Here is a 72,089-nt window from a genome sequence, read left to right as displayed (position 1 = left end):
AGTTTCTTTGTGTCCCTGTGTCTAAGATGAGTCTCTTGTATGCAACATATTGATGGTTCATTTTTTTTTGATCCATTCTGCGAATCTATATCTTTTAATTGGGGAGTTTAATCCATTTACATTCAACGTTAAAACCGTGAAGGCATTTCTTGAATCGGCCATCTTATCCTTTGGTTTATGTTTGCAATATTTTTCCCTCTCTCTATTAATATCCTTTATTGTACCCATACCGAATCTCTTTAGTACTGAACCTTTCTCCAAGTCTCTCTGTCCTGTCTTTGTTTCTCTGTCTGTAGGGCTCCCTTGAGTATCTCCAGTAGGGCAGGTCTCTTGTTAGCAAATTCTCTCAGCATTTGTTTGTCTGTGAAAAATTTAAGCTCTCCCTCAAATTTGAAGGAGAGCTTTGCTGGATAAAGTATTCTTGGCTGGAAATTTTTCTCACTCAGAATTTTAAATATATCGTGCCACTGCCTTCTTGCCTCCATGGTGGCTGCTGAGTAGTCACTACTTAGTCTTATGCTGTTTCCTTTGTATGTGGTGAATTGCTTTTCTCTTGCTGCTTTCAGAACTTGCTCCTTCTCTTCTGTGTTTGACAGTGTGATCAGAATATGTCTCGGCGTGGGTTTATTTGTATTTATTCTATTTGGAGTTTGCTGAGCATTTATGATTTGTGTATTTATGTTGTTTAGAAGATTTGGGAAGTTTTCCCCAACAATTTCTTTGAATACTCTTCCTAGACCTTTACCCTTTTCTTCCCCTTCTGGGACACCAATGAGTCTTATATTTGGACGTTTCATATTATCTATCATATCCCTGAGGTCCATTTCGATTTTTTCAACTTTTTTCCCCATTCTTTCTTTTATGCTTTCATTTTCCATTCTGTCATCTTCCAGGTCACTGATTCGTTGTTCAACTTCCTCTAGTCTTGTACTATGAGTGTCCAGAATCTTTTTAATTTGGTCAACAGTTTCTTTAATTTCCATAAGATCATCCATTTTTTTATTTAGTCTTGCAATGTCTTCTTTATGCTCTTCTAGGGTCTTCTTGATTTCCTTCATATCCCGTACTATGGTCTCATTGTTCATCTTTAGTTCTTTGAGTAGCTGCTCTAGGTGCTGTGTCTCTTCTGGTCTTTTGATTTGGGTGCTTGGGCTTGGGTTATCCATATCGTCTGGTTTTTTCATATGCTTTATAATTTTCTGTTGTTTTTGGCCTCGTGGCATTTGCTGAACTTGATAGGGTTCTTTTATGGTTTGTAGACCTATTGAAGTCTTTATCTCTAATTTATCAGATCTACAGCTTCGTGGAGTACACTTTCTCTAACTAACCAGCAGGTGGCGTCCACGAGCCACCTGTTCTCCACAAGCCAGTTCTCCCATGCTTAGCCTTTTTGGTGAGTGGGGGAGTGAGTCTTGTGGGGCCCAATTGGTGTACCAAGCTTGCGTGTGTAGTTGGTGTTGCCTGCCCTGTATGTGGGGCATGTTTCTGGGCAGTCGGGGAGGGGGGGTGGCCCTAACAATCAAATCTCCCTGATGATCCTAGAGTTTTAAAGCTGCTGCAATAGTCTAATCCTTCAGTTCAGTCCTGCCACAGTTTGTCTCTGCCACTGACCCACAAGTCTTTGGTATTGGCTTATGGCTCCTGAGACTTGCAAGGGGGGCCCTCTTCCAGGCTGTGCACCCCGGGTCCTCTGTTGAGGGATGACTGTGCTATGTCACAGGTGATTGCCGTCCCCCCAGGGCAGTTCTGGGCTGCTGGGCTTTGTAGGGAGGCTCCCAGTCTGCTCAAATGATGGCTGAATGGGGCTTTGTTAATTCACACTGCTCCACCTTCCCAGCTCTGGGACATTCAGCTGAGGTTGCAGGGAAGGCTAATGTCCACGCCCAGTTTTGTGGTGTGTGCCTGTTATTTGAAGCACTTCCGTCACACTGGGTTGTCTGGGGCAGCTCTGGGCTATGGGGCTGGCGATGGGCAGGAGTGTTTCCTGTCCACCAGGATGGTGGCTGTGAGCGGACACCCCCCTTTTCTTGGGAAGTTGTGTTGTTTAGTGAATTTTCTCAGCCACTGGATTATTGCCTTTTGTCTCAGAGCTCTCTTAGTTCTGCTCTTGACTTGACGTGCCCAAATTGCAATTCTTTGAAGCTTTCTGTATTGGGTTTCTTAGAGTAATTGTTTTAGAAAAAAAAAAAAGGATTAAAAAAAAAATGGCCCTCCTGAGAGATCTAATGGGTTATTGAAATGCTAATAGACAAAGCAACCAGGGCCATTAAGGAAAGGTCCACAGGGCAGAGAGATCAGCTTTGCTTCGGGATTTGCATATGCGCCTCAAGGCCTGAGCTCCACCCTTCCCCTTTCTGTGTTCACCAGAACTCCAAAAATCCTCTGCTTTTATTTTGGAGTTTTTCGTGTTGTTTTTTTTCTATGCCTGTCTCCTCTCTGCTGGGCTGGCTGCTCTCAGAGTCTCTGGTGTCTGGTCTCAGTCTATCTATGGTTGGAGTTTGAATCAGTAGAATGAGTTTCCGATAAGAGCAGCCACTGCAGTTCTCCCTTCTTCCCGGAGCTGACAGCCCCTCCTCCCACGGGACTGAGCCTGGCAGGGAGGGGTGCGGGTCCCCTGGCCACAAAAACTTACAGATTTCACTGATCTCAGCAGTTCCACGTTTTCATGAGTGTTGTATGAAGTATGCCCAAAGACAGATTGCTCTGTGGTGTCCAGTCCACGCAGTTCCTGGCTTTTTACCTACTTTCCTGGAGGAGTAACTAAAACTTACAGCTCACCAGTCTGCCATCTTGCCCCGCCTCCATGCATGGTTTTTTGAATTTAGTTTAAACAGTTTTAAAATGTCTATAAAGAATCAAATGCATAGATAATATGTTCACTTGAAGGGCAAAAAAAAAAAAAAAGCAAAATGGTACAACTCCAAAAAAAAAACACACAAAGCCTTTTAAGAGATTGTAGACTTCAAATATAAACACAAAATATGCATTGATGATCCATTTCTACCAATAAATATTGCAACAAAAACAGCATATAATGTCCTTCTTCATCTCTTGAATCACTTTTTGAATTAATGTCTAATTTGTCTGATATTAATATAACTACCTCAGCTCTTTGTTGGTCACCATTGCATGGAAAAATTTCCCCAGCCTTTCACTTTCAATATTTGGGTATTTTTATCTAAGGTGTGTTTCTTGAAAACAACATAAAATTGGATTTTGTGTTTTACCTATTCTGCCAATCTGTGTCTTTTGATTGGGGAGTTTAATACATTAACATTTATTACTGTTTAGGTAGGACTTCTTTCAGCCATTTTATACTTTGTTTAATCTATGTCATATCTTTTTTGCCTCTTTTTTCCTTTTTGCACCCTACTGTCGTATATAGAACTGCCAACCAAGAATTCCATATCCAGCAAAACTGTCCTTAAAAAAGAGGGGGAGATTAAAATATTTTCAGACAAATAGATACTGAGAGAGTTTGTGAAAAAGAGACCAGTGCTACAAGAAATACTAAAGGGAGTGCTACAGGATGATAGGAAAAGACAGGAGAAAGAGGTTTGGAGAAGAGTATATGAATGAAGATTATCAGGAAAGGTAAAAAGAGAGAAAGGAAAAAATAAGACATGACATATAAAATCCAAGAGGCAAATGTAGAAGAAAGCACTGCCCTTATAGTAATAACACTAAATGTTAATGGATTAAACATCCCAACAAAAAGACACAGACTGGCAGAATGGATTAAAAAAGAGGAGCCATCAATATGCTACATGGGACCTGACTCCCAGGGGTGTAAATCTCCCTGGCAAGGCAAGATGTGACTCCCAGGGATGAATTTGGACCCAGCTTTATGAGATGGAGAACATCTTCTTGGCCAAAAAGGGGATGTGAAATGAAACAAATTAAGGTTTCAGTGGCTGAGAGATTTCAAATGGAGTTGAGAGATCACTCTGGTGGACATTTTAATGCACTATATAGATAACACTTTTTAGGTTTTAATGTAATGAAATAGCTAGAAGTAAATACCTGAAGGTAGCAAACTCCAACTCAGTAGCCTGGACTCTTGAAGGTGATTGTATAACAATGTAGCTTACAAGGGGTGACAGTGTTATTGTGAAAACCTTGTGGATCACACTCCCTTTATCCAGTGTATGGATGGATGTGTAGAAAAATGGGGACAAAAAACTAAATAAAAAATAGAGTGGGATGGGGGGATGATTTGGGTGTTCTTTTTACTTTTATTTTTTACTCTTATTCTTATTCTTTTTGGTAGAAGGTAAATGCTCAAAGATAGATTGGGGTGATGAATGCATAACTATATGATGGTACTGTGAACAGTTGATTGTACACCATGGATGATTGTATGGTATGTGAGTAGATTTCAACAAAACTGAATTAAATTTAAAAAAGGGAATTTATAATGTAATTTGAACTAAATGAAAATAAAAACAAAACATATCAAAATTTAGGGAAAAAAAAAACAAAAGGAAGAGATAAATTCAGGTGAATCCATCTCTTAGTTGTACTTGTTTTCCCTTATATGGTCTTTATGCATTTTACCATGTGATGCATATACTAAGTTCCTCTTAAATAACAGTGAATAAAACAATAAACTTTGCTAAAAAATGTACACGTTTCCCATTTGAAATGATGGAAATGTTTTGGTAATGGATAGTGGTGATGGTAGAAAAATATTTTGAGTGTAATCAACAGCACTGCACATATATATGAATATGATTAAAAGGGGAATTGATAGATTATATATATGGTAACAGCATCATAATTTTTTAAAAGCCATGGATCTACACTAAACAGTGAACCATAACTTAAACAATGGATTTTCCTTGCTAGTACAATTATAAAAATGTGCTATCATCAATCATAACAAATGCAATGTGTTGGTGGCCCAGTGGTTTCTGGGAATCCTTTATATTATGCATGGTTGTTTTGTAAACCCACACCTTCACTGATGCAGGCAAAAAATTTTTAAAAGCAACAATATTCACAAAAAATAATAGTGATAAATCAATGGCATGGGACATACACTGTTCAGTAGTATAATTATTATCAATTGGAAAAGTTGTTGAGTGATGGAGCATATGTGTATGCTATTGAACGTAAGTTGGTATCAAATCAAATATAATTTTTTTGGATTTAGCATGATAAATTTTAAATCCAATGTAAACATAAAAAAATGCATGAAAAATATATTCAGAAGGAAATAAGAAGGGATCCAAAATGGTACAATACAAAAAACTCAAATATACATGGAAGTAGGCATTAATAAGAATTGAAGGTTAAAAAAAACCTATAATAATTACAAAGATAGAAGACCAAAATGTCAAAAGAATCTACTGCATAGTCAGTAGTTATTTAAATGTAAAAGGATTAAACTCTCTAGCCAGAAGGCAGAGATTGGCAAAATGGATAAGAAAGCATTGCCCAACTTTATGCTATTTACCATATACTTACCTTAAATGCAAAGCCATCAGTAGATTTAAAGTGAAAGAATTGAACAAATATACCATGTTTATAGTAACCAAAAGAGAGCTGGGGTAACTATAATAATATTAGATAAAATAGACTTTAGGCCAAAAATGTTACAAAGGCAAAATAGTTCATATGCTGAAAAAAGGGGTCCATTCCATAAAAGGGCATAAAAATTATAAATATATATGCACCAAATAGCCAAGCCCCAAAATATATGGAGCAAATATTGACAGATTTGAAGAGAGAAACAGAAATTTCTACATTGATACTAGATTTCAATGCACCACTTTCAAAAATGGACACAACATTCAGTCAGAAGATCAATAAGGAAACAGAAACATGGATGATACTCTAAATTGGCTACACCTAACAAACATATATGGAACATTTCACCCAAGATTGTCAGAATACATATTCTTTTCAAATGTGTTCTAGTTTGCTAATGCTGCCAGAATGCAAAACACCAGAGATGGATTGGCTTTTATTAAAAGGGGTTTATTTGGTTACACATTTACAGTCTTAAGGCCATAAAGTGTCCAAGGTAACATATCAGCAATCGAGTACCTTCACTGGAGGATGGCCCAGAAAACCTCTGTTAGGTGGGAAAGCATGTGGCTGGCGTCTGCTCCAAAGTTCTGGTTTCCAAAGGGCTTTCTCCCAGGACATTCCTCTGTAGGATGCAGTTCCTCAAAAATGTCACTCTTAGTTGCACTTGGGGTATTTGCCCTCTCTCAGCTTCTTAGGAGCAAGAGTCCACTTTCAATGGCCGTCTTCAAACTGTCTCTCATCTGCAGCTCCTGTGCTTTCTTCAAAGTGTCCCTCTTGGATGTAGCAAGCTTGTTCCATCTGTCTGAGCTTATATACTGCTCCAGTAACCAAGGCCCACCCTAAATGGGTGGGGCCACACCTCCATGTAAATTATCTCATCAGAGTCATCACCCACAGTTGGGTGGGGCACATCTCCATGGAAACACTCAAAGAATTACAATCTGATTAACACTGATAAGTCTTCCCACACAAGATTACATGAAAGATAATGGTGTTTGGGAGGACATAATATATTCAAACCAGCACATTCCACCCCCTGGACCCCAAAATGATATTATCTTTCCATATACAAAATACCTTCATCCCACAACAATATCACAGAAACAAATCATTTCAGTAAGAACAGTTAAGTACAAGTTTCCATCAAAATCAGTTACAGGCATTGTCTATCCAAAAGCATAATTCCCCTCTAGCTATGGACCTGTGAAATTTAGAACAAGTTATGTACTTTCAATATACAAAGGAGGAATGGTCATAGGGTAAACATTCCCATTGTCATAAGGAGAAATTGAAAGGAAAACAGGGTTAACAGGACCAAAACAGTTCCTAAAACCTGCAGGGCAAACTCCATTAGATTTCAAAGCCTGAGAGTCATATACAGAATGATGTTGCATCCTTGGGGCTTGAGAGAGTGGGAGTCTAACCCTTCCTAAGGGCCTTTTTGGCAGCCCTTTCCTCTCTAAATGCTGGGGTGAGTTCTCTAACATATCCACACATTGGGGAGACCACCTTCTCGGCCCCAACCTCCTCAAACATCAGGGCAGCACCTGAATTCCCTTCCATCTCCAGGGCACATGGTCAACCCCTTCAGAACAGTGGTGTGGCAGCCAGGGTCTCTCTATTCCCCTGGGAATGTGCTCCACCCTCTTTGGGTCCTGGGGTGACAAAACTCTTCCAGAGGATCAAGGTGGAAGGTCCACCCTTGACCTCTGGGGCAAACTCACCCTTTCCATGCATGTGGGCCACTCTGCTCTCTCAGCCTGAGACCTCTTGACTCCAGACCTCAACCTCCATGGCTCTGTCTTTGAAGACATTTTTCCTTCAATTTGTTCCTTGTCTGCCTCCTCCAGTCCTAACTGGCAGTGGCTCTGTCTGTAAAGAGCTGGCAAAAATTCTGTTGGCTTCACATGAAGCACACAGGGCTCAAAGCCATCAGACAATAAGACTTTCCACAAATCCTTTCTGGATAACTCCATCTCCAATCTTGGCTTGTACTGAAATGGCTGTTGGGTTCCCTGTTTAGTTAAATCCCCATGTTGGGCTATAGCTTCTGGGGATCTACCCCCTGGAAGCCTGGAATTTTCCAAACCAAAAGTTTCTGGTTTCTGGCTGCCACTCCACTTTTCTGAAGGGGTTGAGTGTGTGCCCTGGAGATGGAAGGGAATCTGGGTGCTGCCCTGATATTTGAGGACAGTGGGGCTGAAAAGGTGGTCTCCCCAATGTGTGGATGTGTTGCAGTACTCACCCCAGCATTTGGAGAGGAAAGGGAAGCTGAAAATGCCCTTAGGAAGGGTTAGACTCCCACTCTCTCAAGCCCCAAGGATGCAATATCATTCTGTTAATGACTCTCAGGCTTTAAAATCTAATGGAGTTTGCCCTGCAGGTTTTAGGAACTGTTTTGGTCCTGTTAACCCTGTTTTCCTTTCAGTTTCTCCTTATGGCAATGGGAATGTTTATCCTATGAATGTCCCTCCTTTGTATATTGGAAGCACATAACTTGTTTTAAGTTCACAGATCCACAGCTAAAGGAAAATTATGCCTTAGTACTGACCATGCCTATAATTGATTTTGATGGAATCTTATTGTTACTGAAATGATTTAAGTTTCTGTGATATTGTTGTGGGATGAATGTATTTTGTATTTGGAAAAATGTGTTTTTCTGGGGTCCAGGGGGTGGAATGTGCTGGTTTGAATGTATTATGTCCCCCAGAAAAAGCCATAGTCTTTGATGCAATCTTGTGGGGCAGACATATTAGTGGGGATTAAGTTGGAATGTTTGGATTAGGTTGTTTGCATGGAAATGTGCCCCACCCAACTGTAGGTGATAACTCTGATGAGATATTTCCATGGAGGCATGGCCCCACCCATTCAGGGTGGGCCTTGATCAGTGGAGCCATATAAATGAGCTAATGGGCAGAGGGAACTCAACGCAGCTGTGAGTGATGTTTTGAAGATGAGCTACAGCCAAGAGGGATGCTTTGAAGAAAGCACAGGAACTGCAGATGAGAGAGAGTTTGGTGATGGCCACTGAAAGCAGACTCTTGCTCCAGAGAAGCTGAGAGAGGACAAATACCCCAAGTGCAACTAAGAGTGACATTTTTGAGGAACTGTAGCCTAGAGAGAAACATCCTGGGAGAAAACCATTTTGAAACCAGAACTTTGGAGCAAATGCCAACCATGTGCCTTCCCAGCTAACAGAGGTTTTCCGGACACCGTTGGCCATCCTCCAGTGAAGGTACCCAATTGATGATGTGTTACCTTGGACACTTTATGGCCTTAAGACTGTAACTGTGTAACCAAATGAATCCCCTTTATAAAAGCCAATCCATCTCTGGTTGTTTTGCATTTCAGCCAGCATTAGCAAACTAGAACAATTGGCTTTTGACACCCTCAGCTACTGGCCAGGAAAGGGTTTGCTGAGAATTAAAGGCACTTCACCTCTTTACACCAGTGGGGAGCAGTTGGGCTGACAAGTGCCTCCTGCTGGACAGGATAGGGAAAACACAGAGCCTAGAGGCCTCACAGGAGTGTCTCACCACCTGCTGAGTCTCATCCTCAGGGAAACTTGATATTGATTGCACCCTCCTCCTGAGACCTGGGCCCCTCTGATCTCCAAAAGTCTGACTGGGGTAATCAAGGAAACCAGATGCCTAAATAACAAAAAATTATGAGTAACGCTAGGAGAAATGAAGATGTGGCCAAGTCAAAGGAATAAACTTACACTTTAAATGAGATACAAGAGTTGAAACAACTAATTAAAATGTTCAAATATTCTAAATCAAATCAACAAGCTGAAGTAAAATGTGGCAAAATAGATAAAGGATAGAAAGAAGACATGGGGTGACCATAGGGAAGAAATTGTAAACTTGGAAAAACAAATGGTAGAACTTATGGGAATGAAAGACACAATTAGAAGAGATGAAAAACAGAATGGAGAAATACAACTGTAGATTTGAAGAGGCAGAAGAAAGGATTCATGAACTAGAGGACAGATCATCTGAAATACTTCACACAAAAGAACAGAAAGGGAGAAGAATGGAAAAATTTGAGCATGGTCTCAGGGAATTGAAGGACATCATGAAGCACATGACTGCACGTGTCATGTTATCCCAGAAGGAGAAGAGAAGGGAAAAGGGGCAGAAACAATAATGTAGGAAATAATCACTGAATATTTCCCATCTCTTACGAAAGACATAAAGTTTCAGATCCAAGAACACAGTGTACCCCAAACTGAATAGATGCAAATACTTAATAATCAGAAAATCAAATGTCAAACACAAAGAAAGAATTCTGAAAGCAGCAAAAGAAAACTGATCCATCACATTCAAGTGAAGCTTGATGAGACTATGTGTGAATATCTCTTTATAAACCATGGAGTTGAGAAGGCAGTGGTATGATATATTTAAGATATTGAAAGAGAAAAACTGCCAACCAGGAATTCTTTATCTGGGAAAACTCCCTTCATAAATAGGGGAAGTTTAAAATATTTTCAGACAGACAGATGCTGAGAGAGTTTGTGAACAAGATACTTTCTCTACAAGAAATACTAAAGGGAATACTACAGGTAGCTAGGAAAAGACAGGAAAGAGAGGTTCAGAGAAGAGTGTAGAAATGGATTATCAGTAAGGGTAAAAAAAGAGAGAGAACAAATTAAAATTGAATAAAATATGATATATAAAATCCAAAAGACAAAATCATAGACAGTAGATATTAGGTTGAGTGAAATTAGCCAGAAACAAAAGGACAAATACTGTATGGTCTCATTAATGTGAAATTTAAAGTTGAGAACACAGGTTATCAGGAGATATAAAGAAGGTAGAGATCAGGCATCTAATGCTGAAAGAGTATAGAATGTTCAATGGATTGATTGTATATATATACAGAAATAATGCAATACAGTGTGATGGTAGCACAATATTGTAAACACTCTGAACAAAGATGAGTGTGAATCTAGGTAAAAGAGGTTAGTTAGGGGGCATGCATGATACCAGAACAAAAGATAGAGGATAAAGACTGGGACTGTATAGCTTAGTGAAGCCTAGAGTGATCAATGATGGTGATTAAGTCTGCTAACATGTTTTTACAGGAGGGAGAACAAATGAATGTCAACATTGCAAGTTGTTGAACACTGGATGGTATAGGGGAAAAATACAATCAATGCAAACCAGAGTCAATAGTTAAAAGCAACATTGTAATGTGCTTCTATTAATTATAACAAAGGCAATATACCAAACCAACTGTCTATAAGAGGGAGTGGCATGGGATTTTTGCTATTCTTGTTGTAGTATCTTGATTTCATTTTATTTTATTTTATTTTTATTCTATCCTTTTTATTCATTATTTTATTTTTCTCCTCTTTCATTTGGGAAGAAGAGGGAATGTCCTCATATGGATTGTGGTGCTAAGTGCATAACCATCTGATTATATTGGTAATCATTGATTGTTTCCTTAGGTTGGACTGCATGGTGTGTGAATAAAACTGTTTAAAAAATAAGCAGAGGGAAACAAGTGCTGGAGAAAATGTGGAGAGAAGGATGTGCCTACTTACTGATGGTTGGGAAGTAGAATGGTGAAGCCCATCTGGAGGACAATGTGGTGGTTCCACAAGAAGCTAAATCTGGGTTGCCATATGGTCCTGCCACCTTATTATTGGTGCATACTTGGAGGAACTGAGGGCAGGGATATGACTGAACATTTGCACACTGGTGTTTATGGTGGCAGTATTCATGGTTTGCAATGGATGGAGGTGCCCTAAGGGTACAACATCTGATAAACCAATTATTGAGCTGTGGTGTACATCTACAACTGAATATTGAGCAGTGACAAGAGGTAATGAAGTTGTGAGGTATGCAACTAGGTGAAAGGAACTTGAGGACACTAGTTTGAGTGAAATAAGGCAGAAATGAAAAGACAAACATTATGATGCCTCACTAAGATGGACTAACAATAATGTGAAAACTGAGAATTGAATCTTGGAGCATGGGTTATCTGGGTGTGCCAGTTTGAATGCATTATGTCCCCCAAAATGCCATTATCTTTGATGTAATCTTGCATGGGCAGATGTATTAGTGTTGACTAGACTGTAATTCTTTGAGTGTTTCCATGTAGATGTGACACACCCAACTGTGGATGATGACTCTAATTGGATAGTTTCCATGGAGGTTTGGCCCTGCCCATTCAGCATGGGCCTTGATTAGTTTACTGGAGCACTATATAAGCTCAGACAGAAGGAGCAAGCTTGCTACAGCCAAGAGGGACAATTTGAAGAACACACAGGAGCTGAGAAAAGAGGAGCTGCAGATGAGAGATAGTTTGAAGACTGCTGTTGAAAGCAGACTTTTGCTCTGGATAAGCTAAAAGAGGACAAACACCCCAAGAACAACTAAGAGTGACCTTTTTGAGGAGTTGCAGCCTAGAGAGGAATGTCCTGGGAGAAAGCCATGTGCCTTCCCACCTAACAGAGGTTTTCCAGACACCACTGACCATCCTCCAGTGAAGGTACCCAATTGTTGATGACTTACCTTGGACACTATGGCCTTCAGACTGCAACTGCGTAACCAATTAAAACCCCCTTTATAAAAGCCAATCCATTTCTGGTGTTTTGCATTCCAGCAGCATTAGCAAACTAGAACACAGGGGAAGGATTTTGTAAAGGTTCCTAGACTGTAAGCTCTTACACAAATCACGTCTATTCATGAGTTGTAACAGTTGTTACCAAATTCTGAGATGCTGAGCTGTTTGTGTGTGGCCTGGTTGGTCCCTGGAGCTTCAGGTGCCTTTGTGGCACCAGGGACTTGGAGCCAGAGTTTGGCAGCTGGAAGTGTCAGTGTTGCCCCACACAGCAACTGTTAAAGAGGCTGAAAAGGAGATCAGACTTCGACTGGGGATATGAACAAAATGGACTTGGTTGAGACTGGGGTAGATTAGACTAAAGGGTAGAGGATGATATTAACTGTGTTTTAAAACTTTGGCTTCTGAGTGGGACCAAAGGAAAAGATGTTCATTTGGTGCAAAATCTATATTCTCTGTAACACTCTGTATAATTTAACTTGTATGGTCAGTTAACTCAAACACCATAATTACATGGAATCTTGAATAGGGAGTGAGATCTGGTTGGTTTGTACAGGTTAGTGTGAAGTCCCAATACATCCCAGAGCAATTTGGGCAGAGAAAATAAAGTATTTGCAAAATCTCCTTGAGAGACTGGGGGAAAATGTGGAAATATTAAATTTCCACACCTTGGAAATTCCTGGTATTCACACAAGCAGTCGGGACTACCAGTTTAGTAGGCTGAGCCCTCGATCTTGGGGCTTGCCCATATGAAGCTTGTTACTGCCAAGGAGAGGGTAAGCCTACTAAGAATCATGCCTGAGAGTTATCCCCAAGCAACCTCTTTTGTTGTTCAGTTGTGGCCTGTCTCTCTATGCCAACTTGGCAGATGGACACACTGCCCACCACACTACATGGGACATGACTCCCAAGGGTGTAAACCTCCCTTGCAACATGGGACATGACTCCTGGTGATGAGTGGATTAAAAGTAAATGAATCATGTGAGAGAGGAGGAGTATGGGATGTTTTGGGTTTTCTTTTTTACTTTTATTTTTATTCTTATTTTTAGTTTTAGTTTTTGGAGTAATGAAAATGTTCAAAAATTGATTGTGGTGATGGATGCACAACTATATGTGATACTGTGAACAACTGTACACTTTGGATGATTGTACAGGATGTGAATATATTTTAATAAAATTGCATTAAAAAGAATAAAGAACTCCAATTAGAGACCTACCCTCAAAACTGGAGGATCTAGAAAAGGAAAAATGAATTAAAACAAAGTGGACAGAAGGAAGAAAATAACAATGCTTAGAGTGGAGATAAATGAGACAGGAGTGGAGATAAATGAGACAGGGAATAAAAAACAATAGAGAAAATTAAAAAAATCAAATTTTATTCATTGAAACAATCAATAAAATCAAGTAACCTTTAGTTAGCTTGACAAAGAAAAAAGATAAAAATAACTAATATCAGAAATTAAAAGGGGGATATTACTACACACCTAAGAGAACTAAAAAGAACAATGAACAAAGTCCTAGAAACAGAGAAATGGGCAAATTCATAGAAACACACAAACTACCTGCATTGACTCAAGAATTAGATTATCCCAACAAACCAATAACTACTAAAAAGATAGCATTAATCCAAAGAAACCCCATCTGTGGTTAAAACTTTCAGTTTTGATTATGACTCTTCCTCTTCAACATAATTCATACTGCATGGAAAATCTTAGCATAAATTAGTAGATTAAACTTAAAAACAAAAACAAAAAAACCTTAAAATTTGAGAGGGATCCCTCCCCCCTACGTGAGATCAGACACCCAGGGGAGTGAATCTCCCTGGCAACGTAGAATATGACTCCCGGGGAGGAATGTAGACCCGGCATCGTGGGACGGAGAACATCTTCTTGACCAAAAGGGGAATGTGAAAGGAAATGAAATAAGCTTCAGTGGCAGAGAGATTCCAAAACGAGCCGAGAGGTCACTCTGGAGGGCACTCTTACGCACACTTTAGACAACCCTTTTTAGGTTCTAATGAATTGGGGTAGCTGGTGGTGGATACCTGAAACTATCAAACTACAACCCAGAACCCATGAATCTCGAAGACAGTGGTATAAAAATGTAGCTTATGAGGGGTGACAATGGGATTGGGAAAGCCATAAGGACCACACTCCACTTTGTCTAGTTTATGGATGGATGAGTAGAAAAATAGGGGAAGGAAACAAACAGACAAAGGTACCCAGTGTTCTTTTTTACTTCAATTGCTCTTTTTCACTCTAATTATTATTCTTGTTATTTTTGTGTGTGTGCTAATGAAGGTGTCAGGGATTGATTTAGGTGATGAATGTACAACCATGTAATGGTACTGTAAACAATCGAAAGTACGATTTGTTTTGTATGACTGCGTGGTATGTGAATATATCTCAATAAAATGATGATTAAAAAAATTTGAGAGGGATGATGATTGTACAACTAAGTGAAGATAATGTGAAACATTGATTGCCTTGGACAGAATATATGGTATGTGAAATTAGGAACCCTCTACTTAATAAGTCATGCCCTCAATCTTGAGGCTTGCTCTAGTGAAACATGTTTGTAATGGGGTGGCTAAGCCTACCTGTAATTACACCTAGTGATCACCTCCAGAGGACCTCTTTTGTTCCTCAGATGTGGTCTTTCTCTCTCTAAACCCAACTCTGCAAATAAATTCATTACCCTCCCCCTATGTGGGACTTGACTCCCTGGGGAGTAAATCTCCCTGGTGACATGGGACATGACTCCCAGGAATGGGCCTGGTCCTGTCATTGAAGGATTGAGAATGACTTTTTGACCAAATGGGGGAAATAAAGTTAACAAAATAAGATTTCAGTGTTTAAGAGATAATTTAGAATTGAGTGGCTATACTGGAGGTTACTCTTATGCAAGCTCAAACTGGATATCCCAAATGGCCACACTATGCCATGCCCTTCCCAACATTAGTTCCAAAATACGTAGATCCCTATATGAGATTCTGTAAAAGATTCATTCACTACATATTTTCTCTGAGAAACTTATATCCCCCAGAGTGTCCCTATGCCAGATATGTTTCAAAACCTAGAAGCAATAGCTTCTCCAAGAACATCAACCAGATGCATCTCATTATGTTGAAACCCCTTTTCAATATTAACAAGTTAGTGTGGTCACCGCCCAGATATCTGTGAAGACTGATACAGTGATCAAACGAGAAAGAGGGTTAGCAACTGATGAGATAGGATTTAACAAAGTATTATGAAAACTTAATGCTTATATAAACATTTTTCTTTGTTTCTAGGATACTAGAGTAGCTAGAAGGATATAACTGACATGGTGGAACTGTGACACATCATGCTTCTAACATTTACTCTATAGCTACTTGTTAAATTATACTTTGAAATTTATCACATTTCTGTTTATATGTTATAATTCACAATAAGGAAATAACTGAAATGGTGGAACTGTAACCCATAATATTCTTTGAAATTTGCTCTCTAACTACTTTTTAAATCATTGTTTGAAATTTATCACTTTTCTGTGTATATATTTTATATTTCACAATTTAAAATGTTTAAAAAAACAAACTAAAGCAAATAAAAGAAAGAATTGGAAATTTAAAAACCTCCCAAGAATGAAAAGTCCATCACCAGATGGCTACACAGGTGAATTTTACTAAACATTCCAACAATTAACACCCACCTTGCTCAAAGTTTTTAAAAAATTGAAGAGGATGGAACACTTCTGAACTCATTTTATGAGGCCAGCATCACCCTCATACCAAGGTCAGAAAAATATACCACCAGAGAAGAAAAATACAAACCAATATTCCTTATGAATATAGATGCAAAAATCCTCAACAAAATACTAGCAAACCAAATTCAACAGCACATCAAAAGAATTATACATCATGATCAAGTGGTATTCATCCCAGATATGCAAGGGTGGGTCAACATAAGAAAATCAATTAATGCGGTACATCACTTTAACAGAACAAAGTAATAAAACTATGTGAGCATCTCAATTGATGCGGAAGATGTATTTGACAAAATCCGGCACCCTGTCTTGATAAAAACCCTTAGAAAACTAGGAAAAGAAGGAAACTTCCTCAACATGAAAAAGGACATCCATGAAAAATGAAAAACACACAGCTAACATCATATTTAATACAGAAAGACTTAAAGATTTCACTCTGACATCAGGAAGATGAAAAGAATGTCTATTTTTACTTATATTCAACAATTTAATGGAAGTTCTAGCTGGAGCGTTTAGGCAAGGAAAGGAAGTAAAATCATCCAAATGGGAAAGGAAGCAATGCAACTTTCCCTATTTGCAGATCACAAGATCCTACATACAGAAAATCCTAAAAATCTCACAACAATGGTATTGTAACTAATAACAGAATTCAGCAACTTCGTGGAGTACAAGATCAACACTAAAAATCAGGATTGTTTCTATACACTAGTAATGAAAAGTCTGAAATACAAATCAAGAAAAAATTCCCTTTAAATTAGAAACTAAAAGAAAGAAATATCAAGGAATAAATTTAATCAAGGATATAAAGTACTTGTACACAGAAAACTGCAAAACATTACAAAAGCTATCAATGGAGACTTAAATAATAGAAAAGACATTCTTAATCATGGATTGGAAAACTAAATATAGTTTAGAGGTAAATGCTACCCAAAGTGATCTTCAGTTTCAATGTAATCTCAATCAACATTCCAACTGCTTTCTTTGGTGAAATGGAAAAATCACCCATCAAATTTATATGGAAGGGTAAGAGGCCTGAATACCCAAAGCCTTAATGTAAAAGAATGAAGCTGGAGGATTCACATTTCCCAATCTTAAAACTTATTACAAAACCACATTAATTTAAACAACATGGTACTTGCACAAGGACAGACATAAAGACCAATGAAATAGAATTGAGATTTCTGAAATTAACCCTCACATCTGTAGCTTTTCAGGTTTGCTAAAGCTGCCATTATGCAAAATATCAGAAATCAATTGGCTTTTATAAAGGGAATTTATTAGGTTATAAATTTATACTTCTAAGGCTATAAAAGTGTCCATACTAAGGCATAAAGAAGAGGATACCTTCACTGAAGAAAGGTCAATGGCATCCAGAACATCTCTGTCAGCTGGGAAGGCATGTGGCTGGGATCTACTGGTCCTTTGTTCCAGGGTTGCATTTCAAAATGCTTTCTTCAAAATGTCTCTAGGCTTTTGTCTCTCTTAGCTTCTCCCAGCTCTCTTCTTTGTTCTCCTGGGACATTTCTCTCTAATAATCTGGGAGTCCTCTCTTAGCTTCTCCAGAGCAACTCTAGGCTTCATCTCTTAGCTTAGCATATCCAAATGTCTTTCTGTCTGCATATCCCAACATCTTCAAGTGTCTGGGTCTGTGTGGACTCTCAGCTTTCTTACGGACTCCAGTGATCTATTAAGACCCATGCTGAAGTAGCGGCAGCGGCGACGGCGGCGGCGGCAGCGCTCCAACTCGCTCCTCGCTCCGGGCTCCGCCGTCGAGCCGGGGACAGAGCCTCCGCCAGCAGCCAGGCAGCGGGCCGGACGACGCCAGAGACCGGGGCCCCTCGGCGGCACCGCGCTCATCCAGGGGCGGCACAGTCACCCAGACCCGTTACTCCTCCAGGAAAGTAGGTAAAAAGCCAGGAACTGCGTGGACTGGACACCACAGAGCAATCTGTCTTTGGGCATACTTCATACAACACTCATGAAAACGTGGAACTGCTGAGATCACCGAAATCTGTAAGTTTTTGCGGCCAGGGGACCCGCGCCCCTCCCTGCCAGGCTCAGTCCCGGGGGAGGAGGGGCTGTCAGCTCCAGGAAGGAGAAGGGAGAATTGCAGTGGCTGCTCTCATCGGAAACTCATTCTACTGATTCAAACTCCAACCATAGATAGACTGAGGCCAGACACCAGAGACTCTGAGAGCAGCCAGCCCAGCAGAGAGGAGACGGGCATAGAAGGAAAACAACACGAGAAGCTCCAAAGTAAAAGCAGAGGATTTTTGGAGTTCTGGTGAACACAGAAAGGGGAAGGGCGGAGATCAGGCCTTGAGGCGCATATGCAAATCCCGAAGCAAGGCTGATCTCTCTGCCCAGGGCACCTTTCCTTAATGGCCCTGGTTGCTTTGTCTATTAGCATTTTAATAACCCATTAGATCTCTGAGGAGGGCCGTTTTTGAATTGAAATTTGGGCACGTCAAGTCAAGAGCAGAAATAAGAGAGCTCTGAGACAACAGGCAATAATCCAGTGGCTGAGAAAATTCACTAAACAACACAACTTCCCAAGAAAAGGGGGGTGTCCGCTCACAGCCACCATCCTGGTGGACAGGAAACACTCCTGCCCATCGCCAGCCCCATAGCCCAGAGCTGCCCCAGACAACCCAGTGTGACGGAAGTGCTTCAAATAACAGGCACACACCACAAAACTGGGCGTGGACATTAGCCTTCCCTGCAACCTCAGCTGAATGTCCCAGAGCTGGGAAGGGGGAGCAGTGTGAATTAACAGAGCCCCATTCAGCCATCATTTGAGCAGACTGGGAGCCTCCCAACACAGCCCAGCAGCCCAGAACTGCCCTGGGGGGACGGCACTCACCTGTGACATAGCACAGTCATCCCTCAACAGAGGACCCGGGGTGCACAGCCTGGAAGAGGGGCCCACTTGCAAGTCTCAGGAGCCATACGCCAATACCAAAGACTTGTGGGTCAGTGGCAGAGACAAACTGTGGCAGGACTGAACTGAAGGATTAGACTATTGCAGTAGCTTTAAAACTCTAGGATCATCAGGGAGATTTGATTGTTAGGGCCACCCCCCCTCCCCGACTGCCCAGAAACACGCCCCACATACAGGGCAGGCAACACCAACTACACACGCAAGCTTGGGACACCAATTGGGCCCCACAAGACTCACTCCCCCACTCACCAAAAAGGCTAAGCAGGGGAGATCTGGCTTGTGGAGAACAGGTGGCTCGTGGACGCCACCTGCTGGTTAGTTAGAGAAAGTGTACTCCACGAAGCTGTAGATCTGATAAATTAGAGATAAGGACTTCAACTGGTCTACAAACCCTAAAAGAACCCTATCAAGGACAGCAAATGCCACGAGGCCAAAAACAACAGAAAATTATAAAGCATATGAAAAAACCAGACGATATGGATAACCCAAGCCCAAGCACCCAAATCAAAAGACCAGAAGAGACACACCTAGAGCAGCTACTCAAAGAACTAAAGATGAACAATGAGACCCTAGTACGGGATATGAAGGAAATCAAGAAGACCCTAGAAGAGCATAAAGAAGACATTGCAAGACTAAATAAAAAAATGGATGATCTTATGGAAATTAAAGAAACTGTTGACCAAATTAAAAAGATTCTGGACACTCATAGTACAAGACTAGAGGAAGTTGAACAACGAATCAGTGACCTGGAAGATGACAGAATGGAAAATGAAAGCATAAAAGAAAGAATGGGGAAAAAAAATTGAAAAACTCGAAATGGACCTCAGGGATATGATAGATAATATGAAGCGTCCGAATATAAGACTCATTGGTGTCCCAGAAGGGGAAGAAAAGGGTAAAGGTCTAGGAAGAGTATTCAAAGAAATTGTTGGGGAAAACTTCCCAAATCTTCTAAACAACATAAATACACAAATCATAAATGCTCAGCGAACTCCAAATAGAATAAATCCAAAAAAACCCACTCCGAGACATATACTGATCACACTGTCAAACATAGAAGAGAAGGAGCAAGTTCTGAAAGCAGCAAGAGAAAAGCAATTCACCACATACAAAGGAAACAGCATAAGACTAAGTAGTGACTACTCAGCAGCCACCATGGAGGCGAGAAGGCAATGGCACGATATATTTAAAATTCTGAGAGAGAGGAATTTCCAGCCAAGAATACTTTATCCAGCAAAGCTCTCCTTCAAATTTGAGGGAGAGCTTAAATTTTTCACAGACAAAGAAATGCTGAGAGAATTTGCTAACAAGAGACCTGCCCTACTGGAGATACTAAAGGGAGCCCTACAGACAGAGAAACAAAGACAGGACAGAGAGACTTGGAGAAAGGTTCAGTACTAAAGAGATTCGGTATGGGTACAATAAAGGATATTAATAGAGAGAGGGAAAAATATGGCAAACATAATCCAAAGGATAAGATGGCCGATTCAAGAAATGCCTTCACGGTTTTAACGTTGAATGTAAATGGATTAAACTCCCCAATTAAAAGATATAGATTCGCAGAATGGATCAAAAAAAATGAACCATCAATATGTTGCATACAAGAGACTCATCTTAGACACAGGGACACAAAGAAATTGAAAGTGAAAGGATGGAAAAAAATATTTCATGCAAGCTACAGCCAAAAGAAAGCAGGTGTAGCAATATTAATCTCAGATAAAATAGACTTCAAATGCAGGGATGTTTTGAGAGACAAAGAAGGCCACTACATACTAATAAAAGGGGCAATTCAGCAAGAAGAAATAACAATCGTAAATGTCTATGCACCCAATCAAGGTGCCACAAAATACATGAGAGAAACATTGGCAAAACTAAAGGAAGCAATTGATGTTTCCACAATAATTGTGGGAGACTTCAACACATCACTCTCTCCTATAGATAGATCAACCAGACAGAAGACCAATAAGGAAATTGAAAACCTAAACAATCTGATAAATGAATTAGATTTAACAGACATCTACAGGACATTACATCCCAAATCACCAGGATACACATACTTTTCTAGTGCTCACGGAACTTTCTCCAGAATAGATCATATGCTGGGACATAAAACAAGCCTCAATAAATTTAAAAAGATTGAAATCATTCAAAGCACATTCTCTGACCACAATGGAATACAATTAGAAGTCAATAACCATCAGAGACTTAGAAAATTCACAAATACCTGGAGGTTAAACAACACACTCCTAAACAATCAGTGGGTTAAAGAAGAAATAGCAAGAGAAATTGCTAAATATATAGAGACGAATGAAAATGAGAACACAACATACCAAAACCTATGGGATGCAGCAAAAGCAGTGCTAAGGGGGAAATTTATAGCACTAAACGCATATATTAAAAAGGAAGAAAGAGCCAAAATCAAAGAACTAATGGATCAACTGAAGAAGCTAGAAAATGAACAGCAAACCAATCCTAAACCAAGTAGAAGAAAAGAAATAACAAGGATTAAAGCAGAAATAAATGACATAGAGAACAAAAAAACAATAGAAAGGATAAATATCACCAAAAGTTGGTTCTTTGAGAAGATCAACAAGATTGACAAGCCCCTAGCTAGACTGACAAAATCAAAAAGAGAGAAGACCCATATAAACAAAATAATGAATGAAAAAGGTGACATAACTGCAGATCCTGAAGAAATTAAAAAAATTATAAGAGGATATTATGAACAACTGTATGGCAACAAACTGGATAATGTAGAAGAAATGGACAATTTCCTGGAAACATATGAACAACCTAGACTGACCAGAGAAGAAATAGAAGACCTCAACCAACCCATCACAAGCAAAGAGATCCAATCAGTCATCAAAAATCTTCCCACAAATAAATGCCCAGGGCCAGATGGCTTCACAGGGGAATTCTACCAAACTTTCCAGAAAGAACTGACACCAATCTTACTCAAACTCTTTCAAAACATTGAAAAAAATGGAACACTACCTAACTCATTTTATGAAGCTAACATCAATCTAATACCAAAACCAGGCAAAGATGCTACAAAAAAGGAAAACTACCGGCCAATCTCCCTAATGAATATAGATGCAAAAATCCTCAACAAAATACTTGCAAATCGAATCCAAAGACACATTAAAAAAATCATACACCATGACCAAGTGGGGTTCATTCCAGGCATGCAAGGATGGTTCAACATCAGAAAAACAATCAATGTATTACAACACATTAAAAACTCGAAAGGGAAAAATCAATTGATCATCTCAATAGATGCTGAAAAAGCATTTGACAAAATCCAACATCCCTTTTTGATAAAAACACTTCAAAAGGTAGGAATTGAAGGAAACTTCCTCAACATGATAAAGAGCATATATGAAAAACCCACAGCCAGCATAGTACTCAATGGTGAGAGACTGAAAGCCTTCCCTCTAAGATCAGGAACAAGACAAGGATGCCCGCTGTCACCACTGTTATTCAACATTGTGCTGGAAGTGCTAGCCAGGGCAATCCGGCAAGACAAAGAAATAAAAGGCATCCAAATTGGAAAAGAAGAAGTAAAACTGTCATTGTTTGCAGATGATATGATCTTATATCTAGAAAACCCTGAGAAATCAACGATACACCTACTAGAGCTAATAAACAAATTTAGCAAAGTAGCGGGATACAAGATTAATGCACATAAGTCAGTAATGTTTCTATATGCTAGAAATGAACAAACTGAAGAGACACTCAAGAAAAAGATACCATTTTCAATAGCAACTAAAAAAATCAAGTACCTAGGAATCAACTTAACCAAAGATGTAAAAGACCTATACAAAGAAAACTACATAACTCTACTAAAAGAAATAGAAGGGGACCTTAAAAGATGGAAAAATATTCCATGTTCATGGATAGGAAGGCTAAATGTCATTAAGATGTCAATTCTACCCAAACTCATCTACAGATTCAATGCAATCCCAATCAAAATTCCAACAACCTACTTTGCAGACTTGGAAAAGCTAGTTATCAAATTTATTTGGAAAGGGAAGATGCCTCGAATTGCTAAAGACACTCTAAAAAAGAAAAACGAAGTGGGAGGACTTACACTCCCTGACTTTGAAGCTTATTATAAAGCCACAGTTGCCAAGACAGCATGGTACTGGCACAAAGATAGACATATAGATCAATGGAATCGAATTGAGAATTCAGAGATAGACCCTCAGATCTATGGCCGACTGATCTTTGATAAGGCCCCCAAAGTCACCGAACTGAGCCATAATGGTCTTTTCAACAAATGGGGCTGGGAGAGTTGGATATCCATATCCAAAAGAATGAAAGAGGACCCCTACCTCACCCCCTACACAAAAATTAACTCAAAATGGACCAAAGATCTCAATATAAAAGAAAGTACCATAAAACTCCTAGAAGATAATGTAGGAAAACATCTTCAAGACCTTGTATTAGGAGGCCACTTCCTAGACTTTACACCCAAAGCACAAGCAACAAAAGAGAAAATAGATAAATGGGAACTCCTCAAGCTTAGAAGTTTCTGCACCTCAAAGGAATTTCTCAAAAAGGTAAAGAGGCAGCCAACTCAATGGGAAAAAATTTTTGGAAACCATGTATCTGACAAAAGACTGATATCTTGCATATACAAAGAAATCCTACAACTCAATGACAATAGTACAGACAGCCCAATTATAAAATGGGCAAAAGATATGAAAAGACAGTTCTCTGAAGAGGAAATACAAATGACCAAGAAACACATGAAAAAATGTTCAGCTTCACTAGCTATTAGAGAGATGCAAATTAAGACCACAATGAGATACCATCTAACACCGGTTAGAATGGCTGCCATTAAACAAACAGGAAACTACAAATGCTGGAGGGGATGTGGAGAAATTGGAACTCTTATTCATTGTTGGTGGGACTGTATAATGGTTCAGCCACTCTGGAAGTCAGTCTGGCAGTTCCTTAGAAAACTAGATATAGAGCTACCATTCGATCCAGCGATTGCACTCCTCGGTATATACCCGGAAGATCGGAAAGCAGTGACACGAACAGATATCTGCACGCCAATGTTCATAGCAGCATTATTCACAATTGCCAAGAGATGGAAACAACCCAAATGTCCTTCAACAGATGAGTGGATAAATAAAATGTGGTATATACACACGATGGAATACTACGCGGCAGTAAGAAGGAACGATCTGGTGAAACATATGACAACATGGATGAACCTTGAAGACATAATGCTGAGCGAAATAAGCCAGGCACAAAAAGAGAAATATTATATGCTACCACTAATGTGAACTTTGAAAAATGTAAAACAAATGGTTTATAATGTAGAATGTAGGGGAACTAGCAGTAGAGAGCAATTAAGGAAGGGGGAACAATAATCCAGGAAGAACAGATAAGCTATTTAACGTTCTGGGGATGCCCAGAAATGACTATGGTCTGTTAATTTCTGATGGTTGTAGTAGGAACAAGTTCACTGAAATGTTGCTATATTATGTAACTTTCTTGGGGTAAAGTAGGAACATGTTGGAAGTTAAGCAGTTATCTTAGGTTAGTTGTCTTTTTCTTACTCCCTTGCTATGGTCTCTTTGAAATGCTCTTTTATTGTATGTTTGTTTACTTTTTAACTTTTTTTTTCATACAGGTGATTTGAAAAAAGAAGGGAAAGTTAAAAAAAAAAAAAAAAAAAAAAAAAAAGAAAAAAGACAAACAAGGGGAAAAAAAAAAAAAAAAGATGTAGTGCCCCCTTGAGGAGCCTGTGGAGAATGCAGGGGTATTCGCCTACCCCACCTCCATGGTTGCTAACATGACCACAGACATAGGGGACTGGTGGTTTGATGGGTTGAGCCCTCTACCATAAGTTTTACCCTTGGGAAGACGGTTGCTGCAAAGGAGAGGCTAGGCCTCCCTGTATTTGTGCCTAAGAGTCTCCTCCTGAATGCCTCTTTGTTGCTCAGATGTGGCCCTCTCTCTCTGGCTAAGCCAACTTGAAAGGTGAAATCACTGCCCTCCCCCCTACGTGGGATCAGACACCCAGGGAAGTGAATCTCCCTGGCAACGTGGAATATGACTCCCAGGGAGGAATGTAGACCTGGCACCGTGGGACGGAGAACATCTTCTTGACCAAAAGGGGGATGTGAAAGGAAATGAAATAATCTTCAGTGGCAGAGAGATTCCAAAAGGAGCCGAGAGGTCACTCTGGTGGGCACTCTTATGCACACTTTAGACAACCCTTTTTAGGTTCTAAAGAATTGGGGTAGCTGGTGGTGGATACCTGAAACTATCAAACTACAACCCAGAACCCATGAATCTCGAAGACAGTTGTATAAAAATGTAGCTTATGAGGGGTGACAATGGGATTGGGAAAGCCATAAGGACCAAACACCACTTTGTCTAGTTTATGGATGGATGTGTAGAAAAGTAGGGGAGGGAAACAGACAGACAAAGGTACCCAGTGTTCTTTTTTACTTCAATTGCTCTTTTTCACTCTAATTATTATTCTTGTTATTTTTGTGTGTGTGCTAATGAAGGTGTCAGGGATTGATTTAGGTGATGAATGTACAACTATGTAATGGTACTGTAAACAGTCGAAAGTACAATTTGTTTTGTATGACTGCGTGGTATGTGAATATATCTCAATAAAATGATGATTTAAAAAAAAAAAAAAAAAAAAAAAAAAAAAAAAAAAAGACCCATGCTGAATGGATGGGGTCACACCTCCATGGAAATCTAATCAAAAGGTCTTACCAACAGTTGGGTGGGTCACATCTCCATGGAAACAATATAATCAAAAGATCCCACCATAATAAGTCTGGCCCCACAAGATTGCATTGAAGAACATAGTCTTTCCTGGGGTACATAATTGTTTCAAACTGGCACAATGGCCAACTGATTTTGACAAGAGTGTCTATTCCAGTGAATTGGGAAAGAATAATCTCTTCAACAAATGGTTTTGGGAAAACTGTATGCCCATATGCAAAAGAATAAATGTGGACCACTACCTCTCACCATACACACAAATCAACTCAAAATGAATCAAATACCTAAATATAAGAAAGAGAATTATAAAACTCCTAGAGGAAAATACAGGGAAACATCTTCAGGACTTTTTGTTAGGCCACGGTTTTTAGACTTCAAACCCAAAGCACAAACAACAAAAGAAAAAAAAGATAAAGTGGACCTCTTGAATATTAAAAACTCTTGTGTGTCAAAGGTATTTATCATGAAAGTGAAAAGAAAACCTACTCAGTGTGAGACAATATTTGGAAACAACATATCAGAGAAGGGTTCAATATCCAAAATAAAGAAATCCTACAAACTCAACAATAAAAAAGATAAACAATACAATTGAAAATTGGGCAAATGAGTTGAATAAACATTTCTCCAAAGAAGATATACAAATGTCCAGAAAGCATATGAAAAGCTGCTCAACATAATGAGATATTAGGGAATTGCAAGTGAAAATCACAAGGTGCTACCATTACATACCCACTGTAATGGCTAGTATTTACAAAAAAGAAAATTCCAAGATGATGTGGAGTTACAGAAACACTCATCGATTTGTGATGGGAATGTGAAATGGTGCAGGCACTGTGTAAGACAGTTTGGAGGTTTTTTGTATAGTTAAATATAAAATTACCATTGACCCAGTAATCCCACTTCTAGGTGTATACACAAAAGAATTAAAAGCAGGGACTTAAACAGATATTTGTATACCAATTTTCCTAACAGCATTATGTACAACTAAAAAAGATGGAAGCAATCCAATTGTCTATCAACCAATGAATGGATAAATAAAATGTTGTATTTATATACAATGGAATATTATTCAGCCTTCAAAAATAGTGAATTTCTGGGTTTTCCAGGTAACTTGGAGTAGGGAGCTTCAAGACTCAGTTTGTCTTCCAGGGCAGCTATTACACAGCTAGGAACTCTCTGAAACCACAGTTTGGGGGCTCTGGTGACAAGAGAAACATTGAACAACATCCAGGGAAGACTGAAAGAAAGAGTCTGATAACCTGAGTTGAAGAACTGTGAATAAAATACTACACACTGTGAAGGCTGGAGCCCATCACCCAGTCTCATGGTAGGCCATCCCAGAATCCAGTCCCTGACTGGAAATAAAAGTCCTCTTCTCCAAAATGCGGGAAGAGGGTATAGCCAAGCCTCAACTGCAGCTTTTGATTAGTGAATTCAGAATGCTGGGTCCCAGCCATGAAGGCTGCTACAGTTTCAACCAGTCCAGGACAAAAAGCAGCTGGCAGTCTCTGTTTCATCCTGCCCCCCACAGGGATCAAAGTGGGGGTGATTTAGAGACATGTTGCCTTCTTGTAGCTGTGGGAAACAGTTTACTGAAGGGTTGCTCTTCCCCAAGAATGGGGAGGGGCATCTTCCAAGCACTGATCATGGCTTTTGACTAGCAAATATGGAAACCTGGCTCCTGGCTCTGAGCACAGCTACATCTTCCACCCACCCTGGACAAAATTTCTGGCAGCCTCTGTTTCAACACCACCCCCAACAGTGGTGGAAGGAGGCTGCATGGAACTGTTTGCTGGAGGGGAGCTTTTCCCTAAGAAAAGGAGTAGGGCACATCTTAGAACTGTTCACAGCTTTTAATTAGTGAATTCAGATCATTGGGCAATGGCTCTGTGCTAGGGTTAAAATCCACCCTGGACAAAAGTGGTTAGCAGCCTCTGTTTCAACCCCACACCATATAGGGGCAGAGTTGCTTGAGACTTAAAGGAACATATCACCTTAAGACTGTGTAAAACAGTGTGCAGAAGAGTGACATCTGCTGGGCAGTCCAGTAAAGCACAGATTCAGTGAACCATCAAAGAAAAGTTTGTGGTCCTTCTGGGTCTCCTCCCCAGGACACTTTGGAACCAATCTATACCCCCCTTTGTGGGTCTCTGGCCCTGTTTTGACTGGGAAATACTGAATCTGGAAAGTCCTCTCTGGGGTGCTTCCCCTCCACCCAGAATTTGCTCTCCAGGCAATAGCAGCTACAGACAATGACAGGAGTGTTCAAAAACTAAAGAGGCAAGTAAAAAACAAATAAAACAGATCAACATTCCCAGAGAAGGTAGAGGGGAAAGAAAGCTTTCACCTGGGGGCAAAACAATTGCACAAATAGCACAATCTCAAAAATTTTACCATATATCCAGGGCAAGAAGGAGATGAATAAGAGCTGAAAAAAATTGATCAGTTAGACATGAGCTGTTCTGAAAGTCTACTATAAGCTGATCCAAGTGTCAAAGAAGTTCCTTAGCACAAAGCCAAACAATAAGTAATCTCTAGGAAAGAGAGAAAAACTAGCCTCCAGAGTAAACTCATAAAGATAATCAGATTCCTAGACACCAGCAAAAATTACAAGTCATACTAAGAAGCAGAAACATATGGCCCAGTCAGAGGAACAAATTAAAACTTCAGAGGAGTCACAGAATTTGGAACAACTAATCAAAGATATTCAAACAAGTCTCCTACATCAATTCAAGGAGATGAAGGAAAATATAGTTAAACAGACAAAGGATATAAAGGAGACACCAGGTGAGCATAAAGAAGAATTTGAAATCATGCCAAAAAATAGCAGTACTTATGGAATGAAAGGCACAATAGAAGAGATAGAAAGACAATGGAGACATAAAACAGCAGATTTGAAGACGCTGAAGAAAGGATCAGTGAAGTAGAGGATAGGGCATCTGAACTCTTATGCACAAAATAACAGAAAGGGAAAGAATGGAAAAATTTGAGCAGGGTTTCAGAGAATTGAGTGACAGCATGAAGCACAGCATGGCTGTCCCATAAGAAGAGAGGGGAAAGGGAGCAGAGGGAATATTTGAGGAAATAATGGTTGAAAGTTTCTCAACTCTTATGAAATTCATCAATATACAGGTACAAGAAGTGCAATATTCTCCAAAGAGAACAAATCTGAATAGACCTACTCCAAGACACTTACTAATCAGACTGTCAAACATCAAATTCTGAAAGCAGCAAGAGAAAAATGATTCATCACATACAAGAGAAGCTCAATAAGGCTAAGTGTGGATTTCTCATCAAAAACCATGAAGGTGAGAAGAGAGTGGTATAATATGTTTAAGACACTGAAAGAGAAAAACTGCCAGCCAAGAATTCTATATCCATCCAAATTGTCCTTCAAAAAGGAGTGATAGTTTTAAGTATTCACAAACAGAGACTGACAGAGTTCATTCACTATTATCAGTAACCAATTAAAAATGGGTAAAAGAGTGGAATAGACATCTCGCCAAAGAATATATACAGATGGAATAAAAGCATATGTGTAGATGCTCAACATCATATATCAATGGGGAATTGCAAATTAAAACCACAATGAGATACCACCACATACCTATCAGAATGGCTAAAATCCAAAACAATGGCAACACCAAATGCTAACAAGGATGTGGAGCAACAGGAACTTTCATTCATTTTTGGTAAGAATGCAAAATGGTACAGCATTTTTGGAAGACAGTGGTAATTTCTTACAACGTTGAACATATTCTTACCATATGGTCCAGAAATTGTGCTCCTATATATTTATCCAAATGAGTTGACATTTTATGTTCTCACAATAACCTGCACATGGATGTTAATAACAGCTTTATTCATAATTGCCAAAAGTTAGAAGCAACTGATATGTCCCTCAAGAGGTGAATTAATAAACAAAATGATACATCCATACAATGGAGCATTGTTCAGTAATAAAAAGAGTTATCAAGCTGGAAAAAGACATGTGGGAAGTTTAAAAACATTATGCAAAATGTAAGAAGCCAGTCTGAAAACTACACACTTTATTTTCCAACTACATGCCATTCTGGAAGAGACAAAACTATTGATACAAGGAAATGATCAGTGGTTGCCAAGAGTTCAAAGAGAGGGAGGGAGGGATAAATAGGTGTAGCATGGGGGATTTCTAGAGCAGTGAAACTATTTTGTCTGATATTGTAATGATGGATGCATGGAATTACACTTTGTCAAACCCCATAGAACTGTATAATACAAAGAATAAACCCTAATGTAAATGTTGTACTTTAATAAAAACCTAGGGAATAGGGAGCTATGGTTTAAAATTACCAACTTCCTATTTGGAACAATGAAAATGTTTTGGTAGTGTATGATGGTGATGGCAGTACAACATTGCGAACATCATAAACAGCACTGAAATATATATCTGAATGTGGTTATAAGGGGGAAATGTTAAATTGTATATATGGTAATAGAATAATTTTTTTAAATGCAGCAGACCCCCAACCACCTCAGCATACTTTTCCATGGTTAGCATTCTCTGATTACACATTTGGGCAACCCTGGTTACAAACCACTTGCTTATTTTTGATATTATTAAAACAATCACTCTCTAAATGATTACACATAGAAATAATATTAAGGATTTGTAAAAACTGAAGCAATTTCATTGGGGTTAAAATTGGTATTTATTTAGGTGATGAGCTATAATTTTACTTATTTATACATGACAATATGGAAAGGGTACATAATATTTACAATTGAGGGAGAAAACAAAGAGCATTGTTTCTGACAGCTACAGCTGAAACAAAGTTTCCAATAAAAAATAATGTGTTTCTGCTCTAATATAAGTTAGGATAATAATAGCCGCTATAACAAGCAGACTCAAAAATGCAATGGTTAAGATAAGGCAGTTCATTTTTCTTTTACAAATCATTTGGAGTTCTAGGTTGGTGGGCCACTTGATTATACACACTTTTTCAGACATTCAGGTTTCTGCTCATATTTATCCTCTATGCCCTTCTTGGGTGATTTTTTTTTTTTTTTTTTTTTTTGGCAGGGTGGAAGCTGTGGCACAGAAGCTGGTGTGCAGCAAGAAAAAACACCATGAATGAAACATAGCAGTCCTCTTAAAAGGCTCTGTCCAGAAGTGATGCCACTTCTGTTCACATCCCATTGGGGAAAACCAAGTCACCACATCAGTAAGGGAGGGGAGGCACTACAGTATCGCCAGTCAGTCAAGTAGCATTTGTTATTGCAGAAAAAAAGAGGATAATGGATTTTGGTGAGCAGTCAGCAATATTTGACATGATCCTGTTCCATATTATTTGTTTTTCATTGACTTTCTATCTTTTCTCACATTCAGTGTAATGAAAATTAGGGTGTCTCAGGTAATTTTTAAATTACAGAATCTATCATTTTGTTTTAGTTTCAAAGCTTATAAAACCTGTTTTGGAAAATTTCAGGTTGTCATATATGTTCCATAATTGTACTGTCTATAACAGTAGCCACTAGACACAAGTGGCTATTGAGCACTTGAAATGAGGTATTACTGACAAATGGAACTTTTAATTTCATTTAATTTTGATTACTTTAAATTTAAATTTAAAATGCATATGACTATTGGCTACCATATTGGATAGAGTAGTTCTATATACTATATACATTTCTGGTGAAAGAAAAGTGTATCAATATTGGTTCATCATATGGAACAAATATACCACACTAATGCAAGTTGTTAGTCATAGCAGAAACTGTGGGGAGCAAAGAGGGGTTCATGGGAGCTCTGTTTTTTCTGCTTAATTTTTCTGTAAACCTAGAACTTCTCTAAAAAATAAACTCCCTAAGTTAAAAAAAATGACACAGATTGCCATGCCCCATCCACCATGTGTCTAATTCAGTAGATCCGGGTTTGGGTCTGAGAATTTGCATTTCTCACCAGCTCCCAGGTGATGTTGATTCTGCTGGTGAGAGAACAAATTTGAGAACCACTGGATTAGAGGTATACAACTCAATGTTGTTTCTCACCATGCTTCTCAGTGAGCATATAGATATGGCCTGAATGGAGTGATCATTTCTATCAGTTTGCCAATTTATAGTAGACTAAGGTGATCACATGAGTTAGAACTATAAGAGTAAAAAATTTTAAATATGCAATCAAAACTTGTAAAAAATGTGGTGTGCCTCTAAAAATACTCAGTGTGAGTGGCTGTATATTTATTTCAATGTTGTTGACATTGCTTAAAATACTGTAGTTGTTGCATTTTAAAACAACATATTTATTCTTGAAGGGTAATTTTCTTTCTGATACTTCTTACCTATCCATAATCCCATCCATATTTATTATCACCAATCAATCCTATCTGGATGAAACGGATTTTGTTTGAAAGAGGGCTCACAAAAATGAAACAACTTCTCTTTCTTGATTTAAAAGCTCCTTTACTTATTATGAACAATTTCCACACTGTTCTTCATTCCATAGAGTCATTCCTCCAAAATGACTAAAAGAAGATTCAATTTTAAGTCCCTGGAGACCTTTCAACCTAGTAGAAATGTAAGGTGGCCCTCAGAGCTTAAAACAAGGCCTACTTTTCTCCTTGCCTACACAAATTCTCTGAGTCATTTTGATATAACTTTCTTCTCAGTGGCTGCAGAACTTGCTACTTTTCAACCAATTTTAATGTTGCACACATTTGAATGGGTCTTAAAAACATGGAACTACATCTGCCTTGTGACAAAATTTTCATTGACCCCATTTTCAATTCACTGAACCTTTAAAATCTTGAAAAAATCTCCCAGTCTTATCCTGAATTAATACAAGATAACAGGCATCCACACATTAATACTGATTCTTTTGTCACACATTCAGAAATTTATTTCACGTCCCTTTACCTCATCTCTTGCATAAGCCCAGAGCTTTTCACAAAGATTGCTTGGTTCACTTTTTTTTGTCTTGTGGACTTGCTCTTATTCTCAAATGATTCATCTCATATATTTGGACAACAGTTATTTTCTCCACACATTTAATTATTACTTTTTATTTCTTGCAACATGTCTATCTTTGTCTATCATAACATATGCCTCCCTTATTAGTCCCTCTGACTCATTTTCACTTGTCAAATAGGAGGAGGTAAAGTGTGAACATAAATATCCTCAGAACAAAACCTAAGGCCAGTAAATTCCCTTTATACTCACACAATATCATTGCTCAGACTAAAAATGACCACATAGGAGTGCAGATACCATCTGTTGGAAGTGAGCAGTTGATGTGCCTATGTAGCTTGCTTTATTTGCAACTATGGAAGTTCCTCAGTTGGAAGTTCTTAAGTGAAAGGACTTTGGCATACTGTTTGGACACTACATAATGAGACAGCCCTAATCTCTCTGTGACATCCCTGATCTCTCTAAGAACAACATTTAATTCACCATGCAGCTTTTTGATTAATGTAAAAGGGACTTTCCTATGATTATAGTTTATAATATATTACAGGTATCTGATTCAGAAGTTATTCTTTTGTAGTACCTTTCAGAATTACACAGTTTAGTAAGCCTTTATTTTAAAAACATAACTGGAACATATTTGAAAATAAAATAAGAGTAATGAAATAAAATGAGAACTGATGAAAGAGAAAGTACAGCAGCTATTTTGAAAATGCTAGAAACTTATTCAGAGTGGTTTAAAACTTATAATTAGGAGTAGTCGGGGCTTTTAATCCACACAGCTTTACTTTCCTCCTAGAATAAAGTTAACTTAAAGAAGCTGTTAGATATCTCAGCATGACAAAGAAATACAGCCTTGCAGTTTCTGGATGAGTAGACATATATTAAGTTAGAAAGCAAAATAGAGTCCATTTCAGCATACCCAGTCAATACTGGACATTGGTGTAATTTAGCTGCAACATCTGTCATCCAAATGTTTACCAGGGTAATTCAGTTGATATAGTTGCCTGGGCACAAGATCCTTCCCTTTTCTATCTCCCTACTTATGCTGCCTCCTTTTCAAAGTTGTATCATTAAAAAAGATGACCTTCCCAAATAAAAGAGATTGTTGAAAAGGCAAAGTATATATATATATATATATGATTGTGTATGTATGTGTATGTGTTCACATGTGTGTATAATTTTCCATCTCTTCATCCCCCATTCCCTATTGGTGCAGGGCCAGTTGAACCCATACTTTTAACATTTTAACACATAGGATATTTAAACAAGGCATGTGCCTTTCCCTCTTATTATACCAGTTTAAAGGCAGGAAATGTTCATAGTCATGGCTTTATTTTTGTAGGTGATAAAAGTGGCTACCATGGTAGCATCTCCTCTGTACCATGGCCTCACTGTGTTGGATCTGCATCCAGTGAATCCTTGGGAATGCCAAAGAACAAAGTTGAGTCCCCAGAATCCTTCCAAATGATCAAGTTAAGCTTTCCATGACTGCCAGATCTGGCCATCCTATCTGCTGCTCTTTACTGGTTTTGTTTTGTTCTGTTTCTCTGACATCAATAGCAGAGTGTGAACTGCATTAGAAATAGGGACAGGAAGCTGACTGGCTGATTTGGCAGTTGTTTTGATTCAGTTGTCACAGGTGGTAGAATTCCTTATTCTTCAGTGGCTAACTTTTATTCAATCACTTTCAAATTGTGGAGGGTAATGTTAGTGGCACTTTGTTCACCACATGGTGAAGCAGCTGGCTTGTCCAAGCAATGAGTATCATCCTTTATCATTCAGTTCCTACAATATAATTCCTCAGGCATCCCAATCTTGGAATTAAACAGGATCACTTTGGCAATAATTAACTGTATTGCAATTGCTCTAATTTGCACCTCTTTTAGATTTTGGTCCATTACAAAGGCAAAGTTTGTACAGCTACCATGTTACATCTAGTACTTTCTTTTTCTTGTTTTAGATCACTTCCACTGTGTACTAGCACTGCACACAAGCAATACTTACTACCTTTGCTAGCACCATTAACTGCTTCTGTTTGTTACCACCATATCCTTGAGATGCCACTTTCTCTCTTGTGCCCTATTGCCATGTCTATTAGGTACTTCTGCTGATGCTCTGGAGTCTTTGAGGAGTCAAAATTGCCTGGTGTTCTGTGGTGAAGGGAGAAAAATGCTCATTTTCCCCTTTGATTTTATACTCTATTAGAGGGATATCAAAGCAAAACTGATTCACATCCCAAAATCTTACATAGTTGTTTCAATTACTATTGCTGTGTAACAAAGCATCCCAAACTTAATAGCATAAAACAAAAATCATTTTATTTTATCCCACATATTATTTAAGTCAATCATTCAGGTAGGGCTTGGTTGTGTGAATCTTCATCTCCTTGTGGTGTTTACTAAGGTCACTTTGTGGTTTGCAACTGTCAAAGAGTAAGTCTGGAAGGTCTAAGATGGCTTCACATGTATGTCTGTCACCTTGATGAGGATGGTTGGAAGGATGCGCTCATCTAGGACTGTTTGACTGGAGCATCTACACATGGTATCTTCAACATGGTGGTCTCAGGGTAGTTACTTAGCAGTTGGTTTCCCCCATAATGAGCACCCCAAGAAAATATGTCAGAAACAGCATGGCCTTATACGACCAAACTAGCCTCAGATGTCACATATTGTCATTTCTGCCATAATGTATTGGTTGAAGCAGTCACGTCTCCTCAGATTCAATGGTAGGAAACATAGACACCATCCTTTGAAGGAAGTAGTATTGAAGACTTTGCAACCATTTTTAAACTGCCACAATAGTTTTAGTAAAAAGAACTGAGTTTTAACTTATAGCCTTTTCCCTGTATGACTCAGACATGAGCTTACAGGGGTATCAAGCTCAAATTTGAGTGATAGATGCCATGCTGGAATCAAAACACTTAATGACTAAAGTTTTCTTTTGGGAACAAGTCTGTCTGCCAATAACAAGCTCAGACATGTCTGAATTTCAAAAGTATTTTATGCTTAAGGTGGACTCTTCTGTTATGTAATCTTTTTAAAAAATTATACAAGCATTGCACTATCATTATAGAAAACCAAACCATTGTCAATGATAAATAAGTAGGTATGCTCATATGATTGAACCTTGAAATAATCTCTCAAATTAATCCTTGTTGAATGATAACTTTGAATTTTGGAAATTTTTCTTAATTGACTATATTTACTAATATAAAGTTATAAACTATTTTTATTTACTTATTTTTGACTAGGTAATATGTGTAGATGGCTCAACAAGGAAAAAATATAAAAAGGTACCCGTGAAAGTCTTACTTATACTCTGCCCCCACCACCCCATTCCTCATCCCCCAAAAAAACATGTAACCAATTTTAATGGTTTCTTGTGTCTTTTTCCAGTTTCTTTATTTAAAAAACAAGAAAATACATAAACATTATTTTCCCATTTTAATGAATTAAAGATACAGTATGTTGCCCAGTGTTCTGCACATTCTGCTTTTTACTTTAAATATTTGGGACACTTTTCATAACAGTATGTGACAGTTAAGTTCATCTGTCAATTTTCTCAGGTTATGGTGTCCAGTTGTTTCATCAAGCAAGCCCTGGCCTGATATGGTGAGGATATTTCATAGATTTATATCATCAGTTAGTTGATTGTATCTATGGCTGTTTACAGCTACAATCAACTAAGTAGATTGCCTTCAAAAATGAGTGAAATGTCATCTAATTATTTAATGGCCTTTAAAGGAGAACTGATGATTTCAGCAGTCATAAGGAAGAATTTCCATCTCTACTTCAGCCAGCTGGCTTATCCTGGGGAATTCATTGAAAAACTTCCTCCAACTTCCCAGTTTGCAGGCTGCCCTATGGAATTTGGACTTGACCATCCCCTGTCAGTTCTGTTTCCATGGAGATCCCTGACTAATACACAGTACATAGAGATTATTCCTTCTTTGAAATTGCATAATTTTCCATCGTATAAATATTACATGTATCTATTTTTAACTAAACAAATATAATATCATATAACAGTGACCAGAGAAAACAAATCAAACAATAGTTGTATCCAATGGACAATTTTTTCAATCTTTTCTGATTGACCCCCTTGGTTGTACTTGACTTTATTAATCACTTCTTTCTTTTTCAAACTTTCCAATTCTATGCTTCATGACACCAAACTTGCTCAACTTTTGACCATTCCCCCTTGGTCTTCCTTGAGCTCTTCCTGAACCTACTTCTTTTATATTAGTGTTTCCCAGGATTTCAGGACTTTTTCTTCCCAGTATTAGTTTTGTTCTTTAGAGTCTTTCTGTACAACTTTATTAACTAATATGTCATGTCTATGAAGACAGGAACCTTGTCTTTGTTTTCCACCAATACATCTCCTTTGCTTAGAACCATGCATGGTACAATTTGGGCATGCAGTAAATACTTTGTGAATGAACAATTGCATATTCCCAAATACTACTATATGTGGTGATGCCTAAATTTTTATCTCTGTCACAAACTGGTTATCTTCTCTTGAATGTGCTGAATGTGTCTCAAAATTAACATGCCCAAATAAACTCTGAAGCTTCCCTTTGCCCTGAATCTTCTACTGTATTCTCTCCTATCTGCCCTTGCAGCTATACTAGAAACCTGAGACTCATTCTTAATTTTCCCTTCTCCTCAACTCCTACAACATACCAATAAAAAATTGTGTTTGCCCCTCTCTCATATATATTTCTTGATATGTCCTATCCTCTCCAGCTCCACTGCCATTGCCTTAGTTCACATCCTGATCATTTCTCTCTGTACTTTTCCATTGGCCCTTAAGTGGTTTCCTTGCCTCTAATCTCACCTTCTATCTAATTAATAGTCTGTGAGGCTGCCAAAAAATTAGTTTTGTAAATACAAGGAGTTAAAAGGAAGACTTTGAAAAGGTACCAATTTATATAGGCTTCTAATTTTCAATAGATTAGTTGATTATAATCTCATTCTCTCTTACACACACACACACACACACCCACACACATGCACTACTGAAATGACATTTCATGATTATCACACCAATTCAAAGTAGCAAAGTCTGGTCTCAGTGAAGGAGTAGTCAGCTTCAGCCTCCATGATGATGTAGAAGTTACTCACCCAGAGAGCTTTTCTAAAAAACTAGAAGTCTTGATTTACTAAGATGCTGTTTACATAGCATCTTAATAAATAAATGTCCAGTGAGGTCCATACCTGGCAAAATTGGGGCATATTTGATCTTAGAATGGAGGTATTTTATCAGTAAATGTCACACAAGGCCTCTTTGGTTTTTCTGAGTTGAAAATCACTTTATCTCCAGGGTCTTTGATCAATATGATATGAAAATCCCTCTGGTTGTTTGATATGATAATGGCCTAGAAAATGAGATTTTCTTATTAAACTCACAAAATCACTTTTGGTTTGTTGAAGTGAAGATGATTATAGTTCTGCAGGCCTACATTGATCATGATCTTGACTCCAGTAATTGATCATGATCTTGACTCCAGTAATTGATCATGATCTTGACTCCAGTAATATGACTAAGACCCATCCTGATCAAGGTGGGACACACCTAATGGAAATAGCCTCATCAAAGCTCCTACTTGCAATGGGTTCACACCTACAGGAATAAGAACATGTTTTTCTGGGGTATGTACAGCTTCAAACCACCACACACAGACAGCCACCAGGGTGGTTACAACACATTTGGCCATGCCATTTTTTGTAAAACCCTTCAATTACTCTCCATGATTTTAAAGTCAAAGCTCCTGCAGATGAAATACAAGCTTGTACACAAAAATTTTACAAATTTGTATTTCTCCAGCTTTCTTCTTTTGTCACTGTCCTAACCAAACAGACATGCTTAACAGTTCAATTTTTGGATGAAGTGGGAGAGAGAGACACACTATAAAAGGTACTTTAGAGTCTATTTTCCATTGCCTTACTCTCTTCTACCACACTACATTGTTGTGATACCACATTTATGCATCTCCACTGCCCCGTCTGCTTGATTCCTTCATATTATCACTCAAAAACAATTTTGTGATTTTGTTTATTCTGGACTTGGAACACTATGCATCACCTTGATCCAGTTTTCCTTTTCCCAACTAATTCTTACAGATCCTTTAAGACTTAGCAAAGTGCTCACTTTGGCAGCACATGTACTGAAATTGGAATGATACTGAGAAGATTAGCATGGATCCTGCACAAGATGACAAGCAAATTCGTGAAGCATTCTATATTTTTCTTGCAAACCTTGGGAGCAGGGGTCTGGCTCTGAAAAGGGTTGTTTTTTTCCTTCTTTTCTTTCTCTCCAACTTTTTTTTTTTACTTCTCAATAGCCCATCAGAGCAGCTGGAATGCTCAGGTTTCAGCACTGCTCTGTGCAAGGGCAGAATTAAAGTTGTCTGAGCATAGCTATTCAAATGAAAGAGATAATAGCCTAAAGGGTGTATCTTTAATGCTCTATACTGGGACTGGCAAAACTTGGGGGCAGGGGAAAGACTTTGAAAAAGGGTTTCTTTTTAAAATAACTATCCTAATCTAAGTAGCTCATTACAGAGAGCCTCAGATATTTGAAATTGGCAGCTGCACACAAGCAAGGGTGGAGCTAAGATAGGTCTGAGCAACAAAGCAGTAAGTATAGTGGGGGAGATAATACCTTAATGAGCATAACTTCCCAAGACAAGGTGGAGGGCAGCTCAAGTGGTGGCCCTTCTTCAGAGATATCAGACCCCAGAGGCAGGATAACAGAAAGAGATTGAGTTAGCCATGTTTCTGGCAGGGACAAGGTCTGCAGATAATAAAAATGCACTACACCACTATACACCAGTAGGGAGCTGTGAGCTGACAAGTGCTACCTGCTGGAAAAGATAGGAAAAGCACAGAGTCTAGAGGCTTCACAGGAGGGTCTGACAACCTACAGGGTTTCATTCTCAGGGAAACCTGATACAGTCAACACCCTCCTCCTGAGACCTGGACCTGCCTAGACTGTGAAAATCTGATTGAGGTTGAACATATCTGGGGAGACCCACTCGCAAAAAGGTCACATAGAGGCTGGGCAAGAACCAGAAAAAGAAGAGCTGAAAAATTCTGTTCAACTAAACAGAAGCTATATTAAAGGTCTAGAATAAATTGAACTGAACACCAAAGAACAGATAGAGAACAAAACCAAACAACAAGAAAACCCTTGGTAAAAGAGGGAAAATGAGCTACAGAATAAAATGTTCAAGAAAATCAGATGCTTAGAGAGCTAAAATGACTATCCATACTAGGAAAAACAAAAAGATGTACCAGACAAAGGAACAAACTAACACTTCAACTGACATAGAGGAATTGAAACAATTAATTACAGATGCTCAAAAAATCTTCTAAATCAAATCATTGAGCTGAAGGAAAATGATGAAGGATATAAAGAAGACACTGGATGACCATAAAGAAGAATTTGTAAGCTTGAAAAACCAAATGGCAGAAATTATGAGAATGAAAGGCACAATAGAAGAGATGAAAAACACAATGGAGACATACAACAGTAGATTAGAAGAGGCAGAAGAAAGGATCAATGAACTGGAAAACAGGACATCTAAAATCATACACAGAAAAGAACAGATGTGGAAAAGAAAGAAAAAACAAGAGCAGGATATTAGGAAAATGTATGACAACATGAAGCATGTGAATATGTGAGTTATGGGTGTCCCAGAAGGAGAAGAGAAGGGAAAAGAGGCAGAAAGAACAGTAAGTAAAAGAAATAATCACTGAAAATTTCCCAACTCTGTTGAAAGACATAAAGTTACAGATTCAAGAAGCACAGTGTACACCAAACAGAATAGATCCCAATAGACTTACTCCAAGACACTGATCAGATTGTCCAATGTCAAAGACAAAGAGAGAATTCTGAAAGCAGCAGTAGAAAAGCAATCCATCATACACAAGGGAAGCTTGATAAGACTATGTATGTATTTCTCCACAGAAACCATGGAGATGAGAAAGCAGTGGTATGATACATTTAAGATACTGAAAGAGAAAACTTCCAACCAAGAATTCTATATTTGGCAAAACTGTCCTTCAAAAGTGAGGAAGAGATTAAAATATTTTCAGACAAACAGACACTGAAAGAGTTTGTGAATAAGAGACCAGCACTACAAGAAATATTAAAGGGAGTGCTACAAGCTGATAGGAAAAGACAGGAGAAAGAGGATTGGAGAATAAATGTAGAAATGAGGACCACAAGAAAGGGTAAAAGGAGAGAGAGAAAAAAACAAGCTATGAAATATAAAATCCAAAAGAGAAAATGGTAGAAGAAAGCACTGTCCCTAGAGTAATAACACTGAATGTTAATGGTTTAAACTCCCCAATGAAGACACAGACTGGCAGGATGGATTAAAAAACAGGACCCATCTATATGCTGTCCACAAGAAATTCACTTTAGAAACAAGGACAAAAATATGTTGAAAGCGAAGGGTTGGAAAATGATAGTTCATGCAAACTACAAACAGAAAAAAGGAGGAATAGCTATATTAATATAGACAAATTAGACTTCAAATGTAAAACAATTAAAAGAGACAAACAAGGTCACAATCTTAAATACTGCATAGGTATTATGCACTGAGCCAGAGTGCCCCAAAATGCTTGAGGAAAACACTGAGAACACTGAGGGAGAAATAGATAACTCTACAATGGTATTTGGAGGCTTCAATACACCAATCTTGTCAGTTGATAGAACATCTATACAGAGGATCGGTAAGGAAACAGAGATGTTTAATTGTGTGATAAATGAACTAGAGTTCACATTTATGTAGCACTAAACCCCACAACAGTGGGATACATATTTTTCTCAAGTACATATAGATCATTCTCTAGGATTGACCACTTGTTGGGTCATAAAGCAAGTCTCAACAAATTTAAAAATATTGGTATTATAAAAAACACTTTCCAGGATCATAATGGAATGAAGTTGGAAATCAATAACAGGCAGAAGGTTGGAAAATTCACAAATGTATGGAGGCCAAGTATCACACTCTTAAACAACTGTGGGTAAAGGAAAAAATTACAAGAGAAATTAGTAAATACCTTGAGGCAAATGGCAATGAAAACACAACATATCAAAACTTATGGGATTCAGCAAAGGAGGTGCTGGGTGAGAAATTTATTGCCCTAAATGCCTATATTAAAAAGGAAGACAGAGGGTTACATCAAATGCTGTAGTTTTGGCAGTCTGCATGATGGGTGACCTGGAAAGACCAGAAGCAACCAGGACCAAGCAGGATGAGTTTGCCTTGCCTTAGCCTCATCTGCCATGTCCCTGGATAGTATGATGAACACTTGCTTTGGAGAGAGATTATCTTCAGATACCAGTGAAAATGAAGTGAAGTCCAGTAAAGAGCTGCTCCTAAGAAAGAGTTCTCACCATTTTGTCATCTTTCCAATCCAGTACCTTGATATTTGGAAAATGTATAAACAGGCACAGACATCCTTCTGGACAGCAGAAGAGGTTAACTTATCAAAGGATCTCCCTCACTGGAACAAGCTTAAATCAGAAGAGAAGTATTTTATCTCTCACATTTTAGCCTTTTTTGCAACCAGTGATGGAATTTTAAATGAAAATTTGGTGGAGCATTTTAGCCAGAAGGTACAGTTTCCAGAGTCTCGCTGTTTATGGTTTTCAAATTCTCATTGAGAATGTTCACTCAGGGATGTACAGTTTGCTAATAGACACCTACATCAGTGATCCCAAGAAAAGGGAATTTTTATTTAATGCAATAGAAACAATGCCATATGTTAAGAAAAATGTGGTTTGGGCCTTGTGATGGATAGCAGATAGAAAATCTACTTTTACAGAAAGTCTGGTGGCCTTTGCTGCTGTAGGAAGTATTTTTTTCTTGGGATCTCTTGCTGCTATATTCTGGTTAAAGAAGAGAGGTCTTATGCCTGGACTCACTTTTTCCAATGAACTCATCAACAGAGATGAAGGGCCTGTGTGCCTGTGTGTTTCATGATAGCAGATAGTGAGGAAGACTGAGGAAAGGCCAGGAGTGCCTGAGAAATCTGCTCCCTCTTTATCTTTAGGAAGTGTAAAGAGGAAGCCTGAGCCACATCAGGCAATGTGGTTCCCCACTCACAGCCAACTGTAGTTTATAAAGATTCTGGAAGATAAAATCTAGAGTTTTTTTTTTGCATAAATTTTTGCACTATTCATCCTATACCTATAGAATTGATCACAATTGGAGGAGTTTTCAAGTGAATGCAAAGGAACAGGCCATGGCATCATTTATTAGACAGAGTATCAGAAACGTGAGATATTTTGACTGATGATAATACCACTTTTTGTACAGTGCTTCACAGTTTGCCAAATGTTTTTAAAATCATCTCACTTGATCCTCACAACAACCTTGTGAGCTTGAAAGAACAGCTACTATTTAAATTTTACAGATGAAGAGAGTGAGGCTCAGAGAAGTTAAGTGACTTGGCCAAGATCTGCTCATAGTCACTGTCCCTTCAGTATAATTTTTTTTCTTAGAAGTTATCACAAAACTTCTTATATTTAGTTCTTTATGTTATATTATGGTTAGTCCTTTGCCATCCATCTTGATTTGATTTTGCCTGTTTCCTCATTAAAGTATCATATCTTTAAAATATTATATACATTCATTAAATTATCAAAGTATCATACAGAAACATTTGAACTATATTCAGGAAATATGTTCAAAGGTATTCATATATCCCCATACAAAAACTTAGAGATATAAAACCAGTGATATCTGTAGTGAAATAAGAATGAAAGAAAAAAGTTTTACATGCATATACCCTTTTTTTAAAAAGAAAAAAATCCAAATCTTTCTCATAGGAATGGCAGGTGTCTTAATTGGAAACTTATTTATAGTAGCAACAACTTTACTGTATTCCATTGAAGTCTTAACACAGAAATACCAGATTTTAACACACTGAATTTATTACATTTGGTATTATATATTCTTTTTCAGGCCTCCAGGTTGCTGATATTTATTTTATTATGTTCAGTACTTAGGCTCTTATTTCTTAAGGATTAACAGGTGGTGAAAATCTTTTTTAATACTATTGTGCAAGAAAAAATTCAGAGTATGTTTATAACTGTTCTTTCCTTTTATGGCACATGTGTTTAAACCATGGCAATAGTAAAATTAAGTTCATTATGTAAGAATGTAAAAATTTGTAGTTCTATGAAAGATTGCATTTATTAAAAATGTTTTATCATAGTGTGTACAGCCATGCCTTGAGGGACTTGGGATGACAGTTTGGTCCAGTGTTTTCAGATAAGGCTGGGTTTTGTTGTCCAATGATATATAGTAATGAACAATTACTATTACAACATAAGGTTATCACAGTCATGTCTTGATATATGAAATTATTAGCATAGGTTCATTTTGGAACATCCAAATTTTTCTACTCTCTTTGGTATTTATATTTCATTTGTTAATGAAGAAAATGATTATTGATAAAATCTAGTTTACATATTTAAAGAAATATTTATTATTAAGAACTTTACATCTTACATTTAAATATGCAAACATCACTGTCATAGAATTCCAAAATTTCAGTTCTATATATTAAGCTGCAAGGTAAATATAACTAATTTTTAAATGATTAAAAAAACTGCTGATGGGCTACCTGAAAGCCAAATTAATACTATAATCAGGTATTATGTTTTTGAACTAAGTGGAGTGAATTGATGGCTGACTTAGGAAACTGTCCACAGTAGAATCTGGATGAGTGTCACAGAAGTGAAAACTATGCTTTTGTTTTCTCCACCCTTTAAATGTTCTACTCCTTAGACAGCTACATGTTTGAAGGAGAATCTGATAATCCTGAGGATTTAGGAAGAAAGTACTTAATCCTTCAAGTTTTGGGCTTAATTCTGCTAAAGAAAATGTAGGTGAAAATGGAAGGCTGATCAGTGATCCTTTTTGTTCAGATACAAATATTGCTAGCAATTCAAAGTCTTTTTCTGATTAAGCTCCCAATGTTCTTAACTTATACATTTGACTTGGTCTTACAATTATGTTTTGGTTTTTCCAAATGTCTAGTCATTTAGCAAAGTTATTTAGTATCTACCATGTAAAAGAAAGCTTTATTAATATGGTGAACCTAAATACTTTTTGCTAAAATATGATAAGGCCAATCAAAGCACCTCTGCATATATAGAATTCAGGTTTTTCCAAGAAAGGAGTTGTATTGTTATAGTTTGGTTTAATATGTTGAAATAAACTGTATTATAACTACATAAAAAAAAAGGGAGACAGAGCAAAAATTGAGGAACTAACTCTTCACCAGGAGGAAATAGAGAAAGAACAGCAACTGACCCCAAAGCAAACAGAAGGAAATAAATAACAAAGATTAGATCAGAAATAAATGAAATTGAAAACAGCAGAAACAATCAACAAAATTAGAACTTCATTCCTTGAGAAAATTAATAAAATCAATGGATTCTTAGCTGGGCTAACAAAAAAGATGCTCAGAAATGGGAAAGAGGACATAACTGCTGACCCTGCAGAAATAAAGGAGATAATGAAAGGATACTGTGAGCAACTATATGCTAATAAACTAGACAATTTAGACAAAATGAACAAATTCTAGGAAAGCATAAACAGCCAACATTGACTTGAGAAGAAATAGATGATCACAACAAAAAAATCAAAAGTAAAGAGATTGAGTCAGTCATCTAAAAGCTCCCCGAAAAGAAAGTGCTAGGACCACATGGCTTCACATGTGAATTCTAGCAAACATTCAAAAAAGAATTAGTACCAATACTGCTCACACTCTTCAAAAATATTGATGAGTAGGTAAAGCAATGTAACTCATTCTATGAAGCCAACATCACCCTACTATGAAAGTAAGACAAAGGTAATACAAAAAAGAAAATTATAGACCAGTCTTCTTAGTGAATATAGATGCAAAAATCCTCAACAAAATACTTGCAAATAAAATACAGCAGCACACTAATAGAATTATTCACCATGACCAAGTGGGAATTATTCCAGGTAGGCAAGGCTGGTTCAACACAAGAAAATCAGTGTAATACATCACATTAATAAGTCAAAAGCAGAAGAACCACATGATCATCTTGATGGATGCAGGAAAGTCATTTGACAAAATTCAACATCATTTCTTGATAAAAACACTCAAAAGGATAGGAATAGAAGGGAACTTTCTCAAAATGATAGAGGCAATATATTAAAATTCCACAACTAACTTCATAATGGGGAAAGACTGAAAGCTTTCCTTCTAAGATCAGGAAGAAGACAGGGATGCCAACTGTCACCATTGCTATTTAACATGGTGCTGGAAGTTCTAACCAGAGCGATTAGGCAAGAAAAAGGGAAAAAAAGGCATCCTAATAGTAGAGGATGAAATAAGATTTTCACTGTTGACAGATGACATGATCCTATATGCAGAAAATCCAGAAAAATCTGCATCAAAGCATCTAGAGTTAATCAATGAATACAAAAAAATTTTCAGGGTACAAGATCAACATGCAAAAAGCAGTAGTGTTCCAATACACAAGTAATGAGCAACAGCAGGATGAAATCAAGAAAAATTCCATTTACAATAGCAGCCAAAAGAATCAAGTATTTAGGAATAAACTTAACCAAGCCAACAAAAGACCTATACACAGAAAACTACAAGAAACTGCTAAAATAAATCAATCAGGACTGAAAAAAAAAGAAAGAACATACCATGTTCATGGATTGGAAAACTAAATATAGTTAATATGTCAAGTCAACCTAAACTGATTTATAGACTACATGCATCTAAGATCATGAACAAGACAAGGATGCCCGCTAACACCACTGTTATTCAACACTGTGCTGGAAGTTCTAGCCAGGGCAATATGGCAAGACAAAGAAATAAAATGCATCCAAATTGGAAAGGAAGAAGTAAAACTGGCATTGCTTGCAGATGATATGATCTTATATCTGGAAAACCCCAAGAAATCGATGATACAGCTACTAGAGCTAATAAACAAATTTATCAAAGTAGCAGGATACAAGATTAATGCACATAAGTCTGTAATGTTTCTATATGCTAGAAATGAACAAACTGAAGAGACACTCAAGAAAAAGATACCATTTTCAATAGCAACTAAAAAAGTCAAGTACCTAGGAATAAACTTAACCAAAGATGTAAAAGACCTATACAAAGAAAACTACATAACTCTACTAAAAGAAATAGAAGGGGACCTTAAAAGATGGAAAAATATTCCATGTTCATGGATAAGAAGGCTAAATGTTATTAAGATGTCAATTCTACCCAAACTCATCTACAGATTCAATGCAATCCCAATCAAAATTCCAACAACCTACTTTGCAGGCTTGGAAAAGCTAGTAATCAAATTTATTTGGAAAGGGAATATGCCTCCAATTGCTAAAGACACTCTAGAAAAGAAAATGAAGTGTGAGGACCTACACTCCCTGACTTTGAAGCTTATTATAAAGCCACAGTATTCAAAACAACATGGTACTGGCAAAAAGATAGACATATTGATCAATGGAATTGAATTGAGAATTCAGAGATAGCCCCCCAGATCTATGGCTGACTGATCTTTGATAAGGCCCCTGAAGTCACTGAACTGGGTCATAATGGTCTTTTCAACAAATGGGGCTGGGAGAGTTGGATATCCATATCCAAAAGAATGAAAGAGGACCCCTACCTAACACCCTACACAAAAGTTAACTCAAAATGGATGAAAGATCTCAATATAAAAGAAAGTACCATAAAACTCCTAGAAAATAATATAGGGAAACATCTTCAAGACCTTGTATTAGGTGGCCACTTCCTAGACTTTACACCCAAAGAACAAGCAACAAAAGAAAAAATAGATAAATGGGAACTCCTCAAGCTTAGAAGTTTCTGTAACTCAAAGGAATTTGTCAAAAAGGTAAAGAGGCAGCCAACTCAATGGGAAAAAATTTTCAGAAACCATGTATCTGACAAAAGACTGATATCTTGCATATACAAAGAAATCCTACAACTCAATGACAATAGTACAGACAGCCCAATTATTAAAAGGGAAAAAGATATGAAAAGACAGTTCTCTGAAGAGGAAATACAAATGGCCAAGAAACACATGAAAAAATGTTCAGCTTCACTAGCTATTAGAGAGATGCAAATTAAGACCACAATGAGATACCATCTCACACCAATTAGAATGGCTGCCATTAAACAAACAGGAAACTACAAATGCTGGAGAGGATGTGGAGAAATTGGAACTCTTATTCATTGTTTGTGGGACTGTATAATGGTTCAGCCACTCTGGAAGTCAGTCTGGTAGTTCCTTAGAAAACTAGATATAGAGTTACCCTTCAATCCAGTGATTGCACTTCTCGGTATATACCCGGAAGATCTGAAAGCAGTGACAGAAACAGAAATCTGCATGCCGATGTTCATAACAACATTATTCACAATTGCCAAGGGATGGAAACAACCCAAAGGTCCTTCAACAGATGAGTGGATAAATAAAATGTGGTGTATACACACTATGGAATACTACACAGCAGTAAGAAGGAACGATGTCATGAAACATATGACAACATGGATGAACCTTGAAGACATAATGCTGAGCAAAATAAGCCAGGCACAAAAAGAAAAATATTATATGTTACCACTAATGTGAACTTTGAAAAATGTAAAACAAATGGTTTATAATGTAGAATGTAGGGGAACTAGTGATAGAGAGCAATTAAGGAAGGGAGAATGATAATCCAATAAGAACAGATCAGCTATCATGGGTAAATTTAAAGTTCTGGGAATGCCCAGGAATGACTATGGTCTGTTAATTTCTGATGGGTATAGTAGGAACAAGTTCACAGAAATGTTGCTATATTAGGTTACTTTCTTGGGGTAGAGTAGGAGCATGTTGGAAGTAAAGTAGTTACCTTAGATTAGCTGTCTTTTTCTTACTCCCTTGTTATGGTCTCTTTGAAATGTTCTTTTACTGTATGTTTTTTTAAATTTTTTAAATTTTTTTTAATTTTTTATGCAGTTGATTTAAAAAAAAGTTAATTAGACTCAATGCAATACCAATTAAAATCCCAACAACTTACTTTGCAGAAATAGAAAAATGAATAGCCAAATTTATTTGGAAGGGCAGTGTCCCCTGAATAGCCAAAAATGTCTTGAGAAAGAGGAATGAAGTGAGAGGTCTAACACTACCTGACTTTAAAGCATATTACAAAACTACAGTGGTCAAAACAGCATGGTACTATCATACAACTAAATTTACCAACCAATGGAATAGAAATGAGGGTTCAGAAATAGACCCTCTTATCTACAGATAATTGATCTTTGATAAGGAAGTGAAGCCAATGCAACAGGGACAGAGCAGCTTCTTAAATAAATGGTGCATGGACAACTGGATATCCATATCCAAAAGAATGAAAGAGGACCCCTATCTCACACCTTATACAAAAATCAACTTGAAATGGACAAAGACCTAAACACTAGTGCTAAGACCATAAGACTTCCAGAAGAAAATGCAGGGAAATATCTTAAAGACCTTGTCATGGGAGGTGATTTTCTAGACCTTACACCGAAAGCACAAGCAATGAAAGAAGAAATAGATAAATGGGATCTCCTCAAAATTAAACACTTTTGTACATCCAAGGAGTTTGTCAGAAAAGTAAAAAGTCAGCCTACACTATGGTAGACAGTATTTCAAAATAATCTATCAGGTAAGGGTTTGATATGCAGAATATATTCAGCAACAGAAAGACAGCTCAATTTAAAAATGGGCAAAAAAAAAGGAGAGGGTAAACCTGCTTATAATTGTGCCTAAGAGTCTCCCCGAGTACCTCTTTATTGCTCAGATGTGGCTCTCTCTCCAGCTAAGCCAACTCAGCAGGTGAACTCACTGCCCTCAACCCTACATGGGACCTGACTCCCAGGGGTGCAAATCCCTGGAAATGCAGGATATGACTCCCAGGGATGAATCTGGATCCAGCATCATGGGATTCAGAACAACTTCCTGACCAAAAGGGGGATACAAAATGAAAAGAATAAACTTTCGGTGGCTAAGAGATTTCAAATGGAGTAGAGAGGTCATTCTGGTGGACATTCTTACATACTATATAGATAACCCTTTTGAGGTTTTAATGTATTGAGATAACTAGAAGTAAATACCTGAAACCATCAAAATATAATCCAGTAGCCTTGACTCTTTTTTTTTTTTTTTTTTTTTTTGGTATTTACTCAACTTTTATTTTGCACTAAATTTATATTGGATACTACAGAAGTGATAAGAAAAATTGTCTTTCTCCTTCATAAATTCACTGTGCACTTACATGACACCATTTTAAGGATCTGCAACATAATCCTACTAACTGGTATGGATATAAAATGAGTACCTGAATTACATCATATACCCAGGTCTGATTTTCTAAAATCTAATTAAAAGTGAACAAGTTCAGATTCCTTCTAATTTGTGATTCTGCCACCACCTACAACCTTGTCATAAAGATCCAATTGATACAAGGGGAGAAAATTAGGAGGAAACATTACTGCTTCTTAAATCCTTAGCACAAAAATAGCAAACATATTCATTCCACTCACACTCTACTGGCTGGAATTCAGGCTCATGTCTACACCTAACTGCAAGGGAGGCTGGAGGATATGGTGTTGCTGTGTACCCAGAACAAGAAAACAGTTTCCATTATCTGTTAGCAGTATCTGCCAATTTTGTTAGCTTAAGACCTCTCATCTAGAAAGCTAAACATTCAGCACAAAAATTTTGATAGAACCAAATGGAAATGCCTTATCAATTCACCCAAGCTAACCAAGATAGAGTTTTACCTGACAGAAGAAAGGCACATTTGAAGAAAGGTATGGTTGACTACTTTAGTCTTAAGATGTGGGATGCACACCTCTTCCATGTTTCTCTTTATTTATTGTAGATGGTTATCTCATCCCTTCTTGAACCTATTAATTTTTTCAGCCTTTTAATTCTAAGGGTAAAAGTTAACTCAGAATTCAAATGCTATCAAATTAATATTTTCATCTTAAAACAAGTTTTAAATTGTTCCTGTATATCCATAAACCTAACATTGTAGGAAAGGACACGAGTCCTTGTTCTTTCCTGTGCTATCATCCCCACACATAATTTATAATTTTATGAACTTTAATTGTATTTCCCTCTCAGCCTTGGGTCTTTATAAGCTAAAGACTCAACATCCTGTAGTCCTTTTCAACTTCAACTACAGCTTCCTTGAGTACAGCAATCAGCACTGGGAGTTGTTTCCCAGGTGTGGTTTCACCATGATTTTCAAAAGCATAATCTGTTATGATCTGTTTCCCAATTTTTTTGTTTTTTTAGTGAAATGTCTCCCATGCTCACTATCTCTTGATAAAGGTAAGACAGTATTTACTTTATTCCATTTTGTCTTGTTATTCCAGAATGCCTTCAGAAATATTGCTTATTTACTCCTATATCCAGCAACTTATTCATAATTGAGATCACAGGTTCCATTATGTAAGAATTTTCTCTCAAATTGCTCCCTCTTATATTTTGAACTTGTTCTTAAAATGTCTTCTGGCCATGGACCCTTCTCCTCTACAGGATAAACCTGTTAATCTCAGGGATCTGTAAAAGATCCTTATCTGCACAGATAGGGATCCAAATAGAAACTATCTAGCTTCTTGTATGATAAGAGAAAAAGAGAGAAAATTGTTTACGAATGCATGCATCATAATGATTTAGCACCTAGTTTGTTTGTTTGATTGCCGAATTTGGTTCTTTAGAATTTAGATTCTACAAAGATCACATCTCCTTAAAAAGGCTCAACATTTGTCTGCTTAAGACTATTTTTATAAATGACTATAATTTGCAGTAAATGAAAATCTAAGAAGCTCTCACTGCAATTGGGAAGACTTTTGATATCAATCATACCTATTGTTATTCACAAACTTCTCAGCAGTGTATATGAACATTATTACCCCTTGCTTTATGTAAATTTATGCAGCAAGTCTCTTACTTATAGATACCTCTCTTCTTCATTCAATTAAAATCTCATACCATACCTTAAGCTTCATGAAACTACTCCAAACGTGTCAGATAGATCAGTTAGCCTAGTATCTGGTCTTGCAGCAAAAATTTCATCAGTACTCACAGAATCTCTTGTGTAAAGCTTAAGCAAAATAAAGAGCTCACTTGAATTCAAGCCTGCTTCTCTTTATAGGTGGCTTCCAGAAGAAAAATTAAAAGACTACAAAATCTCTTTTTTGACTTTGGGGGGAATAAAGAACCTGAAAGAACCTTCTTCACTATTTTTGTACTAAAGTAGTTCCTAAATCTAGAGTTTACAACTTTGTTGATGAAGAGATATAATTAATAAGATTGCTTCAAAATCCAGTTCTTAAGGAATTACTGACCAATACTGATTATTTGGGGTCCTGAAAAATGTCTCTCATAAATGCTCCAAACAAAACATGCTTTACAGTGATTTACAAAATGTGAAATGCTGGGCCATGCAGACTGCTTGGTGTACTTCTGCATGTTTCTCTTAAATAAATTAGAAAAACTACAACGTTGTAGTCCTTTGGTTTTATTTTCTGGAATAAAAAAGTATAGGCATGTTTACATGGTCCTCCTGATGATATCCTTTAAAATAACTTAACAAATGGCTTATTTCACATCTCTTGATTATCAGTATTCATCAATGTCTATGTCAGCCTTGATTAATTGGTTGAAAATTTCTGAGCAGAATAAGTAGCTTTGTGAATGTTTCCTCAATCCCTGAGAATCATAATCATCACAGAAATATTTGATCCCTTCATCATAAATCTCTGGAAAGTAGTCGAGTTCGTTCATTGTTAATAGGGCAAGGAGCAGTGTCATAGAGGGTTAATCCTTGTAAATTGGCTTCCACCTGTAAAGATATTTTCTGAAAATCACAGATGTAACTTAGGAAAAAACCAAAGAAGGAAAATGACATGGACCATTCTGCTGCAGTAGTGATCATGTGAAGCACATAACCTTTGTCCTCAGGGTTCCAATGGAGTTTCTGCACTATATCAGTGCCAAAATTGCCATTGTACAAAAGTGATGAGCAAATCAGCACTGGAAGTTTGCCACAATAGAAAGTCCCAAGCAACTCAGTAATCCAAGCACAAGGCCAGCTTTGTTCAATCTGATGATACGATTTTCTTCAGGATTCAGAGCTTGAACTTGTTTATAACGAACATAAATGGTAGCAATGCATAAAACTGCGGTAACATTTAACATTGCCCCAAACAAGCATTTTTCTGGAGCTACTGTAGGCAAAGCCGGGTCAACATGGTGGAGAGTTATTGCAGTAATGTATGAAAAGATAAAAGCAGCAGCCGTCCAAATTACAAGGGCAGATGGGAGGAAACTGAGGCCTTGCTGAAACCACCACATCTCAAACAGGTCTTCTGAACTTGCCTGGGTGACCCGGCCAGTGCAGCTCGCGAGCTCCGGAGCCTGCCCGCAGGATGGAGACGGGGCGGGGCCCTCTAGCCTTGACTCTTGAAGATGATTGTATAACAATGTAGCTTACAAGGGGTGACAGTGTGATTGTGAAAACCCTGTGGATCTCACTCCCTTTATCCAGTGTATGAATGGATGAGTAGAAAAATGGGGACAAAAACTAAATGAAAAATAGGGTGGGATGGGGGATGATTTGGGTGTTCTTTTTTACTTTTATTTTTATTCTTATTCTTTCTGGTGTAAGGAAAATGTTCAAAAATAGATTGGGGAGATGAATGCACAACTATATGATGGTACTGTGAACAGTTGATTGTGCACAATGGATGATTGTATGGTATGTGACTATATCTCAATAAAACCTAATTTAGTTATAAAAAATAATAGTGAAGAGTAAGAAACAGCATAGAAAATGTATGATGCAATGTTAAGTGGAATAAAATCAAATTTTATTCATTATGATTTTTTTAAAAATGGGCAAAAGACATGGGAAGACACTTTCCTGAAGAGGAAATACAAATGGCTCAAAAACATGAAAAGATCCTCAACTTCACTGGCTACTGGGGAAAAGCAAGTCAAAACCATAGTGAGAAGTATAAGTGCAAGCACCTATCTATATTTGTGGTGCTGAACTGTGAGAAACATGCCTTTAAACAAACCCTTTCTATCCTATTCACCTTCAAAACAGCTCTGATACTTCTAATCCCACTAGCAATCATCACCCCTATCCATTGCCATAACTTTGAATTCACCATCATTAACATATTTGAACATTAGGTTACCATTCCCCCTCACCAGCTACTGTCTATCACTAGGTCCCCAATATTCCACATTATAAAGCATTGACTTTACATTGTTCAGGGCATTCATAGAAGTGGTAACATACAATATCTCTCCTTTTGTGTCTGACTTATTTCCCTCAGAATTATATCTACAATTTTTATCCATGTTGCCATATATTTCAGTACCTTGTTTCTTCTTACTGCTGCATAGTATTCCATCATAAGTATATGCCACATTTTGTTTATCCACTCATCTGTTGAAGGAAACTTGGATTGTTTCCATCTCTCAGCAACTGTGAACAGTGCTGCTATGAACATCGGTGTACAAATGTCTGTTCATTTCACTGCTTTCAAATATTCTGGTTATATACTGAGAAGCTGAATTGCTGGATCATAGGGTAATTCAATACCTAGTTTTCTGAGAAACTGCCAAGCTGTCTTCCAGAGTGGCTGTACCATTATACAGTCCCATCAGCAATGAATAAGAGTACCAATTTCTCCACATCCTCTCCAGCATTTGTTGTTTCCTGTTCATATTTGATAGCCATTCTTATTGGTGTGAGATGATATCTCACTGTGGTCTTGATTTGCATCTCCCTAGTAGCTATTGAAGATGAACATTATTTTCATGTGTTTTTTAACTATTTGTATTTCCTCTTCAAAGAATTGTGTTTTCTTATCTTTTGCCTATTTTATAATTGGGCTGTTTGTACTATTGTTGAGTTTTAGGATTTCTTTATATATGCAAGATACCAGTATCTTATCAGATACATGTTGACAACAAAAGGTTTTATGTGAAAAATCTACATATTGCATACTAGGGACTATAATTAATGGGAACACCATACTAATATTATGCAAATACTAAGGACAAATAATTGAGGGCTGTCAGGAGCTATGAGATGTTTTGGGTCTTGAGAATTATTTAAAATGGGGAGTGATGAAGATTGTATAGCCAAGTGATGATAATGTGAAATATGGATGGATTATCATGGACATCACATATGCTATGTGAACTTAGAACCCCCTGCCTTATAAGTCAAGCCCTCAATATTGAGGCTTGCTTGGGTGAAACTTATGGTTGTAAAGGGGAGGCAAAGCCCACCTATAATTACACCTAGTAGTCACCTCCAGAGAACTCCTTTTGTTACTCAAATGTGGACTTTCTCTCTCTAACCCTAACTCTGCAAATAAATTCATCACCTTACCCCTGATGTGGGACAGGACCCCCAAGATGAATGAGCCTTCCTGGCAACATGGGACATGAATTCTGGGAATGAGCCTGATCCTGGCATAGGGGATTGAGAGTGGTTTTTGTTTTTTGACAAAAAGGGGAAAAGAAAGGCAACAAAATAAGGTTTTAGTGGCTAATAGAGTTCAAATAGAGTCAAGAGGCTTCCTGGAGGTTATTACTATGCAAGCTCCACCTAGATATGCCAAATGACCACAATATGATAAGCCCAAGTCAACAGCAGTCTCCAAAAGCTTAAAGAATACCTGGATCCCTATCTGGGACTCCATCAAAGTTTCACTCACTAAATTTATCCTTCAGAGACTTAAATCCTTTAGGGTGCTCCTATGCCAGGTAAGTCCTGAAACCCAGAGACATTAGCTAATTCAAGAACATCAACTAGATCTGTCCCCTTTGCTCATAAAGTTGACACCCCTTTCCAACATGAACAGGTTAGGGTGGTCACAGCCTAGAGATCCCTGAAGATCGGGGAAGTAATTAAACCAGAGGAAGTGATAGGAGCAGGCAAGAATGGAATTTAATAAAGGATTATGAACCCTGAATCTTTATATAATTTTCTTTTCCTTGGTTGCTAGGACACTAGAGTAGCTAGAAGTAGAGAATTGAAATGGAGGAACTGTAACATATAGCATCCTTTGAAATTTGTTCTATAGCTACTTGTGAAATTGTAATTTGAAAGCTATACCTTTTTGTATATATGTTATATTTCACAATAAGGAAATAACTGAAACCATGGCAATATAACTCATAACAACTTTGGATATTTCATGTATATATATATATATATATATATATATATATATACTTGTTAAATCATGCTTTGAAAGATATTACCTTTTTGTATATATGCTATATTTCATAATATGGAAATAACAGAAACTGTGGAGCTGTAACCTACAATATTTTTGTAATTTGCTCTCTAACTACTTGTTAAATTGCACTTGGAAATTTTTCATTTCTATGTATATATGTTATATTTGACAATAAAATATGATTAAAAACACAGTGAGATATCATCTCACACCTACTAGAATGCCAATTATCAAAAAAAACAATGGAGAATTACAAGTGCTGGAGAGAATGTGGAGAAAGAGGCACACTTATTCACTGTTGATAGGAATGTAGAATGGTGCAGCCACTCGGAAAGGCAGTGTGGCAGTTCCTCAGGAAGTTAAGTATGGAATCATCACATGATCCAGGAATTCCATTACTAGGTATATACCCTGAGGAACTGAGAACTAAGACGCTAACAGACATTTGTAAACCAACGTTTACAGTAGAATTATTCACAATTGCATAGAGATTGATGGACATCCCAAATGTCCATCAATGGAAGAGCGGTTAAACAAACTTTGGTATATATATATGTGATGGAATATTATATGACTGTAAGACAGAATAGAGTCATGAAGCACATAACAATGTGTATGAACCTTGGGAATGTTACGTTGAGCAAAATTAGCCAGAAAAAATAGACAAATATTGTACAGTCTCACTAATATGAACTAACATTAATGACCAAAATTTGAGAGTCAAAGTTGAGAATACAAGTTATCAGGAGATAGAGGATACAGATCAGGCATTTGATGCTGAAGGAGTATACAATGTTCAACAGGATTGACTGTATAGATCCAGAAATGGACAGCACAATACTCTATGATGGTAGCACAATATTGTAAATACACTGAACAAAGACGTCAGTGAGTAAAGTTGAAAGAGGAGCTCTAGGGCATGTATGACACCAGAAGGAAACATAGACAATAAAGGCTGGAACTGTATAACTTAGTGAAACCTAGAGTGGTCAATGATGGTGACTAAATGTACAAATAAAAAATGTTTTTACATGTGGGAGAACAAATGCATGTCTACCTTGAAAGGTGTTCAAAAAGGGATGGTATTGGAGAAAATATCATCAATGCAAACTGGAGTATGTGGTTAAAAGTAACATTGTAATAAGCTTCCATTAAATGTAACAAAGGCAATATACTGAAGGGAGGGGTATGGGATTCTTGTTAGTGGTGTTGTCTGACCTTATTATTGTGTTGTACATTTTCTTATATTTTTTTTGTTATTCTTTAAAAAAATTTTTTTGGAGTGATGAATATGCTCAAGTGCTGAATGTGGTTATGAATGCACAACTCTATGATGTTACTGTGAAGAATTGATTGTACACAGTGGGTGCTTGTATGGTATGTGAATATATCTCCATAAAATTTCAGGGGAAAAATAAAAAGAGTGATACAAGTGCTGGAGAAAACATGGAGAAAGGGTTGTACCTATTCACTGTTGGTGGGGAAGTAGAATGCTATAGCTCATCTGGAGGGCAGTATGGTGGTTCCACAAGTGGCTAAGTATTTGGTTGCCATAAGGTCCTGCAACCTCATTATGTGGTATAAACCTGGAAGATCTGAGAGCAGGGACGTGAATGGACATTTGCACACTGGTGTTTATGGTAGCAGTATTCACTACTTACAATGGATGCAGGTGGCCCAAGGGTACATCTACTGATGAACAGAATGGTGAACTCTGGTGTATGCATACAATAGAATATTAGGCAGCCGTTGTGAGTCACACAACCAGGTGAATTGATCCATTGATCCTGAGGATAGCCTTTTGAGTGAAGTATGCCAGAAATGAAAAGACAAACATTATAATGCCTCACTAACATGGAATAACTATAATGTGTAAACACTGAGAATTGAAATTTAGAGCACAGGTTATCAGAGGAATGCTTATTGTAATGGTCTGCAGATTGTAAGCGCTTATAGCAGTCACATCTACTCCTGAGTTGTAATGGTTATTTCCAAATTCTGAGATTCTGAGCTCAGAAACCTAATCAGTCTCTGGAAATTTGTATATTTGTGTGACACCTGAAACTCAGAGCTAGAGTTCTGCAACTATGAACGTCAGTATTAACTCACACAGCAACTGTTGAAAAAGCTGAAAAACAGTTCAGTCTTACCCAAATAGAGAAATGAATGAAGAGAATCTGGTTAGGACTAAGGCAAATCAGACCAATGGATAAAGGATAATATGGACTGTTGCTATTGAAAATGGTATCATTTTCTCAAGTGTCTCTTCAGTTTGTTCATTTCTAGCATATAGAAACATTAATGACTTATGTGCATTAATCTTTTTTCCACTACTTTGTTAAATTTGTTTGTTAGCTCTAGTAGCTGTATCATTGATTTCTCAGGGTTTTCCAGATATAAGATCATATCATCTGCAAACAACGACAGTTTTACTTCTTCCTTTCCAATTTGGATGCCTTTTATTTCTTTGTCTTGCCAGATTGCCCTGGCTAGCACTTCCAGCAAAATGTTGAATAACAGTGGTGATAGCGGGCATCCTTGTCTTGTTCCTGATCTTAGAGGGAAGGCTTTCAGTTTCTCACCATTGAGTACTATGCTGGCTGTGGGTTTTTCATATATTCTCTTTATCATATTGAGGAAGTTTCCTTCAATTCCTACCCTTTGAAGTGTTTTTTATCAAAAAGGGATGTTGGATTTTGTTGAATGCCTTTTCAGCATCTATTGAGATGATCATTTGATTTTTCTCTTTTGATTTGTTAATGTGTTGTAATACATTGATTTTCTTATGTTGAATCATCCTTGTATGCCTGGAATGAACCCCACTTGGTCATGGTGTATGAGTTTTTTAATGTGTCTTTGGATTCAATTTGCAAGTATTTTGTTGAGAATTTTTGCATCTATTTTCATTAGGCAGATAGGCCTGTAGTTTTCATTTTTTATAGTATCTTTGCCTGGTTTTGGTATCAGATTGATGTTAGCTTCATAAAATGAGTTAGGTAGTGTTCCATTTTCTTCAATGTTTTGAAAGAATTTAAGTAAGATTGGTGTCAGTTCTTTTTGGAAAGTTTACTAGAATTCCCCTGTGAAGCCATCTGGCCCTGGGCATTTATTTGTGGGAAGCTCTTTGATTACTGATTGGATTTCTTTGCTTGTGATTGGTTGGTTGAGGTCTTCTGTTTCTTCTCTGGTCAGTCTAGGTTGTTCATATGTTTCCAGGAAATTGTCCATTTCCTCTACTTTATCCAGTTTGTTGGCATACAGTTGTTCATAGCATCCTCTTATTATATTTTTAATTTCTTTGGGTTCTGCAGTAATGTCACCTTTCTTATTCATTATTTTGTTTATATAGGTCTTCTCTCTTTTTGATTTTGTCAGTCTAGCTAGGGGCTTGTCAATCTTGTTGATCTTCCCAAAGAACCAACTTTTGGTGTTATTTATCCTCTCTATTGTTTGTTTGTTCCCTATGTCATTTATTTCTGCTTTAATCCTTGTTATTTCTTTTCTTCTACTTGGTTTAGGATTGGTTTGCTGTTCATTTTCTAGCTTCTTCAGTTGATCCATTAGTTCTTTGATTTTGGCTCTTTCTTCCTTTTTAATATATGCGTTTAGTGCTATAAATTTCCCCTTCAGTACCGCTTTTGCTGCATCCCATAGCTTTTGGTATGTTGTGTTCTCATTTTCATTCATCTCTATATATTTAGCAATTTCTCTTGCTATTTCTTCTTTAACCCACTGATTGTTTAGGAGTGTGTTGTTTAACCTCCAGGTATTTGTGAATTTTCTAAGTCTCTGATGGTTATTGACTTCTAATTGTATTCCATTGTGGCCAGAGACTGTGCTTTGAATAATTTCCATTTTTTAAAATATATTGAGGTTTGTTTTATGTCCCAGCATATGATCTATTCTGGAGAAAGTTCCATGAGCACTAGAGAAGAATGTGCATCCTGGTGATTTGGGATGTAGTGTTCTATATATGCCTGTTAAATCCAATTCCTTTATCAGATTGTTTAGGTTTTCAGTTTCCTTATTGGTCTTCTGTCTGGTTGATCTATCTATAGGAGAGAGTGATGTGTTGAAGTCTCCCACAATTATTGTGGAAACATCAATTGCTTCCTTTAGTTTTGCCAGTGTTTCTCTCATGTATTTTGTGGCACCTTGATTGGGTTCATAAACATTTACAATTGTTATTTCTTCTTGTTGAGTTGCCCCTTTTATTAGTATGTAGTGGCCTTATTTGTCTCTCATAACATCCTTGCATTTAAAGTCTATTTTATCTGAGATTACTATTGCTACTCCCGCTTTCTTTTGGCTGTGGCTTGCATGAAATATTTTTTCCATCCTTTCACTTTCATTTTCTTTGTGTCCCTGTGTCTAAGATGAGTCTCTTGTATGCAACATATTGATGGTTCATTTTTTTTGATCCATTCTGCAAATCTATATCTTTTAATTGGGGAGTTTAATCCATTTACATTAAATGTTACTACCATGAAGGCATTTCTTGAATCAGCCATCTTATCCTTTGGTTTATGTTTGTCATATATATTTTTTCCCTCTATCTATTAATATCCTTTAATGTCCCCTTACTGAATCTCTTTAGTACTGAACCTTTCTCCAAATCTCTCTCTCCTTTCTTTGATTCTCTATTGGTAGGGCTCTGTTCTAGTTTGCTAATGCTGCCAGAATGCAAAACACCACAGATGGATTGCCTTTTATAAAAGGGGGTTTATTTGGTTTCACAGTTACAGTCTTAAGGCCATAAAGTGTCCAAGGTAACACATCAGCAATTGGGTACCTTCTCTGGAGGATGGCTGATGGTGTCCAGAAAACCTCTGTTAGCTGGGAAGGCACATGGCTGGCATCTGCTTCAAAGTTCTGGTTTCAAAATGGCTTTCACCCAGGATGTTCCTCTCTAGGCTGCAGTTCCTCAAAAATGTCACTCTTATTTGCACTTGGGATATTTGTCCTCTATCATCTTCTCCAGAGCAAGAGTCTGCTTTCAACAGCCATCTTCAAACTGTCTCTCATCTGCAGCTCCTTTGGTTTCTTCAAAGTTTCCCTCTTGGCTGTAGCTCCTCTTGAAAACATCACTCACAGCTGCACTGAGTTCCCTCTGCCCATCAGCTCATTTATATGGCTCCACTGATCTAGGCCCACCCTTAATAGGTGGGGCCATGCCTCCATGGAAATATCTCATTAGAGTTCTCACTTACAGTTTGGTGGGGTGCATTTCCATGCAAACAACCTAATCCAAATATTCCAACTTAATCCCCACTAACATGTCTGCCCCACAAGACTGCATCAAAGAATATGGCCTTTTCTGGGGTACATAAAAATGTCAAACCTGCACAGGCTCCCTTTAGTATCTCAAGTAGGGCAGGTCTCTTGTTAGCAAATTCTCTCAGCATTTGTTTCTCTGTGAAAAATTTAAGCTCTCCCTCAAATTTGAAGGAGAGCTTTGCTGAATAACGAATTCTTGGTTGGCAATTTTTCTTGCTCAGAATTTTAAATATGTCATGCCACTGCCTTCTCACTTCCATGGTGGCTGCTTAGTAGTCACTACTTAGTCTTATGCTGTTTCCTTTGTATGTGGTGAATTACATTTCTCTTACTGCTTTCAGAACTTGCTCCTTCTCTTCTCTATTTGACAGTGTGATCTGAATATGCCTTGGAGTGGGTTTATTTGGATTTATTCTATTTGGAGTTTGCTGGGCATTTATGCTTTGTGTATTTATGCTGTTTAGAAGATTTGGTAAGTTTTCCCCAACAATTTCTTTGAATACTCTTCCTAGACCTTTACCCTTCTCTTCCCCTTCTGGAACAGTAATGAGTCTTATATTTAGAAATTTTATATTATCTATCATATCCGTGAGGTCCATTTCATTTTTTAAATTTTTTCCCCATTCTTTCTTTTGTTCTTTCATTTTCCATTCTGTTATCTTCCAGGTCACTGATTTGTTGTTCAACTTCCTCTAGCCTTGTACTATGAGTATCCAGAATCTTTTTAATTTGGTCAACAGTTTCTTTAATTTCCATAAGATCAGCTATTTTTTTATTTACTCTTGCAATTTCTTCTTTCTGCTCTTCTAGGGTCTTCTTGATGTCATTTATATCCTGTGCCATGCTCTTCTTCATGTCCTTTATATCCTCTGCCATGGTCTCATTGTTCATCTTTAGTTCTGTGATTAATTTCTCTAAGTACTGTGTCTCTTCTGATCTTTTGATTTGGGTGCTTGGGCTTGGGTTATCCAAGTTATCTGTTTTTTTCTTATGCTTTACAATTTCCTGTTGTTTTTGACCTCTTGGCATTTGCTTAACTTGATAGGGTTCTTTTAGGATTTGTAGACTTATTAAAACCCTTATCTCTAATTTGTCAGATCTACAGCTTCATGGAGTACATTTTAGGTAACCAGAAGATGGCGTCTGCAAGCCACCTATTCCCCTCATTCCATTTCTCCCCCACTTTGTCTTTGTGGTGAGTGGGGTGTGAGTCTTGTGGGGTCCAATTGGTGTGCCAAGCTTGCATGTGTAATGGTGTTGCTGGCCCTGTATATAGGGCATCTGGGTGGTCAGGGATGGGCAGCTCTAACAATCAAATCTCCCTGGTGTTCCTGGAGATTTAAAGCTGCTGCAATAGTCTAATCTTTGAGTTCAGTCCTGCCACAGTTTGTCTCTGCTGCTGACCGACAAGTCCTTGGTACTGGCCTATGGCCCCTGAGACTTGTGAGTGGGTCCCTCTTCCAGGCCATGCACCCCCAGGTTCTCTGTTGAGGGATGACTGTTTTATGTCACAGTTGAGTGCCATCTCCCCAGGGTGGTTCTGGGCTGCAGGGCTGTGCATGGATGCTCCCAGTCTGCTGAAAGGATGGCTGAATGGGGCATGTTAATTCACACTGCTCTGCCTTCCTAACTCTGGGACAACCAGCTGAAGGTGCAGGGAAGGTTAATGTCCACACCTGATTTTGTGGTGTGTGCATGTGTTGTTGGAAACACTTCCCATCACACTGGGTTTTCTGGGGCAGCTCTAGGCTGTGGGGCTGGTAACTGGCAGGAGTGTTCCCTGCCCAATGGGAAGATGGCTGAGAGGGGATGCCCCCCTTTTCTTGGGAAGTTGTGGTGTTTAGTGAATTTTCTCAGCCACTGGACTTATTGCCTTGTGTCTCAGAGCTCTCTTACTTCTGTTCTTGTTTTGACTTGCCCAAATTGCAAGTCTTTGAGGCTTTCTGTATTGGGCTTCTTTGAGTAATTGTTTTAGAAAAAGAAAAAAAGATTTTAAAAAAGTGGGGGTGGAAGGCCCTCCTTGCAGATCTAATAGGTTATTGAAATGCTAAAAGACAAGGCAATTAGGGCCATTAAGGAACACTCCAGGGAGCAGAGAAACCAGTTTTTCAGACAAAGAAACTCATCTTTTGGATTTGCATATGAGCCTCCCTCTGCTGGAGCTCTGCTCTTCCCTGTTCTATGTTCACCAGAACTCCAAAAAGCCTCCACTTTCATTTTTGGGTTTTTTCTTGCTGTTTTTGCTACCCTGTCTCCTCTCTGCTTGGCTGGCTGCTCCCAGATTCTCCAATGTCTGGTCTCAGTCTATCTATGGTTGGAGTTTGGATCAGTAGAATGAGTTTCTGATAAGGGCCACAACTGCAGTTCTCCCTCATCATTCCCAGCACTGATGGCCCCTCCTCTCACAGGACTGAGCCTAGCAGGGAGGGGTGTGATTCCCCTGGCTGCAAAAACTTACAGATTTTGCTGATCTCAGCTGTTCCACGTGTTCATGAGTGTTGTATGTAGTATGCCCAAAGTCAAATTGCTCTGCAGTGTCCAGTCCATGCACTTCCTGGCTTTCTACCTACTGCCCTGGAGGAGTAACTAAAACATACACCTCACCACTCTGCCATCTTGCCCCACGCCCCTGGACTGTGTTTTAAAACTTCAACTTCTGTCTGAGACCAAGGGAAGAGATGTTTATTTGTTGCAGGATCTATATTTTCTGTAGCACACTAAATAATTTAACTTATATGGTCAATTTATTCAAACACCATAATTGCATGTAAGTTTGAGTAGGAATTGAGATCTGGTAGGTTTGTACAGGTTAGTGTGAAATCCTGATACATACAAAAATAATTTGGGAAGAGAATAAAAATATATTTGCAGTGCCCCCCGGAGGAACTGGGAAAAATGTGGAATTGTGGGACATCCCCACCTGGGTTATTACTGATATTCTCACAAACATTGAGGACTACCAATTTAGTAGGCTGAGCCCTTGATCTTGGGTCTTTCCATTATGAAGCTTGGTACTGCAAAGGAAAGGCTGAGCTTACTTATAATTGTGCCTAAGGTTCTTCCCCAGAGAACCTCTTTCTTGCTCAGATGTGGCCTCTCTCTTTTTCTCTAAGCCCACTCAGCAGGTAAACTCACTTCCTTCCCCCCTATGTGAGACATGACTCCCAGGGGTGTAAATCTCCTTGGCAACATGGGACATGACTCCCTGGATGAACCTGGATCTTGCATCATGGGATTGAGAAAATCTTCTTGACCAAAAGAGGGAAGTAAAATGAAACAAAATAAAGTTTCAGTGTGTGAGAGATTGGAGTTTCAAATGGAGTTGAGAGATCACTCTGGAGGGCATTCTTATGCATTATATAGATATCCCTTTTTAGTTTTTAGAGCATTGGACTAGCTAGAGTGAAATACCTGAAACTGTCAAACTGCAACCCAGTAGCCTTGATTCTTGAAGATCATTGTAAGTAGCTTACATGGTGTGATCATGTGAATGTGAAAACCTTGTGGCTCACCCTCCCATTTTCCAGTGTATGGACAGATGAGAGGAAAAATGGGGACAAATATTAAATAAAAATAGCATGGGATGGGGGGGTGGAATGCTTTAGGTGTTCTTTTTTACTTTTATTTTCATTCTTATTTTAATTTTTTTTTGAGTAAGAAAAATGCTCAAAAATTGGTTGTGATGTTGAATGCACAACTGTATGATGGTATTTTGAACAGTTGATTGTACACTGTGGGTGACTGGTATGTGAATATATCACAATAAACTGAATTTAAAAAGATTTAGCAAAGAGCCATATGTATATTTGTTATTGTCTTTGTTGTTGTTTTTTAAAATTGTAGAAACATACATAACATAAAATTTGTCATTTTAATATCTTAAATGTACAATTCCGTGGTATAACTTACATTTACAATGTTGTGTTACCATTACCACAAACCATTACCAAAATTATTTCATCTCCCCAAACAGAAACTCTATCCATTAAGTAATAATTGATCATGCCCCTTTCCACCAGCTGCTGGTAGTTTCTAGTCTACTTTTTGTCTCTATGGATTTACTTACTGTAGATATTTCATATAAGTGGAAACAAAAAAATATGTCTTTTGTGTCTGACTTATTTCACTTATGATAAAGTTTTCATGGTTCAACCATGTTGTAGACTGCATCTGTTCTTTATCCCTTTTTATGACTGAGTAATAATCCATTGCATGTGTATATGCCACATTTTGCTTATCCCTTCATCTGTTGATGGACATTGGGGTTGTTTTCTCATCCTGGCTATTGTGAATGATGTTTCTATGAACATTGGTATACAAGTTTCTGAGTTCATGTTTTCAGTAATTTATGGTATCTACCAAGGAGTGGAATTACTGGGTCATGTGGTAGTTCTATTTAACTTTTTGAGGAACAAGCAAACTGTTTTACACAGCAACTACTCCATTTTACCTTCCAACAGCAATGCACAAGTGTTCATATCCTTACCAATACTCTGTTTTAATAATAACCACCCTATTGAGTCTGAAATGGCATCTCATTTTAGTCTAGATTTGCATTTCCCTAATGGCTAATGATGTTGAGAAATTTTTTCATTTGCTTATTGGCCATTTTTATATCTTCTTTGGAGAAATGTTTATTCATATAGTTTGTACTTTTTTAAATTGGGTTGTTTGACTTTTTGTTGTTCAGTTATAGGAGTTGTTTATATAGTGGATGTTATACCCTTATCAGTTATATAATTTACAACCATTTTCTCCCTTTCTGTAGGTTGACTTTCACATTCCTGACAATGTCATTTGAAGAAACAAAAATGTTTATTTTGATGGTATGCAATTTATCTGTTTTTTTTTCTTTTGTTGTTCATGCTTTTGGTGCTACAGCTAAGAATTCATTGCCAAATCTGAGGTCATGAATATTTTCCCATATGCTTATTCTAAGGTTTTTATGATTTTACCTATGACATTTAGGTCATTGACCCATTTTGCATTAATTGTTGCATGTGGTGTGTGTTAGGGTTCCAAATTTATTCTTTTATGTGTGGAAATACAAATTCCCAGCACCATGTTTTCAGGAGACTATTCTTTATCCATTGAATGGGCTTCACACCCTTATACAAAATCATCTGGCCATAGAAATGTGAGATATTTTCTGAACTCAATTTTTTTCCATTGGTATATATGTCTATCTTGATGCCAGTACACCACTGAATTGATTGCTGTAGCATTGTAGTAAGTTTTGAAATCAGAAATTGGGATATCAAATTTATTCTCTTTTTTTCAAGATTGTTTTGACTAAGGTCCTTGCAATTCCATATGAATTTTAGGATTGGATTTTCCATTACTGAAGAAGAAGGTGCCAGAATTTTGATAGATATTACATTTAATCTCATCACTGGGTGATATTGACATATTAACCATATTATGTCCTTCAGTTTCATGAGTGCTTAAGTCTTCTTTAATTTCTCTCAGGAATGTTTTGTAGTTTTCAGTGTACAAGTCTTTCACCTCTTTGGTTATAATTACTTCTGGATATTTTATTCTTTTAGATGCTGTCACAAATGAAATTATCTTTTTTTTGAGTGCTTATTGTTTTATGGAAACACAGGGAATTTTGAATGTTGATCTTTTACCCCATAACTTTGTTGAGTTCCTTTATTGCCTTGGGTCATTTGTCTTTCTGTTGTTTTTTTAATTTCCAATTTGGATATAAATATTTTTATTTCCAATTTGGATGCTTTATATTTCTTTTTCTTGCCTAATTTATCTAGCTAGAACTTTCAGTATAATGTTAAATGGCAGTGGCGAACATGGGCACTTGTCCTGTTCTTGAACTTAAAGGGAAATCTTCCAGTCTTTCAGTCTTTCAGTCTTTCACCATTGTGTATGACATTAGTTGTAGATATTTCATAAATGCCCTTTATTACATTGAGAAACTTCCCTTCTAGTCCTAGTATTCTAAGTATTTTTTCTCATGAAACAGTCATAGGTCTTGTCAAATGCCTTTTCTACATCAGTTGAAATTATCATGTGGTTTTTACCTTTCACTTTATTAATGTTGAATCACCCTTGCATTCTTGGGAAAAATCCCCCTTGGTCATTGTGGATATTCCTTTTAATATGCTTCTGGATCCTGTTTGCTAGTGTTTTGTTGATGAGTTTTGCATCAATATTCATTAGGAGTGTTAGTCTGTAATTTTTTTTTAATTTATGGTGACTTTATCTGGATTTGGCATCAGAGTAATACCACCCTCATGGAATGAGTTGGGAAGTGCTCCTTCCTCTTCTGTATTTTAGGAAGAATTTGAACAAGATTTGTGTTAATTATTCTCTGAATGTTTACTAGAATTCACCAGTGAAAGCCTCTGGTCCTGGTCTTTCCTTCCTGAGGTGTTTTTGAACACTGATTGTTTTAGTGCCTAGTTGCTAAAACAAATCCTATACAATAGGTTGGCTTAAACTATGGGAATTTATTGGCTCAGGGTTTAGAGGCTAGGAGAAGTCTAATATTGAGGCATCAGCAAAGCAATGATCCCCCCCCCCCAGGAAACTGGCATTCTGGGGCTAGCTGCCAGAGATTCTTTGTCCTTTACTTTTCTGTCACATGGCAATGCACATGGTGATGTTTTCTTTCTCTTCTGAGTTCTGTTGACTTCCAACTTCTGGCTTCTCCCCATGGCTTCTCTGCTAGACTTTCACTTTGCTTATAAAGGACTCTAGTAATCCAGATTAAAGCCCAACCTGATTCAGTTGGGCCACAACGTAACTGAAGTAACATCTTGAAGAGCTCTTATTTGCAATGGGTACACAGCTAAAAGAATGAGGACAAAAAACAAGAACATGTCCAAACTGGGGTACACAATTCAATCCACCACACTGATTCAATATAATTACTTATTATAAGTCTGTTAAAATGTTCTATTTCTTCTTGAGTCCATTTAGGTGATTTGAGTGTGTGTAGGAATTTGTCTATGTTATTGAGATTTTATAATTTCTTGGCATGCAATTGTTCTTAATATTCTCTTGCAATGCTTTTTATTTCTGTAATGTCATTAGTAATATATCCACTTTCATTTATGATTTAATTTATTTATCTTTTTCCCCTTTTTCTTGTCATTCTATCTAAAGGGTTGTTAATTTTGTTGATATTTTGAAAGAACTTCTGGTTTTTATTTTCTCTGTTATTTTTTCTCTTTAATATTTCATTTATCGTGAATCTAATTTTTATTATTTCTTTCCTGTGGACACTTTGGGTTTACTTTGTTCTTCTCTTTTGTACTTTTTAATATAAGCATTTACAGCTGTAAATTTCCCTCTGGGCTGCAGTCCATAAGTTTTACTATGCTGTGTTTTAGTTTTCTTTCATTTTGAGGTATTTTGTAATTTCTCTTGTGATTTCTTCTTTGATATATTGGCTCTTAAAGAATGTATTCTGTAATAACCATATGCCTGTGAATTTTCCTGTTTTCCTTCTGTTATTGATTTCTACTTTCATTCTATTATTACTGGAGATTCTTTGTATGATTTTAGCCTTTTTTAATTTATTGAGACTTGCTTTTTGAACTAATATATGATGAATCCTGGAGAATGATCCCTGTGCCCTGAGAATATTCATTTTGCTGTTTTAGGTAAAATGTTCCATATATGTCTATTAGGTCTAGTTGATTTATTTACTCCTCTACTTCCTTACTGATCTTCTGTCCAGATGGTAAATCCAATACTGAAAGTGGTGTGTTGAGATCTCTATTAATTAGTGGAACTATCTACAGAAATTAATGTGGAGCCATATGTTTTTCCCTTTAATTCTATCAATATTTTCTTCATGTATTTTGTGGCTCTGCAATTAAGTGCATATGTTTTTAATTGTTATAACTCCTGTTGAATTGACACTTTCATCAATATATTGTGTCATTTTTTTGCCCTTGTAACACTTTTGGTCTCAATGTCCATTTTACCTAATATTAGTATGAACACTCCAGCTCCTTTTGATTGTTGTTTGCATGGAATATTTTTCCATGCATTCACTTTCAATTTAACCTGTTTTGATGAATATGACATGGGTATCTTCAAACAGCATATAACTGTCTAATGCTTTTGCTTATCCATTCTGCTCACCTCTGCCCTTTTGTTGGAAAGTTTACATTTAAAGTAATTACTGATAATACAGGACTTACTTCTGCCATTTCACTAATAGATTTTTGTAAGTCTTATACAATAGTTTGACCCTTATAGCTTCCATTAATGCTTAGTATTGTGCTTCCTTGATCTCATATGGTGAAAGATTTATAATCCCTACTCATTTCCTTTCACGTATTTAAAAATATGTTTTCTTTCTGATTACCATGGGGCTTAAATTTAACACCCCAAATCTATAACAATCTCAATTGATTTGATATCAATTTAAGCTCAATAGCATAGACAAACAATGTTCCTATATCCCACTTCCTTTCCATTTTATGGTGTTCTTGCCACAAATTACATCTTTGTATACTGAATGCCCAACACCATGGGTTTATATTTATTTTATGCACATGCATTTCATATCAGTAAAAACTGGATTTCATGTAAAATATAAAATAGTATTGGCACTTATATTTGCCATTAAGTTAACTTTACTGGAGATCTTTATTTACTTATACAGCTGCATGCTAATGTCTAGTGTCCTTTCCTTTAAATCTGAATAACTTCCCTTAGCATTTCTTTTAGGGGAGGCATAGTGGTAATGAAATCATTCAACATTTGTTTATCTGGGAATATCTTAATCAGTCCCCATTTTTGAAGGACAGTTTTGCCAGATATATAGTTCTTGGTTGACATTTTATTCTTTTAGCACTTTAAATATACCATCCCATGCCTTCTCACCCAATCTTATTGAAGCCCCCTTCCCTTGTGCATGATGAACTGCTTTTCTCTTGCTAATTTCAGGATACTTTCTTTGTCTTTGGAAATTTTCAGATTGAGTATTATATGACTTGATATGGATCCCTTTTTTGTTTTGTTAGGTTTGGTCATAATTTAAAATTTATTTCTCACTCTATCTTTTTCAAATCATTAAGGTGTATTCACATACCAGATAATCATCCAAAGTGTACAATCAATGATTCACAGTATCATAATATGGTTTTGCATTCATCACCACAGTTTTTGAACATTTTCACTACTCCAAAAAAAGAAAAATAAGAATAAAATTGAAAACACCCAAAACATCCCATAAACCTTAGCTCCTGCATTATGTATTTATTCTTTTGTTTTTATTTTCTTACTCATCTGCCCATACACTAGATGAAGGGAGTGTCAGTTGCAGGATTTTCACAAATACAGAGTCACACCATAAAAGCTGTATAGTTATACAATCATCTTCAGGAATCAAGGCTATTGGATTACAGTTCAAAAGTTTCAGATATTTCCTTCTAGCTATTTTAATAAACTAAAAACTAAAAAGAATTATTAATGTAATGCACAAGAATAACCTTCAGGGTGATGTAATCAACATGGCAATGTAAACAGCTACTGAAAATTTCTCCACAGAAAATCAATGAAATAAAAAAGACAATTCTGTATTATTCAGAACTTTGCAGGAAGATAAAGATTGGAGAAGGGCTCTACAAATGCCAACTTGAAGACAGAGATAGATATCAGGTAGGAGAACCCCATTCCAGATTGGCCAATCCTCTCCACTCCCCCTTACTTAGTCTGCCACAGGTCAAGAAGGACACAGAAACACAGATCCCTCACATTGGGACACAGAATAAGAATTCTCTCACAGCAGTGATAGAGACTCCACCATTTGGAGACATGGGGAACAGGGGAGGACAATTCAAGGCACAGATTAATGAGGGACAAAGAGTTTGAGAAAACATGGACAGAGACCATTTTTCCAGCCCTGGGTCCAAAAGCCCTTCCCCCACCCCAGAATAAAACAGCAGCACATGGCATTTTCCTTGCCTAAGGGATGGCTGAAAACTGGTATATCTGTGGGAGTCATCCCCCACAAAAAAGTAAGGGGCACAGCCCCACACTGAGTCTGATTTTGGCTGGCAGAGTGAAGGCTCAGTAAACCCAGAGTTTCAGTCTGCCACACCAGAGGCAGCCTGGACACAAGCAAAACTGCTTCTTAGGGCAACTAAGATACTGAACAGCACCATCTGCTGGGGCTGGAAAACAGCCAGAAAGACTGGAAAGCACAAGGGAATTGAAAGGCTCATCATAGACTATTTCAGTCCCACTGAAAGTGGTCTAGAGACCCTGAATGGGAACCTGCCACTGTTTTTGCTTGGAAATACAGATGACACAACTGTTAGAGCAATGGCATAAAACAACCCAGGTCTTGATGGCTGGTGAAAAACAGAACACCCATGGGAGCCAGAAGACTTTTTCTAATCAACACACAGAAATTTTGCTGTGGTGCCAAGTGACTCTCCTCCAACCCTGAGACAGGCTGCTGTGGAAGGCTTTTGCCAGGGGATACTTGTGGCAGAGCCAATTTTACAACTGGCTGGTGAGAGAAACAAAGAGCAGATAGAGAACAAAGGCAACCAGGAAGAAAAACCCTAGGTAAAAGAGAATAAACCTCCAGAATAAACTAAGCAAGAAAATCAGAGGTCAAGACACCAGCAAAAAATCATGGTGCACACCAGGAAGAATAAAGATATAGCACAGCAAAAGGAACAAACTAATGCCTCAATTGAGATACAGGAGTGGAAAAAACTAATTAAAGTTGGTCAAACAAATCTTCTAAATCAAATCAATGAGTTGAAGGAAAATATGGCAAAAGAGATGAAGGATATAAAGAAGATAGGGTGTCCATAAAGAAGAACTTGAGAGCTTGAAAAAAGTTACAGTACTTATTGGAATGAAAGCCAGAATAGAAGATATGAAAAACACAATGGAAACATGCAACAGCATATTTGAAGAGGCAGAAGAAAGGACTAGTGAACTAGAAGACAGGGCATCTGAAATCCTACACACAAAACAACAAACAGGGAAAAGAATGGGAA

At 37.5% G+C, this 72,089-nt stretch overlaps 1 protein-coding gene, 1 non-coding gene and 1 pseudogene across 2 annotated transcripts; 2 read left to right on the top strand and 1 right to left on the bottom strand.

Moving 5' to 3' along the window:
- The first annotated feature begins 38,642 nt into the window (after positions 1 to 38,642).
- Positions 38,643 to 38,748, top strand: LOC119523949. The gene has a single exon (XR_005214749.1). It is a non-coding gene; the product is annotated as a U6 spliceosomal RNA (small nuclear RNA).
- A 776-nt stretch (positions 38,749 to 39,524) lies between these two features.
- Positions 39,525 to 42,497, top strand: LOC119522173 (annotated as a pseudogene).
- A 9,557-nt stretch (positions 42,498 to 52,054) lies between these two features.
- Positions 52,055 to 52,766, bottom strand: LOC119523173 (DNA damage-regulated autophagy modulator protein 2-like). The gene is given in 1 exon segment (XM_037821971.1): positions 52,055 to 52,766. A coding segment is annotated over 1 exon segment (465 nt). The 3' UTR covers positions 52,055 to 52,301.
- Between the last annotated feature and the right edge of the window lie 19,323 nt (positions 52,767 to 72,089).

This window comes from Choloepus didactylus, chromosome X (genome assembly GCF_015220235.1).
Source record: "Choloepus didactylus isolate mChoDid1 chromosome X, mChoDid1.pri, whole genome shotgun sequence".
Lineage (NCBI taxonomy): Eukaryota > Metazoa > Chordata > Mammalia > Pilosa > Megalonychidae > Choloepus > Choloepus didactylus.
Note: the sequence above shows the minus strand (reverse complement) of the source record. Positions and strands in the feature narration are given on the sequence as shown.